Consider the following 72,089-nt stretch of genomic DNA (forward strand, 5'->3'; position numbering starts at 1 on the left):
GAAAACAAAGTGCAGAACCTGCTTCCTCACCTTGTTTAACATGCCTGAACATGGAGCTGTCCTTTAAGCCGTGACCACATTCCTCTCTGTCTCGCTCTCGTCACCTCTTGCACTACCTCCAGGCTGCCAAGCAAGACTGTGTGGTGCTTTCTTACTGTATTGTAAAAGCAAAGAAACTCCCTAAGCGACCAAGCATGTGAATTCATTTGTACTGAATGTCCATTTCATTTGATTGGATTTAAAGTTTCATTGATTTTCCCAAAGAGTCAGAGTTGCTTTCTGTTCAGAGTTTTATCTTAATGACTTCAGAGTGAATGGGATTAAAATTCCAGGCCTGTCAAATTCATCAAAATATTCACTATTTGCGAGATTTACCATTCTACACACTTAAAAAAGATGGATCTTCAAATATTCTTTAGTAAAGAAAATGATTTTAAATAAAACCCTGAACACTTAAAGAACTCTTTAGCTTTAAGGCTTCTTTGTATCATGAAAAGGTTCTTCAGGTTGACGGAGACTGTGCTGTAGATGGAACCTGTTTTAAAAAGTTCTACATAGCACCAGAAAGGGTTCTTCTATTGTTGCGATGTCAAGCTTGTAACAATAGGAGAACCCTTTTTGGTGCTATATAGAACTATTTAGCAAAATGTTATGTATAGAACCATCTACAGCACATTCTCCATCACATTCTCTCTTTTAACCTTATTTTCTCCCCAATTTAGTCCTAGTCTATTCCAAACGCTAGATAGTTCTCCCCTTGTTACAAGATACTTCCAAAGTAGGAGGATGAAGAGTTGTACGTACTTCCTCCGAGATGTGTGAAGCGCCAAGGCACCTTTTAAACCACCACTTACCAGTGATGGACAGTAACTAAGTCAATGTAATTGGTTACTGTACTTAAGTAGTTTTTTTCGTGTATCTGTACTTTGCTGAAGTTTTTCTGTTTTGAGTGACTTTTTACTTTCACTCCTCTACAGTTCAAAGTTACTTTTTGCTCCACTACATTTTGAGAAATCTGTCCTTCCTTTTGTTTTCTGTGTGTATAAAAACGTAACATGTCAAAACGAAAGAAGCGCAAAGCCAGAGCACCAATCAGGGCACAGTGGTCACTATGTTTTGAGCTTGTTTTGACCTGTTGGTCATACCAACCCAGTGCAAGCACACGGTTCAACATCAGTGCAGCAGCGTAAAGATTTGGAAGAGTCTATTCAACATAAATGATGAACTAACCTAACTTTGTGTAAATAGACCACAATATAGAAATATGTACACATAAGCAGTCGTGACTGACGTGTTTCTTTTTTTCTGAATTCATACAAACACTTTCATTTTATAGTAAATTTGTGTTTCCTAGTTTATATTTATGAACAGAGGCTTACAGATCAATATAGTAAAGTAAAACAGAAGCGGTCCAAAGTGACTTGCCTTTAACTTCCTCTACAAGTTTCTTCTCATGTAAACTTAACATTTTGGAGATACGTTTTGTTCTGACAGCAATGACATACAAACCTTTCTCTCTTCCACCTTAAATGGTGCAACAGATTCATTCTACCACTTGTCTTTGCTCCCGAATGTAACTGCTGCACCATTTGAGGTGGAATGGGAGTTTCTGAATAAGAAGCAAGTTTGCTGGCCATACACTTGCGTCTCTAATATCCAGACGATGGAATTCAGAAAACATTACTGTCATTCACGCTTCAGTACCAGTTGATAGTGACTTGCTGTGCTGAGAAGACCCCTAACGCAATGTTTGTCTGCATACTGTGTACTTCAATGGTCATTAGTGGACTCCCACAGGGCCACCACACAGCAGGTATTATTTGGGGGGGGGGGGGTGTCATTCTCATTCCCACACTGATGTGGTGGTGTGTTAGTGTGTGTTGCGCTGGTAATAGTGGATCAGACCCAGCAGTAAACTCACTACAGTCATTACTGAAATAGATTTTTAATTTTTCTGCTTTGCTATTTACTTTTTGATTAAAAGTGCATTTTCCGCAGTCACTTTTCATGAATCATGTTTGTTTTAACACACATATTATGATGTATTTAGATTGGAAAGCTAGTTTGGTTCGATTGTCATAGAATTGCGTTGAATTAATTTTGTTTGTATTGATGTGCCCCGCGACCCTGACGGAGAAGCGGCTTAGAAAATGGATGGATGGATGGATGGATGGATGGATGGATGGATGGATGGATGGATGGATGGATGGATGGATGGATGGATGGATGTATTGATGTGCCAGACTGTTTAGTGACTGCTACTACTAACCCCCCGGCCTGTTAAGGTTAACCATGCCTATGGGGAGAGATGTAACAGTGATATAAACAGGTGCTGGAAAGAAAGTTCGCCTTTTAATTTGTAGCAGAAATGATTAATTTTGCTCAAATACAGTATGACGACAGACAGTTGTGTTGTGACCCTGCTCCCCTACATCAATCTAGACCATCCAGACGGTTCTTCCTGGTTGATAACATTACTAAAGTGCATGCAGGGTATTTTGAGAGTCAACACTTTCACTTACATGTCACTGAAAATAAATACAGGCTGAGTGAACTTGCATTTCTCTTAAACTCTTTGGCCTCTACACATTGAGTTCAGTCTGCAGGTCGGCTTCATAAATAAATACATCAACATAACACTGTACTGAAGAAGCGATGCGTGTAGTTCATGGTTCTAGACTGTCACTTTGTTATTGTCTCTTTACGCTGTTACCTACACAAGTTCTCGTCATTATGTTTAATTACACACTGTGTACACTGTTGTGTGTCCATGGACGACACAGTGACAGCACACGCATCCAAAGTTCAACTGATAGGCCTGCGGCTAATGGAGGAGGAATGAGGAAAAAACAAACAAAATCACAGCAACAAAGTCCCCCAATGAGGCCGAGACCTTGAGGACAGAAAAACGAGGGGGGGAGTGTTAGTGAAAAGCACTGACAGAGAAAGTGAAAAAAGGAAAGAGATGAAAGAGAGAGGGAGAGAGAAGGGGTTGAATTAGAGTTAGGTAGTTAGTTAGTTAGTTAGTTAGTTAGTTAGTTTCTTTATTTGTCTCCCCAAGGAGAAATTTTTCTTGGAATGAGGGCATACTGCACTACAACAAAAGAACAGACAGACATACAAAATTTCATGTGACCAAAACCCATGTCATTACAATACATTAAAGAGAAAGAAAAAGACTCAAATAGAGAAAATGAGAAAGTGGTAGACAGAAAGAGAGAAGAAAAGAGAAAAAGATAGAAAGTAAGAGGAAGAAGGAGACAAAAAAAGAGCAGGAGGATAAAAATAGAAAAGAGATTAGAAAGAAGGAGAGACGGAAAAGAAAAGAGAAAGTGTGGAGCAATATTGAAAGCAAGGCACAGTTTTACTGTTCTGGTTTAGTGCTCCTGAACAGGCAGGGGGCAAAGCTAATGACTGGAGGGGAGGGGAGGGGAGGGGAGGGGAGGGGAGGGGAGAGAGAGAGAGAGAGAGAGAAGGAGGTGGTCAGAGTAGAGAGAGCTCAGTGTGAGTGGCTTCAGTGCAGGAGGAAATTATGAGACGCTGAGAGAGAGAGACAGAGACAGAGGCAGAAGACAGAAGAAAGGGTGGAAGTTTGATAAACGGTGGGGGGAAATGTGTTAGTGGTCTCTCTCAGTTCAGCCAGTGTGTGTTCGTCCGGTGCGGAAGTGCTATGAGTGTGGGTGGAGGACAGAAGCGATATGTGTCCACTCTCAGGATCCAGCTGTCAGCTCCAGCATCTGGAGGAGGCACACGCTCCAACACAGACAGCACCACTGGCACCTTAAAGAACGGAGACAGCTCCGGTAAGAATGGTGGGGGTGGGGGTGGGGGTGGGGGGGGGGGGGGGCGACAACATGGGGGTCAATATGATCTGAGCTCTGTATTTGCTGACCTGAAAGGAGTTCATTCAGTAATGCTAATATTACTAACAATGAATGAAAGAGAATAGTCACCTATTAGCATTATTCAAATAGGCAGAGTTCACACTGGGGGTAGGTCCCCACCACTTTATAAACCTGTAATCTGTTGAAAAATGTTTATATAATAATTTTAATCACATACATTGAAGAATCTGATTTACACCTTTTCCCACTCAGATGTAGTTGATCAGTCAAGACATGTTTGGTGTCCAAATTTGCTCACAAACACAAGAAGTCCCCCAAATCTTGTCCATTAATATATTACCAGAACTTGTAGGTCTGTAAGGATCAGGACACAGTTTTTATTTGCGGCTCAGTCATAATGTTTTTTGTTTATTTTTCCCGTCATTGAGGAGAATATGTTTATTTTTGTGTTACTGCAACACAACAAAGAGTAGATGCTTATCAGATATGTTGTAGGGTTTTTATCCTGTTGGAAGCATCATATTGCATCTGTGGCTGATAAATAACCAAATTTACACAGCTTACTGTTGCTTTTTAGTCATCCCCAACTTTTTAAATCATTTTTTTATGATTTTAATTTTTAATTTGGAATTCGATTTTTAATTGTCTTTTAGTTTTATTTATTATTTTTAATTTAATGATATTCTCTTTTAAATCTATTGCTTTAATCATGTTTTTAATGTATTATATATATATATATATATATATATATATATACACATTATATAATTTCTATTCTCCTTTACTTTTGTAAACTGTTTTCTCATTAGTAAACCACTTTGAATGACAGCAGTGTATGAAAGGGTGCTATATAAATGAACTTACCTTGACTTACTGTGAGCTGTAAAATGAACAAAACCTCATGTAGCTGAACGCAGGGGCAGCCTCTTCAGACAAGAAGCACTGTGCTGAATCCAGAGCAGTTCTGTTGTTGTGCATCCTGCATCCTGAGATTATAGATAGTAGCTAACGCTGTATTTTTTTACAATCAGATGAGAGTGTGTTTTCAACTTTATTGAGACACATTTTAGTATGCAGCGGCATGTAGGGCAAGTTTTTATTTTATTTTTGGATAGAACATAAATGATTATCTCATGTATTAAGTTTAATACAACTGTTGGCTGACTATCCACAAGCTCCCGTGTTCACAGTACTTTTCAAAACAAGCACCTATGCAAATGACATCATGCAAATTACTTCATTACTAGCTGCCATGCATTGTCATTAATATTAACACATGAGTTAGAACTATTCCTTTGTGGTTTTACTGACTGAATAAATGACCTGTCCACACTCTGCCCACAATTGTGTTCTTTGTCTACAGTGATGTAAGACAAAACATTACCCCATTCAGCCAAATGAAAAACTCCAGTGCTTTTTTAGTCAGAATTCATAAATTATTCACATTGTATTGACACTACACCACGTTAAAGGTGCAGTGTGTAAAATGTAGTGCCATGTTCCAGTGAGGCTGCCAATTGTAACCAACTGAACACCCTCCCTCACAAACCTCTTTTCTAAGCACGTAGTAGAACCTACAGTGGTCGTCATATGTCCTGAATTCATTTTGCCTCTTCAGGTTTTCTTGTTCGAAGTGATAAGTATGAGCCTCTAATGGACCTTGTTCTCAAACTTCTCACAATACAAAATGGTTGGCCAGCACCGTTAGCAACCACTGACTCTTCTTCTTTATGTATCTTTTAGCCAGAACTACAGCACCACCAAATTCAAGCTGCCATTTCAGTGTCAAAAAGCAAAATATGCTATCTAGAACCTGTGTTTGGGTTGTCTGTTCTGGGCTTCTGTATGAACATGGCAACGCAACATTGTAAGAGGACTCCCTGTATAGATATGAAATGCTCATTCTAAGCTAACAAAAATACAACAAACCATAATTTCAGGTGATTATGCACTAATAAAAAACATGGCTTTATATACTAGATTCCATTTCAGCCAATAGAGCTCCCTGAATCTTACACACTGCACCTTTAAGCTGCCATTTTTAAAACACGACGAACTGCGTTGTGAAGCAAAAGTGACATGCTAGCATTAGCTTAACTGGTCAAAACAAAATGAAACCTGATTTGTCCTAATAGTGGGTCCTTTCACAAAATGTGTACCAATAAGAACTAATGGTGCACTCCAAATGAGATATTTTGACATAAAAACAGAATGTGACAGTTATTTCCAGAAGAAAGTGAACTGAAAGACCAAAAGCTGCTGATGTTCAGGTGAAAATGATCACACATCAGTGTTCACTGCAGCACTTGTTTCAATGCAGAGTCACATTTGAAAAAGCCAAACTCTGACATTTAAGTAGACAAGAACGTCATCCTGAATTTACAGCTGTACAGGAACTACGACATATCAGGCGTAGCTAAATGCTAAAAAAGGCTTTCTGGGCCACAGACCACAAAAGAGGCATGAAGCACCCTTTGGTGGTCTTTGTGTGAAAGCTTGATTTGGGAGTGGTCTGTTGTGGGCCAGTGATGACACTGTGTCGTAAAGGTTTATATTATTTTAACTGTGTAAAAAATATTCATTAAGTCCTGCATTGGCACACAAAGGCAGTTTTATTATTAATATTAATAATAATATTAATATTTATAGAGCGCTTGTCACAGGTGAAAGTGTACAGTAATAGACAAGACAATGACATCAAGTTAAACATTTAAAGAGATGTGTTGTCAAATGTTTCTTAAAAGTGAGCTCTGAGCTTGAGTCTCTAATACAAGGTGGAATTGAGTTCCACAGATTAGAAGCAGAATAACTAAGAGTCTCCATGTCGTATGTATTTTATGGAAGGTGTTTGCAGAAGGTCTGTATCTGCAGATCTTAGATCACATGCTGGAACACAGACAGACAGAAATTCTGTTTTACAATGTTGCTTGAGGGCAACAGACTAATTTTCCTCACTTTACAATAACAAACATATTTAAAGACAATGTCCAGGTTAACAATAAAGGGAAGAGTCTGAGTAAGTCATTAACAACCATGTACCTGTTCATACTATCTCTTACTATTTCCCTTTAAACGTCTTTTTTAACATTCAGCATGATTTTTTTATGTTATGAGAATTTGCAGAAGTATGTTTGTTGCCTAGAAGCAACATTGTGCGACAGTGGAATAGATTTAGCCAGTCACAGGCCAGATCTCACCCTTTCAGGGAACATGGAAATTTCTTCTCATTGTTGCACAATGTTGCCTCCAGGCAACATACTCCAAAAGGGCCCCTGTACATCTTTCTGTAAAATGTTTTTGAATTTAACAATTGGGTCCATTTTATGTGAAGAAAGTGGATACATTTTTTTTAAATAGCTCTCATAATGCCTGCAGTAGAGTAGTCATTTAGAGCCTTAAAAGCTGCTAGTAGAGCTTTGAAATCTATCCTGAATGATACAGGCACCCAGTGCAGTTCTTTTAAAATGGGAGTGATATAATCTCTGTTTTGTTTTTGTTATGATCTGTGCTGCTGAATTTTGTATGAGTTGTAGATGATGTGCTGTTTTCTTAGGAAGTCCACTAAAAATAACATTAGTGATCAACTCTTCTTATAACAAATGCATCAACAAGTTTCTCCGAGTCACTCTGAGATAAAAAAGGCTGAACATTTCTCAAAGGATAAAAGCTACTTTCTCGATCTTTGTCTTGCCTCTAGAGACAAAATACACTCCCCCAAACGTTTCACTTCTGCTCACGTGTAAATGGTGTGAAAAGATTGTGCTGTAGAAACATCTACTTAATTTGTCACTTTTTAATGTTTTATTTTTGAGCAAAAAAGTTTCATTTTTCTGTCAGACTTCGTTTTCCAGTGATAAATTTGGTGGAAAATTTTGAGAACCCCTGTGTTGTATAGTACACCTTTCATGTAAACAGCTGGTGTTGTTCCAGGAGGTATATTATAAACAGCCCACAGGCTGACACTGGAGGAAATCCTGGCATTATTTTCGATCCACTGTCTCCTTTCCGAGAGTCTCTGGATGGAGGAAAGACCCTGTAAATGAGACTCTTATACAGAATGATTTACGTCAGAAGAGTTACGTCAGCTATGCCGAACTATTGGGATTTCCTCTTATCTACCTCCTATCATGTATTTGGAGGGTCTTGTGCTTGTGATAAAGCTTGTCATGGAGCAACAGATGAGTAAAATGACATTTTTGCATAAATAAATAGTTAAGATGTAAACAAAGTCATTTAGAGTGGTTTGATGTAAAATACTCTGTTCTAGAAAGACTTTCAGAATTTTTCACAGTGGTGGTGATAGGAACCAGACGTCTAAACCATGTAATGTATCTAAAAGCTCTATCACACACCATTATTACACAATTTGTTTAGAAATACATGATGTGTAAACCATTGCTTTACAGCAGTTTTCCGTCACCTCCCGGCCTAAAACTTTTTATTTTTGTCATTTAAAATCCATTCATGGAAGAGGAACATATGTAGGGTGTTCTGAGGCAGAATAATCCCCAGAGAAAACCTGTTTTTTCTGATTTGTGACTATTTTACTATCAGTAACATCTAAAAACTTACTCTAGACCTCAACTTGAGTAAAAGTACAAAAGTATTTGCCTTCAAATGTACTTAAGTATCGAAAGTAAAAGTACTAAAAGACTAAAAGTACTAAAAATGACTCTATTGTCCTGTTATCATTTTTGTAACAAGAATCGCTTCATGAACTCATTTTAGGTGAAAATCCTCCAGTGTCTGTCTTGGTAAACCAGGCTTTTAATAGAATGGCATTCATTAGTGACGCTGACGTCTATTAAAATGATCATAAGCCCAAAACACTGAAGGTAAACAGTTTCCATCAGGGAGAACCGAGTGGCTCTGAAATCACTTTTACAAACAAACAAAGTTTCAGTTGAAGATTTATTTGTAAATCAGTTACAAGTTGAATAAAAACTTGCTTTAAACTCAGGATCAGAAATAAGTTTCCTTTACTGTATTGATCTGTAGGTCTCTGTTCATAAACATAATCTAACTGAAACCAATTTACTATAAAATGAAAGTGTTTGTATGATTTCAGAAAAAAAGAAACATGTCAGTCACGACTGCTTATGTGTACATATTTCTATATTGTGGTCTATTTACAAAGTTAGGTTAGTTCATCATTTAGGTGACGTATGTGCTCCCAAATCTTTACACTGCTGCACTGATGTTGAACCGTGTGCTGCACTGGGTCGGTATGACCAACAGGTCAAAACAAGCTCAGAACAAAGTGACCGCTGTGCCCTGATTGGTGCTCTTGCTTTGCACTTCTTTGTTTTGACATGTTACATTTTTATACGCACAAAAACCAAAAGGAACGACAGATTTCTCAAAATGTAGTGGAGTAAAAAGTCAGATATTTGACTTTGAAATGTAGTGGACTGAAAGTAAAAAGTCACTCAAAATGGAAAAACTTAAGTAAAGTTCAGATACACAAAAAAAATAACTCCTATCAGAGTTGGTAAGTTACTTTACAGAGAAACATTTCACACCAAACCACCCTGAATGAGTTTGTTTACATCTCAACCACTGAATTATGCAGAAATTTTGGAAAGTCAGTAGGATTTCTCCTTTATGCAAACCACCTAAAAGAGCACAGATGTAAAAACTTGATCACATGAGCACCATTTCAGGAACGTTATCACTGTTAATGTTACAGAATGTAATTAGGAGACATCCTCACTGTGACGACAGGTCATAGTAACAAACAAGGTCACTGACGTAACGTGATGTGTACCAACTTTAATGAGCATGTTCGTTGAAATCATTCTTTCAGCAGCCGCTGTACCTGCTTTACCTGTTTGATGAGGTGACTACATTAAATTCTCAAACTGTTGGGTCTGTGTAAGGAGCTGGAGAACGAACTGCTGGCACACTCCCTCTCGTGTTCTATTGCTGGAGCCTGGCCTGCGGGCCTTGTGTTTGACACATGGGCGATACATGATGAGCATCACAATATTTTCCTGAGCTTTTCGAAGTTGAAATAGGTTGGAACAGACCAAAGTAACCAATGGCCAATTAGTCAGCCTTCATTGAAGTTTATATTCACTTTCATTATTATCTTATTTCTTTATTTTATTTTAATATTTAAATGTTTTTATTATATCCTACACTTTTAAAAAAGATGGTTCTTCAAGGGTCCTTTAGTGAAGGAAATGGTTCTATTTAGAACCATGAGTTTTATATTGTACCATTGCATGCTGTGGTTGGTTAGTGTAGTGGGTAACACCTCTGCCTTCTATGCTGTAGACTGGGGTTCAATCCCTGTTTGGGTAAACACCCTATACTATACCAATAAGAGTCCTTGGCCAAGAATCCTAACAGTACCTTTGCCTTCCTGTGTAAAAATGATCAAATTGTAAGTTGCTCTGGATAAGAGCATCAGGCAAATGCCGTAAGTGTAATGCTTAAATGGCTCTTTCCATGGTGAAATGGTTCTTCAGACTGATGGACAGTGTGTGGTATATGGTTCCATATGGCACCAAAAAGTGTTCTGCTATTGTTACAATGGCAAGCTTGTTATTGCAAAACCTTTGGTAAATAAAGGTTATTATTATTATTATTATTATTATTATTATTATTACAGACTCTATATTTTTAAATAAGCACTGACAATGGCCATAAAATACTCAGTAAGGTATATTGTGACTTAAGTAAGTTTAGGTACTATTTATTTTTATTTATTATTATTTTTGTATGAGTATTCAATGCTGCTGCAGTTTTGGCATATTTTGAATAAACAGTGTCCCACAGATTTACAGATTTTCTTTTTTTTTTTTTTTATATGCCCCTTTAAGTGGTCGCGTTTGACACACTTCTGCACATTTTAATTACTGTTTATTTGTTCAATTTAACATTTTGGGAAAATAAAACATAAAATATGGCCTGTGCAGAAATGATGGCACCTTTTATGTTTTTCAATACGCTGAACTCCAAATGAAGAGAAACTGCACTACAATTAACAGGAAAATGCCATATTTAAGTGTGATCTCTGTAGAGGATGTGAACTTACTCGAGAACGAACGTCTTATAGGTGTGAAACAAAGTCAGTGCAGAGAAATTATCTGCAGCCATTTCATTGGTGCCAAGATGCACCAGCAGCAGTTTTTTTCTGCAAACAAAGGCCAGAATTGTCCAGGCTGTGATCTTCTCTGTGCTTCTTAATCGATGTGAAAGCTGGATAATGAGCAAGACAGAGTCTGAGGGTTCCTTGAACGGCAAAGAAAACAAACAAATGGATTCTTGACTAAATCAACCTCTGCCTCAAGGCCAGATAACCAAACTGAAGCTCTTAGTTTGGATAATTTCTGAGAAGATCCAAATCACTGGAAAAGATAGTGATGCTTAGAAGAGTTGAAGGTAAAAGAGGCCGAACAACTACAAGATGGATAGAAACAGTTAGAAGAGTCATGAACCAGCCATTCAGACGCCTAAAGACCGAGACACAAGACAGAATATTCTGAAGAAATGCTAACCATCTGGGCGCTAGGAGTCTGAAACGATGTGACAGATGCAACAATAATTATCCATCCATCCATCCATTTTCTAAGCCGCTTCTCCGTCAGGGTCGTGGGGGAATGCTGGAGCCTACAACAATAATTAATGATTAATTATTAATAATCTCTTTCTGCACCATTTACCAATAAGGTGTACAGCTTGTAAAGTTGCTGTTGTTGTTTGTACAGTTGTTGGCGTTTTATTAGCATGAAGTCTTTTCAGTGTGAATCAATTTCTTAGGTCAACCATGTTAAAAATAAAGGCACTAAAAAGATTAATATTGGAAGAGAACCGTTTTTGGTTCCTTTACAAAGCTCAGGAACCAGGTCTTTAACCTCTTACATGGCCTTGGGCCTGCCAGCCACTTCTATGACCCAAGAATAGTTCAATTTGCATTGAAGTCCCTGTAGTTACTGAATAATAAGCCTTAGTATGTAATAATCCTGGGATTTTAAAGGGTTAAATCGTGCATTAAATGCCTTGTTGTCAGTGAGCTGTGCTAGTTCACCGAAGTTCTAAAACTCTAAATGTTGTACAGCAATTAGACATTTTTTTAGAGCCATAATTCAAGGCCAGGACCTTGAATTGAAAATTTTTTAGCTTCTCCTTTTCTGTAGCATTCATTTAGCCCCTCCCCCTACTAAATTAACATTTCCTTAAGACACAGATAACAGAGAACACTGACCTTGAGGAAGTTCAGTGTTCTGTAGTGCAGGAGACAGGGGACAAGGCTGCACTGTCAATTCAGATTAAATGGAACAAGTACCAGGGTGCATTTCCTCTTTTACTCAGCCCTGTTTTTATTTTCAGGGCTTTCTGGAATATCGCATTTACATGTGAATCACTCCATGGACTTTGTGGTCTCGGCTTGTAACTCACTGTCCACAAGCGTGAGTTATTAGCACTCAAATAGTTTTTGTGTGCATAACTGAAAGAGAGGAAACTGGCGTGACACAGCAGGATCTCCTGCAAGCTAGCTAGCGATAACTGCAAAGTGTGAAATACAAGGTGTCCTGGGAGGTCTGGGACCCCTAATTAATCTCTTGGACCCCCTGAATGTCTCAAAAACCAAAAATGTATAGAGCAGTCGTGGGCTGGGGGTTAGGGAACTGGCCCTGTGACCGGAAGGTTGCTGGTTCGAGCCCCAGCACCGACAGTCCATGACTGATGTCTCCTTGAGCAAGACACCTAACCCCCAATTGCTCCCCGGGTGCTGTGGATAGGGCTGCCCACTGCTCCGGGCAAGTGTGCTCACTGCCCCCTAGTGTGTATGTGGTGTTTCACTTCACAGATGGGTTAAATGCAGAGGTGGAATTTCCCCGGTTGTGGGATTAAAAAAAGTATCACTTAATGTTATGTTGTCTTTGTTTAGCTGCTTCACTCAGGAGCTTCTGCCAACACCTGTGATCCATTACCAGTTCTGTTCTGTTTTACGTGGAACAATGTCGCTTAAGTACACTTTTTAATATATTACAAACTGACACAGAAAGTGTCTGGATTCCAAACACCAATAATTTTCTTTGTGTTCAGTTTTGTTTTTTTTTCATTTGCTTTCATTGGTTTCTGTTGACAAAGTGCTCACCAGCTACATGCCACATGCCGGTCATCGCATCAGTGCTCTCTGTAAACAGTGGAAATGATCAAACTCGTTCAAGTGACTGGATCAGCCGTCAGGTGCTGAGAGCTTTTACTGACCTGGGAAAATCTGCTTTGAGCTGCAGTGCATCAGCCAGCTGGAATTTCAGTACAACAACCTCAAAAACTCTACTTGACCATTTAGACTTTAAAAATCTTAAGTTTTCTATTTCTTTTTTGTCTAATGTACGGTTTTAATAATTAATAATTAATAATTTCATTATATTTTTCTTGTAGTATCACAATTTTATATTGATTCTTTTCAGTCTCTTTTTTTTTCTATAATGCTCAGCTACATTGTTAATGAGGGTCACTCTCAGCGTACTCCGACTTGTTGACTGTCAGTATTGATTGACACTCATCAGCCTGATCAGTAATCTATCCCTGGCTGTTCTGGTGTGATATGATTTCAGAATGTAACACAGTGGTTCAGCTAACATTAGCTAACAGGTTTGCATTGTTTTGTGTTTTCTTTTCACAAATGTGAGCGATTAGCAACATTTTGAGGACCAACTGTGGAGCAGTTGTTTTTATTTTCGGAAAAAAGAGACCCCAGCCTTCACGAAGATTGAAGTTCATCTAGATGAACTCACTGCAAAGTGAAATTAGCCACTACGGGAAGAAAATTCTTTTTTGCTCTCCCATGTCCTTCCTCATTCAAGTCAAGTCAAGTTTATTTATGTAGTGCTTTTTAGAACAGCTTTACAGAAAATCTGGTTCCAAGCCCCCCTGAGTGTTACCAACAGGAAGAAACCTTGAAAGGAACCAAGACTTAAAAGGGGAACCCATCCTCCTCTGGATAGCAAACAACAACAGCAGAGACTGAGATTTGATCATTAGTATAAGATATAGAAAAGGGGAAAAGCAGGAGTAGCAATGCCTATGTTTAAAAACATGCAACAGTAGCTACAGAGTGGTCAGACTGGTCCAGAAGGCTGGAGAGCAGTGGGCACCTGGTCAAGGCAGATGAAGCAACAGCATCAGACCACACAGGATGGGCCTAGTTAATTGTGTTAGTACAGACTGATTATAGCAGTGTTAGGAGAATTCAAGTGATTTTTATTTTTCCACCACTGCAAATATATCTGCATTAAGTCTGACTGCAGCTTTAGACTTTAGATTTATTTCTCCTATGCCTTACTTTGTAGCAAACGAGGGCGACGCTCCCCGCTTCCTCAAGCCCCTTCAGGACTGCCTGGTGGATGAAGGAAGTGACATCACACTTCGGGGTGTCATCACAGGGAGGCAGCCAATTAGAGTATCCTGGTTTCATAATGGTGAGTTCTGACTGGATGGGCTGAACTGTAGCCAATCCTGAGGGAGACACTAACCAAACTGTACAAGGGAAAACAAAGTCAACTTTCACTCTCAGGGTTTATCATATAGAATGGGCGATACAGCTGTCTGTCTTTTTAATATGATACTAAGTAAAACCAAAGCTGGCATCCTGATACAGGTACTCTAAAGTGCATGTAAACATGCGGAAATCATGGCAGTTTTGGCTGTGCAAACCTCTAAATGTGGACATCAACAATTAAATACGAAACCCACTGCTGTAAATAATCTGCTAAATTATGCGATTTATTGGACCGAAATAACTCCAGATGATCTGCCATCATAATGCAGCATTCATTTTATTCACAATCAGAAAAACGCAAACATTTAGATTTGGCTACTGGTTAAAGAATATACCTGCTATTGATGATTTCACCTGATTCCTCTCGCTATTTCCACTCATGTCTGTCTCTCTCTCTCTCTCTCTTTCCCTCTCTCGCTTTCTTTTTTCTCTCCTTCTTCTCTCTCTCTCCTTCTTCTTCTTTCTCTCTCTCTCTCTCTCTCTCTCTCTCTCTCTCAGGAGAGGTGGTGCTGTATGGTAAGTCCTCATTTACTGATGGAGAGGTGAAGCTGGTTATTATGGAATGTCTGCCAGAGGATGCTGGAGCTTACACCTGTGTAGCTGAAAACTCTGCAGGAAAAACATCCAGCAGCTCAGCCGTGTGTGTCAAAGGTAGCATACACACACACACACACACACACACACACACACTAACAGAGCGCAGTCTGTTGAGTCATTTCAGAGAAGAAGTTGTGCTTCACTAACTTCCTGAACATGAATTCCAGGAGAATTGTGTGTGTGAGAGAGAGAGAGAGAGAGAGAGAGAGAGAGAGTGTGTGCTTCTTTTTGTACAAATTATATTTCTCCTTAACCAAAGAAAAACAGGACTGAGGAAAAAACAGTATACCGTTTTCATCATATGTATATTTCATAATGAATGGACCCATCAAAAAAGTCAAAAATAACGTTGATAATTAACATTAGCTTGACTTTTTTTGACAGTGACCATATATATAATACTTACAGAACATATTATTAAATATAAGTGTTGCATGTTCATTCAGTACAGAAGGGACATTTGAGCTGCATGGTGTAGTTAGCAAAATGGCCACTAGAGGTGGCCACTATTCATTTTTTACCCTCCACCACTATGGAGTTACAATATCTTTAGACAACAGATGGGAAGAACAGCCACTGTGTGTTTCACCAGTAAACACATCCATAACCTCATGACTGTCATTTTCTGCATTACCTAATCTCAGTCTTATGTCTGTCTCTTTCTCTCTCCACTTATCATATATTAATATCATGTGAAAATCCAAGATACGGTGGTTGCTATCCGACACAGGCACACATACTCATCTGGACCTTCTGCTCGTGGACTGAAAAATGGCAGTTTGAGCTCACCTCAGAGCGCTCTGAATGACAGCAGTGTTTTCAGTGGATCCGAGTCACCTCAAACAGCAAGTCCTCAAATACAGAGTCCCACACACAGGAAAGGTAGATGTTGTTTATTAAAGAAAGAAAGTTTTAAAGAAAGTTTTAAACCCAAACCTTAAAGTAGTAGTTTGGCCATGAACTTCAATTTACACAACTTTGCCCCACCACAAATGCACTGAAGCTACGAGGCTAATGTTGCTAAGAAATAGGGGAAGTTATTGCTCCTCCAGTTAGCATTGTGCTTGCTGCCTACCAAAACCATCACACGCTCACCTCAAGCCATGTGTTGATGTTAAGTAATCTCAAACAGACTTAATTCCTGACACCATACGACATCTATCTGTGAAAATGAATATTAGCTTGAGTAGTTGGCCTGGTTCACATGTGTCAAGCTGCAGTCCTTGCAGGCCAAAACACTGCATACTTCAGCAGACTGTTTCATTAAACACGTCTGATTCAGCTCTTCAGCTAATTAGCAAGTCTCTATTGACTGACCTAGCCTAAGATGAGGGTAAGCGTTAATATCCACAATAATTTGGCCTGGAAGATGGCCCAGTTTGACATGCCTTGTTAGTGAAAAAGCCACACCAGGCCTTGCTACCTCAGTCATGTCCTTTACAAGGACAAGTGTAAGATGCTTACTCAATGCATTACTGTCAGTGACATATTAAGTCGTGTTAAAATTAGAGCTGCCAAACAATTAAAACATTTATATGATAAATCGTAGTAGTTTGTGTTCAGTTATGAAGTAATTTTATTGCAGGGGTCAAATAAACTTTGATATAAAATCATGTGAATTCCACACGCAGAGTGAAAACAGTTTCTCACTTTCATCATTGACCTCTGGTGAGAGAAACAGTGGCTTCACATGTCCAAATTATCAGGAGGAGAACAAAATATACTTTTTCCAAGACATTTTTCCATCCAAGTAATTTTGGGCCGTTTCCTTTGGTCTATATATATTTACAGTGGGCTCCAGAAGTCTGAGACCAGTGAAAATGCTTATATTTTGCATTGTAATCTAATTTAATTTAACATTTTTGTCACAAATTATAATGTCAGTAGTCTTATATAAACCTTGCAAGTTTTTGCAAAAGCCTGTCTAGACCAAATCCACTTGAGAATTGAAAATTAATGGAAGAGACCAGACTAAAAAAATATTTTTTGTTGGCCTTAATATGGTCAATTTCACAAATTGGCTGAAATTCGAACGTGACCTCAAAGTAGTACAGGACTTTAAATATTTCTTCTTCCTTTTAAATGTCATAACTTTACTTTGTTTTAAGTTTCACACATTTCTAAAACTTTCTCTTGTTTATTCCCATGTAAAAGAAATCCATTTCATTTGGACTTTTACACTCCACTGTATGAAATCAATGGTTCCAACTCCTCCAGAGTTATAGTCTCTTTTTTGATTAAATAAGACTTGATGTACTTCAGTGATGAACAAATTCACCATGGCAGTAGCTGGACATAACTTTCCTTTTATCAAGAAAGCAGTCAAAGGAACTTACCAAAGCTATATTTAAACAAGAGTTTAAGGTTAAAAGGAACAGCAGCTGGGTCTGAGGCTGGAACTATGGACGATTAGAAGGGTCAAACTAGGCAAATGAGTTAGTGGTGTTAAAAAATGACTGATGTTAATAATTAAATGCATTGACATGTAAAAAATGACACCAATCATTAGCTTGCATATTAAATTGTTAGCTTGTATATTTTCCGTGATGAAATATACAGTACCAAATAGTGATTTGGTATTTGGATATTGACACTTCGAATGGCACATTTGAGTAAACATGCCCATCCAGAGCGACTGTAAGCTCCCATTACCTTTCAGCTACATTAGCCTCGTAACTCCTGCACAAAACTAAAGAAGCGAAGACCAGACACTAAACATGTCTCAGCTAATCCATTTTTAGCTATTCCTTTGGTGCTACACAGGACTGTACTTTGTTAAAGCAGAAACCAGCCGTATCTCATATTTGTGTATGAATAGCATGTGTGTTTATGGTCATGCTGAAGATAGCCACGTCCAGACGTCCTTTATTACTGCAGGTCCTGCTTTACCTGTTCTGTTTATTTTTGGGCCTAACTGATCTGTTCCCATTTAAGGGAAGTGTGTTTCTGATATATCACTGCACCACACACACCACACTTATTTAACCCCTCCCCTGCTTGTGTGTGTGTTTGATCACCTGTGTCTCTTCCTCCCCTGTCCTAGAGGTGACTGCAAAGAGGAGAACCAGCTCAGGAACAGGTAAGACCATCTCTGCTCCCCTACAGCTCTCCATCTCTGCTCTCTTTCTTTCTCTGTTTCTCTTTCAGTCTCCTTCATACCCAGAGGAAAGTTGCTCAGTATTTGCGCTTAACACTTGGAGAATTTCCTAAAGTTCTTCAGGGGAAATAGACAAAATGGAGACATGAAAGACTTCTGGCCCAGAAAAAAAATTATAATAGTTTTTCACGGCATCAAAACTAAGAAGGCTCTTAGTCTTGGCTGAGGAATGTTGAGGTCCTATTATGCTGGCAAATCTGAGCATAGAGTATGACTTTATTGAGATCTCTACTTAAACAGAAGAGCAGACACATGAGTGATTTCATATGAAATTCCACCGAATTTTCAATAATTCATCGGTTGAGATGTAAATAAAGTCAAAGTGGTTTGGTGTGAAATGGTTCGCTGTAGAGACGCTTACCAGCTCAGATTTCCTTACAGTGGTGGTGATAGGAACCAGGGGTCTCAACATCTACAACACAAATATAATCTTTTATTTTCTACCCAAAACCACCAGTAAGCCGAAACATTGTCTTCTTAGCTTTTAATGATGGCAAAAAGTAATGAATCTCAAAAAACATGTTGATTTGGGACTATTTTGCCTTGCAATGATGAAAGAATACATTTTAGAATATCTAGTTCATTTCAACACTATCATAAAACAATGCCTCAGGCATCAGGCAGCATATTTATAATGATTTCCCTGTAATAACTGTCTGTAAGGGAGTTTTTGGAGGCATTGAACTCTTCAGACATCACCACCACTATCAACAGTTCTATAGAATGGGGCATTTCACTAAATGAAACCATTTTGCTTACATCTTCACTGACGTGATTACGCAGTATCAGTGGAATTTTCTTTCAAAGCAAATTTTCCTTTGTTTATTTTTTCAGCTTGATTTTGTTGTCTAGGAGAAACTACAGAGATATCAAAACGATTGTCTTTCCTTTTAGTTATTTTAATTGGAAAATCTTCAACAGTTCATGTTCTCACAGAGCAAGAGAGCTGGGGTCACATTTATTGGAGCTCTCAGAGTAGATGAGCTGATCTATGATTAGTTTCCATGTTTAATTAATAATCAATAGGTCTGACTATAGATTAGTTCTCTTATTGTGAGATGTTTTATATATTAGGGGTTGGCAATATGATGACATTTTATTGTGTTGTGATCAATGATGACACAATATGCTGCAATAAGCTGAGCACACTGTGAATCTCCTTTTACTTTAAAACTGCGTGTATCATTACAAAGAGAGCATAATAAGTCCTGCTTAATTGGAACTAGTGCAGTTCAGTATGTGAAACGAATAAATATCATTGTACTCGATGTATAGTTATTTATATCAATGTATAGTTATTGATAGTATTTTTAATGCAGCACTGCTGGTGCATTGTGCTTGTTCCAAAAACTAGATATTTTTGATCATGTGTATTGTGAAATACTGTGTTTTTGCCATATTTTTGCCTTGTCACCAGCCCCTCAAGGCCTCTGCCTCTTGAGTTAACTATTGAAGTTTTTTATTGTGAAACCAGATTGCTCTATCAGCAGAACGATCAGTCATGCAGCATTTCAGCATAGTAATGCACTCTTTTAGCCCATAAAAGTCAGTTAAACTGTGACCAGCTTGACCTTCTTTTAGGTTAATTCAATCTACAGTTTTTACATGTGATCTGCCCTGCAAATGAATTCATAGAATCTAAAGACATTTGCTAACCTAATTATATCCGTTCTGTTTGTGCTGCTCTGGCCTTTGTCCTACATACACATTATATTTATACTTCTGTGCTTTCCCTTTCATTAACATACAAGAATGGCTTCTAGTTTCTGGTCAGAGTAGACTGACAGAGTAGTGCTTCCATACTGTAGACTGAACACTGGACTGTTGTGTCATCTATTGGGCTCTAACATGATGGAGGTGGCCTATTAAAGCAACAGGCAAAAAAATACAGTTAACCTCAGATTGATCAGTCAGGTTTGGTGTCTGATAAGAAAATTTGCCTCAATAATTAAGAAACAAAATGTCTTAATTTTGCTTCTTTGCACTTCATTTTGCATCTCAGAGCGCCATAGCTATGATGTACCTAACAAGTAAAAAGACTTGCTTATGAGCTGACATACAGACAAAAGTGTGCAGCATAGTATTAATAAAAAAATAGCAGTAGGCCACATTTTGTTTGTGTTTTTTTATTTTATAAATAATGGTAATTCAGGTCAGAACCACACAAACATGTGTATTACATTACTTCCATTAACCTTTTCTGCATAATTAAAAAGTTACGATGTGAACAAAGTCATTCAGAGTTGTTTGAAGTGAATTCTGTTCACAGCGGTGTTGATGGGAACCTGACGTCTGAAGAGTTTAATGCCTCAGAACTCACACGAATATATGAATATGAATATGCTGCCTAATGTGTATGATGTTGTTTTATGATGGTTGTGAGAAATTTTATATATAATGTTTATATATAAATGAATGGCTTCATTTACATCTTAACCACTGAATTAGACAGATATTTTGATTTCCCCTTTAAGCAAATTCACCTAAAAAAGCAGAAAGATACGCAAAAAATGGTGTCACCATAGCATATGTAAAAGCTTAGCGCACATTAACACTATTACAGCAATGCTATTACTATTACTGATGTGGTACTACTTAGTTACAAAATATAATTAGAAGACATCCTTACTGTTGCATAACCATTTCACATCAAAACACTCTGAATGCAGTGTTTTGTGAAGAGAGGTTTCCTTTATAACTAGGCTTGCAGTTTGTGTGATGCTAATATGCCTCAATTACTTGTTAGCTGCATAAGCCTCGCAGCTCCAGAGTAGACCAAAATCAACTATTTCACATGAAAACCACTCTAAATGTGTTTGCATCATAATGATTGTATTGGAAAGAAGTGAAGAAAAATAAATTGAATTCTCATTTACGTGTTTTGTGAAGAGAAGTTTCCTTTAAAACTAGGCATGTGGTTTGTGTGATGCTAACTGGAAATGCTAATATGCTTCCATTACTTATTAGCTGTGCTGATTAGCTCGCAGCTCCAGTGCAAAAGCAAACTTCAGATACCAAACATGCCTCAGTTGCTCAACTACATTTGGGGCAAGATGGAAAATGTGTAGATATGATTTTCTGCTTTAAAGTAGAGCAAACGCTGAGCTGTAAAAGTCACAGAGGAAGCTAGTTTTCACAGTTACTTTTTCACGTCACGTTTGAGCAAAGCCGAGTTTGCAAGGCAGCACACGGCCTTAGACGGCATTAGATTAGATCAGTTCAGGCACAGACTAGTTTTTCAGCTCCTATTGCTTGTTTCTATTGCACTCTAGAGGCTAAGTTTCTGTCTGAAAGGGGTCACAGTGCTACGGCTGTTAGCTTAGCCCATTTTGGTCTTTTATGTAAAATTCTCTGATAACTGTGGCCAGCCTTTAGCATGCTAACTAAACTGTGTGGTCAGTGAAGGCACAAGGCAGGTTTCTGTCACATGCAGTCAAATGAAGTTAACTGCTCTGATTTGAATAATGTCATCTTAGTCAGAATTGAGCGTTTCATTGCATACAGGACCATAAAGTTAGATACCATGTGTTTGTGTGCATGTACATTCACATGTGGGTATGTAGGTGGTTAATCATGCATATCGAAGCATTGGTGAATAACTGCCCTGAAGACAGCTGTAAAATCAAGCGGTAAATATTGACTCAGTACAGGAGGGTGAAAGAGCTTTTATGTAAGACTGAGATAATCCAAAAAGCTCCTGTTGATGTTTCAAAGCGTGCGGTAATGCCATTGATGGTTTAAGCTCACAAAGTAAGGGATGAGTATAGATGAGTGTGTAGATGAGTATAGATGATCTAGGCCCCTCACTAAAAATAATCGTGAGAAACATAGATACACCAATTTATATGGAATTTTGCTCCATATAATTTTTAAAAGTGTTCATCGGCCTCTTTGTTCATCCTTTTTTCAGTAAATCATTTAGCGTACTTCAAATGCTATGCAGATTTGTTATTGTTCAATTAATTTTTTTTTTTACCTTTTTTTGTAATTGATTAATTGTCAAAATATTAACTAGTGTAATCAGTAGTGACAGTACTATTATGGTTCTGGTCTTTTACATAAAGATATTAAAACCTAGTTATATATCAAATATAACATAGGAACATTTACACAAGGATTATTCAGGTATATTATTGGCTTATTTTAAACATTTAACACCCCTAATTTCTTAGACCGTAGTTAATTAAGACTAATGTAAATACTTTTAAATATATTTTATCGATGTTTGTGTTTATCAGTGTTGAATGGCTAAGGTTTTAAAAGGTTTAATTATCAGTGCTGGTAATTTTTTCATTACTTAGTAACAGATAAAGAAAAGAAAAATTTGTATTGTCTGAAATAAAATCTATAATTTACAGAAGTTAGCATGATTATTTAGACTAAAACAATAACCTGAGCTTTGTTAAAGTCTTGATTTAGATTCATATTGATATTCATCACTGAGTAATGCTGTTAACAGTTTAGTTTTGTGTTAGTGAAGGTGGTCTGACTCCTGTCGGTGCTGTGTGTCCAGTTGTTCTGCAGGTGTTCTGTCCTCGTGATCAGGTGGAGGTGCGGGTGGGGCAGAGTGCACATCTGAGATGTGAGTTTAAAGGCAGCTACCCAATCGTGTCCTGCTGGATCCACAACAGAAAAGAGGTACTGAGGCCAGAACATACAGTACACAGAGGGAAGAGCATTAATGCAAATTAATTCCCAGTCTCTCCACTCACTTTCACATTCGCTTTTGTCTCTCTCTTTTCTCTCGGTCTGTCTCTCTCTTTCTTTCTTTTCCTCCGTAGGTGTTGGAGGGTTGTAGGTACTCTATAGAGAGCTGTAGTGACCGCAGTACTTTGGTCATTTCTGACGCTCAACCTGAAGATTCTGGATACTACACTCTGGTCATACGAGACCGCAACAGTTCCACCCAACATACACTCACACTGTCCGTCACTGGTAAGCTCTGCCCAACACATATTCTCCCTGTCTGTTACTGCTAAACTGCTCCCAACACATACTCACACTGTCCGTCACTGCTTAGCTCCACCCAACACATGCTCACCCTGTCTGTTACTGCTAAGCTCTGCCCAACACATACTCACCCTATCCGTCTCTTGTGAGCTCCGCCTAACACACACTCACACTGTCTGTCACTGGCAAGCACCATCCAACATGCGTTCCCTCTGTCCATAAATGTTAAGCTGCATCAAAACATATTTTAACACACACTCACACTGTCACTGGTAAGCTCCGCCCCACACACACACTCACCCTGTCCATCAACGGTAAGCTCCGCCCCACACACACTCACCCTGTTTGTCACTTGTAAGCTCCACTCAACACACACTCAGCCTGTCCGTAACTGGAAAAAATCCACCCAACATATGCTCACCCTGTTTGTCACTGGTAGCTTCGCCCAGGATACTAATCAGGTTAACTGATCTTTCCCTACTCTTTCCACTTTCCATTTGTTCTTTAATGGCAACTGTTGCTAGGTTGGACAAGCTTTACAGAATGTTGACAAAAATCCTGCTGCAATCTAATGAGGAACTGAGATGTACAACCTTTGTCATAATATCTGAATGTAGGGTACATTATTAATTTGAGTGATCTTGATCCATCCTCACAGTGTGACTGTTCACATGCATACAGATTTAACATTATATAAGATGAATAGCACACTTTAAATTTAGGTACTTTGACAGAGAGAGCATGACAATTTCTCATTAGTCTGAATGAGATTATTGCCTGTTTAGTATTGTTATATAGTTTGCACTGTATCCTGAGGCTTTTATCTGAAGGGCGTTGTTCAGACTGTTCGACTTTGATCTTGCCCTGTGTATTTGTATTGTTTGCATTGCTGAGGCACATTGATATTTACTCTGCAGGTAACTGAATGTACTGTAAGATTGATAAGTAAGAATTATGCCACAGTCCATAGACCAAAAGTACTGAAAAAAGAGTTTTGTGAATATTTTGCAATTAAACTTAGTGTTATGAGTGATTTTGCTACATGTTTAATGTCCTTTGTTTTCTGCATTTGTCTGTGTTTCAGAGCGGCCTCAGCCTCCAGTCTCGTGCCCAGTGGTGTGCATTCTCTCCCACGAAGCGGTGGTCCTTTCCTGGTCTGGGCCGTGTTATGATGGAGGCTCAGCTGTCACTGGTTATGTGGTAGAGGTCCAGTCTGTTGGCTCTGACCACAGCGACCACTGGACTGAGCTTTCTGCACACTGCAGGAGTACATCTCTGAGGGTGAGCTCAGGACTCCAGCCGCAGGGACAGTACCGCTTCAGAGTGAGAGCCTGCAACGCTGTGGGGGTCAGCGAACCCAGCCAGGAGTCTCAGGTGATCAAGATGGACAGCCCAGGTGAGAAATGACCTTTGAGAAGTGACTTGTGCTTAAAGGGCAGTTGGAGCTATTTCGAATGTTCACAGTTATTGCAGCAAATGAGCTCTTTGGTCAATTAAACAAACTGATAGAACTTTCATAAGCTGATACTCCAGAAATCTCAGTATGTAATAGCCAATTGTACATATACAGTCATATGCAAAAGTATGTTGAACATTCAGTAAATAAACAGTATGTGTATTATGACCAGGGGTGCCCAAATTTCTGCATATGACTCTATGACTGTACATATTTTCAGAATAGATAAAAGATGGGGGGGGGTACATAGCATAAGCCCTGCCTCTGTCCCCTCACCCCTGCATCAGGATACCTAGTTATAAATACTGACAGTGATTTGCATGAAAGATTGTATATAAGACTCCTTGGAAGAAACTGAGGCATGTGCACTATGTGGACGAAAGTATGGGACACCTACAGGAGCTTTTATGATATCCCATTCTAAGTCCATAGGCATTAATATGCAGTTGGTTCGCTTTTGCAGATATAACAGCTTCCACTTTTCTGGGAATCTTTCCATAAATTTTGGAGTGTGACTGTGGGAATTTTTGCCTCATCCAGACGAGCATTTGTGAGATCATACACTGATCTTGGGTGAGACGGCCTGGCTCATAATCTCTGTTCTAGTTCATCTTTAAAGTGTTCGATGGGGTTGAGGTCAGGGTTCTGTTGAGGACAAGTTCTTCCACAACAAACTCACCCAGTCATGCCCCAAACTGTTCCCACAAAGTTGCAAGCATAGAATTGTCCAAAATGTCTTGGTCTGCTGAAGCATTATGATTTCCCTTCACTGGAACTAAGAGGCCTAGACCAACTCCTGAAATACAACCCCATATCATTATCCCTCCTCCACTAAGCTTTACAGTTGGCACGATGCAGGCAGGCAGGTAACGTTCTCTTGGCAAACGCCAGACAGAGACCCATCCATCAGACTGCCAGATAGAAAAGTGTGATTTGTCACTCCACAGGATACATATCCACTGCTTCAGTGTCCAGCGGCAGTGCTTTACACCACTACATCCAACGCCTGGCATTGTGCTTTGTGCTGCCCATGCCATGAAGTTTCTAGCGCAGTTTTTATGCTGACGTTAAAGCCAGAGGAGGTTTGGATCTCTGCCGTTGTTTATCAGCAGAGTGTCAGTGACTATTAAATACTATGCTCCTCAGCATTCAGAGACCCACTCCGTAACTTTACGTGGTCTGGCACTTCATGGATGAGTTGCTGTGCATCTTGAATGCATCCACTTTTCAATAATGTCACTCACAGTTGATTGTGAAAAATCTAGGAGGGAAGAAATTTCACAAACTGACTTCTTGCCACGGTGGCATACTATTACAGTACCATGCTCATATTCAGTGAGCTCTATAGAACGACCCATTTTTTCACAAATTCTTGTAAAGGCAGACTGCATGGCTACCTGCTTGATTTAATACAATTATTACAATGAAACTGAATGAAACACCTGAATTAAGAAATGTGTCCCAATACATGTGTCCATATAGTGTCCATACAGCAATATACTGTTTCAGACATTTATTTGGTATCATTACATGCCATTTGTCATGTGAAACAGGTTTGAAAGATGAGTTTAAAGTTTTTGGATCTTTCTTTATTTTTGGTTTGATTCACAGTGCTGAAACTGAGCATTGTAATGCTTCATATTAGCATTAACTTTATTCGCTGCTCACTTTCCCACAGAAAACTGCCTCACAGCTGCGTGCAAGACATATATTTTGTATGTACTGTATGTGTGAACTGAACAGAACTAAAGATGATACTCTTTAGCTGGTGTAAGGTAACAGTATTGTGACCGTGGTAATGTATAGACAGTGTTTGTTAACTGTAGCTGTAAGTATGGTCAGTTAGTCTGTGCTGATGGGCTCTGTGTCCTGTGTGCTTTAAAGGAAAATCTCATGAAGAGAAGATAGAAGAGTTTGTGACTGTTACTATTGATGATGTGCACAAAGTCACTGATCACTACAATGTACTGGAGAAACTCGGAGTGTGAGTAATTTTACGTGTGTTTATGTGTGTGGGTGTGTGTGAAAAGAGAGAAAGAGATAGAGTCCTATATGTAATAATGATACTGTCGGAACAAAACCTCATATGGCCAAAATCAGGAGAAGGAAAGAACTTGCTTTACTTTTAATGTAAGTCAATGGAACCAGACTTTTCATCAGGTCATTTTAGGCAATTTCTTTTGGTACAAACAATGTAAAGGGCTATGGGTATTAAACATATTGTTTAAAGCCATTTATCTCAGCAGTGAGTGTGTTTTGCTCATAAAACCTTAAAATATTATTAGAATAAATGCAGACAAAATAAATGCAGTAAAAAGTAACATGAATGTATTGTTTTCAAGAAAGCCATTGATTTTTGAGAGCTGTTGTTGAAGATCAATGTTCCTGGTTCCCATTCAGATTCCTTCTAATGTCCTTAGACATTAACATGATAATTATGCATTGATTAATCAATCAATTCAGGTATTGAATGATAACGACAAATAATTTTGGGTTTCCTCAAGGAGAGTTTTGGAAATGGTTAAACAAACACACTGATGTGTTTTATGTGACAATGCATAAAAAAACTACCTATTGTATTGATATTGTGTATATTTATTCTAATTTTAGTGTTTTACTAGTGTGTTCTGAGTAAATAAATTCTTTCTGCTCAGTTAAATAGCTTTTTGAACATAAGTGCCTCTGGTTTTCTCACTTTTTATGATTTTATCCTCACTCCTGTGAGCTCTTATTCAGAAAATATCCAAACCATTACAAAGCTTTTTCCCTGAAGCGGCTCGGGTGATGAGTGAGTGTATGTAGAGGTGTAGGGGTTTAGCTGTCAAGCCCAGAGATCTTTTATATTCTCAGGAAAGCAGTCACTTGTTCAATGGAGTGGAGAATCAGATTGCAGAAAATACAAAACATGTTTAGACAAAGTCTGTTTTTACTTTTCATTTGAGACGATCACCAACTTTCCCACCATTTTTCTGAGTCAGTTTCACCACTGCTGCTATCTGCAGAATAATGAGATGTGTCTGTTACAGTAAGATCAGAGAAATCAGTGATATGTCACTCCTTTAGTCAGCTATGGATAAGCATAAAGTAATATAACACAGATCTGATTGGCTGTGCCACATTCAAAGCAATTGTAAACTGCTCACTGTGTACATATATGACCACCTACATCACTTGAATTGTGTTTTAAAGTCAGACTGAATTCAAATCTGACTCTTCCTTCCTAAACGGTTCATGTAGCTGGTCATATTAAGCACAGGTTATTGTGTTATCGTATTTTATTATCAAAAAACAGAAGGAAGATGTGCTTTAATATCCCATCCACACTGACTTTAATATGCTTAGTTACTAAAAACCCCTGCATTGTTCATCAAATAATCTTTGACATTGTGTTGCTGGGTTACAGCAGCATGACTGTGAACATACTGCATCGCTTGGCGGATGTTTTATTTACTGCAGCTATTTTATTCCTCAGAGGGAAGTTTGGTCAGGTGTTCCGGCTGACCCATAAGGAAACCGGCCGCATCTGTGCCGGAAAGTTCTACAAGGGCCGGCGTGCAAAGGAGAGAGAAGCGGCCAAGAAAGAGATAGAACTGATGAACTTCCTCCACCATCCCAAACTGGTGCAATGTCTGGCAGCGTACGACAACAAACCTGAGATAGTGATGGTGATGGAGTTGTGAGTATCTCAGGCTGCATAATATCCCAATTAGCAAAATTTATCTGGCCCACTAGTGGGCCACATGCTTGGTTTGTTCTGGCCCAACGTAGGTCTGGGTCCTCAGCCTAGACCTGGCCCACACACTGTAAAGTGAGTACAACTAAAGCATGTGGCCCAAATCTGGCCCCAATCTGGCCCAACTACATTGTTGGTTCACAACATTCATGCTATAATTGTCATATGAAGGATCTGGCCCTAGCCTGGCCCACATACCTAGCATTTCCCTTGTAGTCAACTAACACTCACACAGGAAAGCCAGAATTGGCCCAAAACGGGAACCCAAAGGAAAAGCTGCATTTTTGGAAAAAAAAAGGTTTCTCTGTGAGAAGCTGCCAAATGTCCCCACAATGTCAAAATGATGAAGGAATATTTGTTTCCCACAAGGGCCACACAAAAAAACTCAATTCTGATCTGGCACCTGTGATTGGTCAAGAAGCACACAGTAAAAGCAGTGTGATTGGTTACTGTTGGCATTAATCATAGCATAGCATTCTTCAACTGTTTGAGTCAGTGGAAAAACTGACTGAAAAAAGTTTAATGTGTGTATTTGTGCTTCTGACCCACTGATTAGATCAGGGGTGCCTAAACATTTTGTCTTGGGGGGCTAAAGTGCAGTGTTCATGGTGGGTCGAGGGCCAAAAAGACAAAACAGTATACAAATAAGGAGAGTAGTTAGGTTTAAAATTGAGTTTAAAAAGATTACTTTTTACAACATTACACTAGATTCTGCAGCTTTTGAAAATGTAATTTTTTAAAATATTGTAGTCAACACTAACTGGATATTTAAATATTTTACAATAAGGAAAGATTATTTTAAAATCTTTAAAATTATATTATATCATTTATATTGTATATAATATAAATATTATTTTATATAATAAATAAATATGTATAAAATATTATGTTATATAATAAATAATGCTATTATTGTCATTTAGTAATGATAGTAATAATTATTGTCATAGTGAGCAGCATAAAGTGCTAGTCTGGGGGATTGGTTGAGCGTGTTAGTGATGAGCGGTACAGGCAAGCAGCATCATTAATCTGAAAACATTAATCTGCACAGCTCAACCTCTGACTACAGCAGAGATTTCAATGTCACCAGACTGACATGAAAAAAGACAAATCAGAAAAGTGTTTATTCATAACGAGCAGGCAGATTCTGGCAACTCAGCATTTAGCTTTATTAAACATATCCCCATTGAATTACTAAAAACTGTTTATCAGGTTTATTAAATATTCATTGCAGACCTACTTCACATTATATTTTGTTATGAAAATATGAAAAATGTACTTTTTTAACAGCATTTTACAAGCTGTAAGTAGTAATATATAGTACAAATATGTTTGTTCTTTCATTGGGGGAGCTGGCCAAATCAGATGTCCTTATGGGCCAACTTTGACCTGTAGGCCAGGTCAGGTCTAGAATGTGCAGTTCATTCTCTTGTGCTGATTGTTTCTGTGCTGAGAGTGAAAGAGGTCTTGACTTCATCACATCTTAAAGCTAAGCAGAAGTGGTCTCTGTGTTGTGTTTGTGCAGTATTGCAGGTGGAGAGCTGTTTGAGCGTATTGTGGATGATAATTTTGAGCACACAGAGCCGTCCAGTGTCGGCTACATGTGTCAGATCCTGCAGGGTATCCAGTACATGCATCAGCAGAACATCATCCATCTGGACCTCAAACCTGAGAACATTGTATGTGTGGACAAAACCGGCATTCAGATTAAAATCATTGACTTTGGGCTCGCCGCCAAGCTGGGTGAGTGAATGTATGGATGAGCAGGTTCTTGCTCTTAGAGTAGAAACTGGACCAAACAAAGACGTCTGCATGAGCTATATAGTCTGCTTATAGTGCTGTCTGCATGTACACAAGCACAGTCTGACATGTTAAAAAACAGTTTTCTATCATATGGGTTATACTTAACATGGTTAAGGTTTGTTTGTTAACCATGGACTCTCCCTCTGTCTGTGGTCTCTACTGTACTGCAATAACTTTTTTGGCCATGGCTGGTGACTGTGCCTGTTTAAGCCTTAGATATCATGCTTAGAATGAATGAAAACACTTTTTTGAGAATATTATTAACATGTTCAATTTCCGTTTCAACTTTTTAACAGATACTGAATCATTTATAGTAGTTACTAAACATTCTGTTGCCTGTTTAAGGCTTAGATATCATGTTATAGCAATTACTGAATGATTTATAGTTTTTATAGGTTTATAGAATTTATAGAACATACAGAATAATTTATAGCTGTTACTGAATCATTCCCAGTAGATACTGGATCTTCTACAGCAGTTACTGAATCACTTATAATAGTTATGAAATGGCTTATTGTAGTTACTGAATCATTTATAGTAATTACGGAATCTCTTAAAGTACTTACTGAATCTCTTATAGTAGTTACTGAATCACTAATAGTAGTTACTAAATAATGTGTTGCCTGTTTAAGGCTTACACATCAAACTTGGCACAAATGAAAACATTTTTAGAGAATATTTATTAACATGTACAATTTCTGTTTCACAGTTTTAACAGATTTTGTCAAAAAAAATTCCACTGTCACATTTGCCAATGAAAACAGCTGGGCCAAGCTTTCCCCTTTATGCCCTAATACAGGCTGCCCTGTGGGTGAGTCTGTATATGGGTGAACATGTGCTTGTGATATGTGGACATGGGTCATCTATGAGTGCACAGCAATGAATTGCACTGTGTTTGAAGATGAATCCATGTTTCAATGTTGGAAAGAATGCTGGGGCCTTGAGTTGCTTGTGTTTGTGTGTCTGTTCTGTAGATCCCTCCAACCCTGTGAAGGTGATGCACGGCACCCCTGAGTTTGTGGCTCCAGAGGTCATCAACTATGAACCCATCTATTTGGCCACAGATATGTGGAGCATTGGGGTGATCTGTTATATACTGTGAGTTTTGTATGTGTGTATCTGTGTAGATTTGTTTCAAGTATCACGTATTGTTGTCTCCTTAAACTCTGAGGGTCTGTATGTAGGCCCACACTTCAGATCCTCACTTTTATAAACACAAAACTTAGACATTAATTTCATCGTAGTTACTGAGTCGACACTGGACCATTTATAGCAGATACTGAATCATTTATAGTACTTACAGAATCATTTAGTTACTAAATTGTATCATTTCTAGCAGTTACTGAATCACTTCATAATAGTTACAGAATATCTTATAGTAGATACTGAGATACTAATTTATAGTACCTAGTTGTTGAATCATTTATATTAGTAACCGAGTCATTCCTAATAGATACTGGAACATTTACAGTAGTTACTGAATCATTTATAGTAAATACTGAATTATTTATAGTACATTTATATCCATCCATCCATCCATCCATCATCTTCCGCTTCTCCGGGGTTCGGGTCGCGGGGGCAGCATCCTGAGCAATGAGGCCCAGACCTCCCTTTCCCCAGCCACTTCCACTAGCTCCCTGGGAGGGATTCCGAGGTGCTCCCAGGCCAGCTGGGCGATATAGTCACGCCAGCGTGTCCTGGGTCTTCCCCGGGGTCTCCTCCCCGGTGGACTTGCCTGTGACCAAGGGAGGCGTCCAGGAGGCATCCTAACCAGATGCCCGAACCACCTCAACTGGCTCCTCTCGACGTGAAGAAACAGCGGCTCTACTCCGAGTCCCTCCCGGATGACCGAACTTCTCACCCTATCTCTAAGGGAGAGTCCAGCCACCCTGCGGAGGAAACTCATTTCGGCCGCTTGTATTCGCGATCTCGTTCTTTCGGTCATTACCCAAAGCTCATGACCATAGGTGAGGGTGGGAACGTAGATCGACCAGTAAATCGAGAGCCTTGCCTTATGGCTCAGCTCTTTCTTTACCACAACAGACCAGTAAAGAGCCCGCATCACTGCTGACCCAGCACCAATCCGCCTGTCAATCTCCCGCTCCCTTGTACCATCACTCGTGAACAAGACCCCGAGATACTTAAACTCCTCCACTTGAGGCAAGAGCTCATCCCCAACCCAGAGAGGGCTCTCCACCCTTTCCCGCATGAGAGCCATGGCCTCGGATTTGGAGGTACTGATCCTCATCCCGGCCGCTTCACACTCGGCTGCAAACCGATCCATTGAAAGCTGAAGTTCACGGCCTGATGTCCCCAATAGGACCACATCATCTGCAAACAGCAGCGATGTGACCCTGAGGTCATCAAACCATACATTTATAGTACAGAATAATTTAAAGTAGGAAAAGAATCATTCCTTGTAGAAACTGGATCATTTATGGTAGTTACTGAATCATTAATAGTAGTTACTAAACAATCTGTTGTAGTTGATGAATCATAGATATTGAATATTGAATCATTTCTAATAGATATTGACTCATTTATTGTAGGTACTGAATCATTCATGGTAAATACTGAATAACTGAATAATAAACCCGGAGTTAAAAGTCACTATCTGCCATCTAGTGGTTACTGATGTAAATACAAGTGTTTCCTATTAGTGAATACAATAATAATCCTATAGTTATTCCATGTCTGGTGCATTTTCGTGTGTGAATAAAGGCTGAGTGGTGAATCTCCGTTCCTGGGGGACAGCGACACTGAGACTCTGGCTCTTGTGACCGCAGCCCAGTGGGAGTTTGATGAGGAAAGCTTTGAAGACATCACTGACCAGGCCAAAGACTTCATCAGCTCTCTACTGCACAAAGACGTCAGGTTAGACTGGGTTGAGTGGACATGCATTCACACACATAAAGTCAAAGTCCTGTCTTGAGCATGTGTTACAGTGAATTTACCACAGGTGTTACCACAACACAAAGCAGCTAGTTTTCAGATTTTTCAAACAGTCAGCTTAATTCAGTCACAAAGTTATAAACAAAGTAATTTTTGACTTTGAACTAGAGGTCAGAATGTCTGTAACACAACTATAGCCATTTTATTTACTATCTAAAGCCACCATTTAGGCCTAAAGCTTGTATTAAACTCTTTGGACGATTTCATAGACAAACATTTTTAGATTACCTCCACTGACTTTTCAGATTCCCTGCAATATTAAATCATTAATATGTCAAAGTAATTCAGAGTGGTTTGAAGTGAAATGTCTGAAGAGTTTATGCCTCTGAAAGCTCCCTCACAGAAAGTTAATACATCAAATTGTTAGAATATGAAAATGAATATACTGTGCCCTGCGGTGGACTGCTGATCTGTCCAGGGTGTATCCTGTCTTCCACCCAATAACTGCAGGGATGGGCTCCAGCTCCCTGCCACAACCCAGAAAGATGTGTGTGTGTGTTTGTGTGTGTGAATATATTGCTGATGTCTGAGACGTTGTTTTATGATAATTTTGCATAGTTTTCAGCCTTAAATATATTGTTTAAAAACTGTTTGTGGCAGAGACAAAATATCCGCAAAAAACTTTATCACTATTTTACCACCATCCACATTACATATAAAACATGTAGGTTCACTGGTGGTTTTAGATAGTAAAACCCCAATTCCAGTGAAGTTCACAGCAGTGATGATAGGAACTAGCGGTTGCAAGGCCTACAACACAAATATACCCATTTTATTTACAACTCCAATTCCAATGAAGTTGGGACGTTGTGTAAAACATAAATAAAACAGAATACGATGATTTGTAAATCCTTTTCAACCTATATTCAATTGAATACACTACAAAGACAAGATATTTAATGTTCAAATGGATAAACTTTATTGTTTTTTGCAAATATTCACTCATTTTGAATTTGATGCCTGTAACATGTTCCAAAGAAGTTGGGACAGGGGCAGCAAAAGACTTGGTGCATTAATAGCATTAATTAAAAAATCAGTTAATGTGAGTGCGCTTCTACTGTGGCTCTCAGCCCAACAAGAAAGAGAAATCTAATTTTGTTTCATGAAAAATCATACCTGCTCAGGGGCAGCAGCCAAATATCCATACAGCGTCAAAATGTTCATGATTTCCATAATTCTGAGGATGTTTCATCCCCACAAACAACAAACTCACACAGTCACTGTGCTCTCTCTGTGCAGGCGCCGGATGTCCTGTGAAGAAGCTCTGGCTCACTCCTGGATGGCGACGTTTAAGTCTGCGGACCCCAGCACCGCCAAAAACCTCTCCAAAGACAAGATTAAGAAGTTCTTGGCCAGGCAGAAGTGGAAGGTACATTTTTCCCAAAAAGTATTCAGGAAAGAAAAAACACTGCAGGAAGCCAAAAAGAGATTAGCAGGGACTGAACGGTTCCTCTGTGTTTATGTGCAGAAAACAGGCAAAGCTGTGTTGGCTCTGAAGAGGATGGCCATGCTGTCCAAAACTGACAGCTCAGCTTCTCTCCCCAGCCCTGTGGATGGTAAAATTCACTCACACATAGCAAAACCAGACACTTTCAAGTTACATACAGTCATATGCAAAGGTTTGGGCCCCCATGGTCCAATTACGTTTTGTTCATTTTCTAAGTAAAATTACCCAGATAGCGAACACATGTCGGTCCACTGGCCTGATAAGGTCAGCACCTCGCTGACTGTTTGCTACTGCCAGTCCATCCTCAGGCCACCCAAATTACTGTCTTGCATGCAAGCTCTCCTCAAACAGATTTTAAATCACACAGACATTTATTTCGGGAAAATAAACTGAAACAACAAACACATCACAGTCACATGATTTTAAAACCCTCCTGGTTGAAGGACAATGGAATAAAATGATCATTTTGGAACAAAGGTGGTGGTTTGATTGGACACAGCAGATTTAGCCCCAAATCTACTTGATTTGTTTTGTGCCAAACTCTTCACAGTTTTTTAAGATGCTTTTTAGATTAATTGAGATAAATAGGCAAGTATTTCTACATGTATTTATAACGAGCACACATTATGAACTTATCTTGCAGCCAAGCAGTCATTGACCTGCTCTCTCTCTCTGGCCTTGTACAGACACAGAGCAGGCTCTCAAGACTCTGGAGAAGAAGATGCAGTCTAAGCCTGATTTCACTAAGACTCTGTTTGACCTGTCTGTTATTGAGGAATCCACCGCCGAGTTCTTCTGCCAGGTCACAGGTTAGACACTCACTGTCCACTTTATTGGAAACCCCTACCTTGTATTTCCTGGTCACTTTATGAGCTTCACCTACCTTATAGGTCCATTAAATTGTTTGACAATTATTCAGGACCGCCATTACAGTGAGTGCATTCACATGCACTTAATAATCCGATAAGTGTAGAAAATCACATTTTGTCAGTAATACAATCAACATGTTTACATGAACTTGAGTAATCAGATAATGTCAAACTCCAGGTCTATGTGAGTCAGACAGTAATCAGATTTCTGCTTTGCCACCAGCCAATAAACTCATAAAAGAAGACGTGACGTAAACATTACATAAAACTCAAACTTCATACTGCGGCTTTTTTTTTCTAAAACATTGCACTGCTTTACCTGAGAATATACACCATCTACAAGATGAAGAACAATAAAATCCTTAATTTAATCAAGCATTTAGTTGCTTTCAGCATCACTCCAAATTTTTTTGCTGCATCTCACTGCAACTCTGGCTGCTTGTTTCCGGTACCACCGTTTCCACACATGTGCAGACTGAGAAATCCGAAAGAAATCAGAGTAAGAGTTTACATGCACTGAGAAATCAGATTACTGAGCTAAAATCCAGCTCCCTTCATCGAACTTCTAGACCTTACTCCAGTCTAATAAATCACAGTATACTGTTTACATGACCATTTGAATAATCAGATAACTGCAGGAATCAGAGTATGATCGGATTATTAAGCATATGTAAATGCACTCACTGACATGGTAGTGTCTTCTTAATGTGTGTGGTGCACATACACTAATCCCCTCTCTCTCTCTCTCTCTCTCTCTCTCTCTCTCTCTCTCTCTCTCTCTCTTTTTTTTTTTTTACTCTCAGGTTACCCAGACCCTGAGGTGGTGTGGCTGAGGGATGGAGTGGTTCTGGAGGAGAAAGAAGGCAGTGTGCAAGTGGAGTATGAGGAGGATGGGACCTGTGTCCTGACCCTGGAGAGTGTGTCCATGAGGCAGAGTGGCACATACTCCTGCAGAGCCAACAATGTCCATGGGGAGGCGCTGTGCTCTGCCAAACTCACAGTAGTAGAGCAGGAGGAAGACACAGACTGAGAATGTCATTAACACTTCTACATATAGACATACAATAAGATATATAATATATACAAATATACAGTCACTGTTACTCTCTCTCTCTCTCTCTCTCTCTCTCCCTCTCTCTCCCTCTCTCTCTCTCTCTCTCTCTCTCTCTCTCCCTCTCTCTCTCCCTCTCTCTCCCTCTCTCTCTCTCTCTCTCTCTCTCTCTCTCTCTCTGTCTTTGTCTCTCACCCTGTTCATATACCAAAACAGGTTACTGTTCTGAGAAATGTAAATTACATCTTTTAAGATCCTGTTTGAGTGTTTTCAACATTTTATGCTGATGTAAGTTTAATAACATTCCAGTGACTGTGGAAAATGCTGCACTTGTTTTGTTAAACAAGTTAATATCTACAGATTTTTCCCAAGACATATCAATAAATCCACCAGTGCAGTCATCACCCCTGGTCTCAGTGTGATTGATGGACTTTAGATTTAAAATTTTTTATCCACTGCAACTTTCAATAAGCAGACAAATGCCTTTCATCCCTGAAAGTATTCAAAGTTTCGATTTAATACATATAAAAAAAATTATATATATAATTACTTACATTCTCTAAATTTATTTTGATACACCATGTCAGACATCTGACAAATCCTTTATTTGTAAATACTATGTCAAAATTGTGCAAAACTAAGCCATTTTGTACAAAATCTTGAAAGAAAAAGTGAAATTAAAAAGAAAACGGTAATTCTCTTTACATCAAAATCTCAATATGTCATTATTTAGACAAAAAGATTTATTTTCAAAATAATGAGTTAAACTTTTTTTCTCTTTTATGTAGAGGAGGCGTATGGAAGCCCGTTTCTACCACTGGAAAAGAAATATATAGCCCTTAATGTCATAATAAAGAAAAAGTTTTCCATAATTATGACATATTTGGTACGCCATAATAATGAGTCAGTTTTCCATGAGCATGACTTTACAATCTCATAATTATGACACAGCATCTCGAAATTATGACTTGCTATCTCATTATAATTATGATTTAGTATCTCGTAATAATGAGAATAAATCTCAATTATTACTTAATATATCAGAATTATTACATTAGCATCTCATAATTATGATTAGGCATAGTTAACTTAATCTCATAGTTATGACTTACTATGAAATGTACTTTATCCTGTTAAACCATTGGGACCCTTTACATTGTGATATCAACCCATTAAAAAAGCCAAAAGACATTCCAAAACCATCAGGAACCAACAGAAACACTTGGTTTCTATGGGGTTCTCATAATTGTAACTTACTTTGTCACAATAAGAGGAATGCTAATTATTATGCGATGTGAAGTCATAATTTTGGAAAACTGTCTCTTTATTCTGACACTAAATGGTTATTTTTATTAATTGTTTTTCTCCAGTAGTGGAAACAGGCTTAAGGGAAGACAGGTCACGAGGAATTGTGTTTATTCTGACTAGGGACATAAGCTAACAAGGTGAAGCAAAGGGGTTTTTGGTTGATGTCAACAAAATGATCTGTAATTTTATTCTTTTAAGATATTTTAGTCAATGCTGAGTGCTGAACGTCTAACGGTCACAACAGACAAGGTTAGAGCCATTATTTGGCAGAAACAGTGTTTGTTGGGACCTAAACACAGGTCGAATGCAAAGGTGGGTTAAAATGTAATCTTGACAAACGGTAACAACCACTCATTTTTTATTTGGCCGTGAAAACATTCAGGTATCATCTTACTAACACAAATCTAACAAGTTAGTTAGCTAACTTTGCTAGCTAGATATGCTGGCTAGCTATAGCTACCTAATGCAGTGTATGTGTTAGCCAGCTAACATTAGCTAGCGTTACCTTGATCTGCTAAGATTTATAGGGTTATTTATAAGTCTAATTCATCTAAAACCTAGCAACTGTCACAACTGAAAGGTCTAGATCAGTGAGCACTATATACACTGACCAGCAAGTTCTTTAAATACACCTCATTGTTTCTACGCTCATTGTCCATTTTATCAGCTCCTCTGACCATATAGGAGCACGTTGTAGTTCTACAGTTACAGACTGTAGTCCATCTGTTTCTCTGATACTTTATTAGCCCCCTTTTACCCTGTTCTTCAGTGATCAGGACCCCCATGGACCCTCACAGAGCAGGTACTATTTGGATGGTGGATCATTCTCAGCACTGCAGTAACACTGATGTGTTGGTGGTGTGTTAGTGTGTGTTGTACTGGTGTGAGTGGATCAGACACAGCAGTGCTGCTGCAGTTTTTAAACACTGTGTCCACTCAAACTTTATTCAGCAGTAAAAAGTGCTGAGAATAATCCACCACCCAAATAATACCTGCTCTGTGGTGGCCTTGTTGGGGTCCTGATCTCTGAAGAACAGGATGAAAGGAGGCTAACAGAGCAGAGACAAAACAAATAGGCTACAGTCTGTAACTGTAGAAATACAAAGTGCTCCTAAATGGTAAGTGGAGCTGATAAAATGGTTAAAGAGTGTAGCTATAAGGAGATGTCCTCATGTAGTGTCCATATGAAGACATTTACAGCATTTGGCGGACGCTCTTATCCAGAGTGACTTACAGTTTCATCATTTTACACAGGTAGGCAAAGGTGGTGTTAGGAGTCTTGCCCAAGGACTCTTATTGGTGTAGTGTAGGGTGCTTACCCAGGTGGGGATTGAACCCCAGTCTACAGCATAGAAGGCAGGGGTGTTACCCACTACACGAACCAACCAACCAGGTGTACTCGCAGATGTACCAAACAGATGTACTGTCTTCATGTGGTATCAGATAATGTACTGCCTGGTTGTGCACTACAGCTCATAAATCCAGGCAATCTACAATTTGCCCAAGTTTACAATTCAAATTTGACATTCTTGTCACAAATTTGCAAGTTTACGAGGACCATAAATTGTCGTTAGTATTGGGAGGGCCTTCGCTGTTGTCGGAAGAAAACCAAAATGGTCATTTTACAGGAGAAGGAAAAAAACTATTTTTTTGTTTTTTGTTATCTTTTAATGGAAGTCAATGGAACCAAACTTTAAAAAAAAATCTCAAAATACTGTGAAATCCTACCAGTCACTCTTACATAACAACCACTTGCCTGATCTCATTGGTTAACATAGTCTAGCTTCTGTCCATTAATATTTGACAGCCCTTCTTTTGCCCCTATTTGTATAAGACTGATATCAACCAATTCGTTTGTATGAGTTCTCCATAGTAATAAACTGTAATCAAATGAAATGCTTTGTAATTTGAGACTCCTAATGGACTAAGAACAGGCACTGAATGTAAATATGCCATCGCAAAGCTTTCAATCATATATGTAATTGATTCCATAGATGCCATTTTGTATAATAAGTGCACATTTTAGCAGCTAAGGTTGCATTTCAGGCTTGGCTTTCAAATGAGATTGTTCCCATAATTTATATATATAGCCTAATTAGCCAAAAATCAACTTATTTGGATGTGAAAATTAGCACAGCATTTGCATGACCTGGGTCATTCCCCATTTGGAGTAGTGAAACAATAACACAAAGGTTGCAGGGCTTAAAAAGATGCTTAAAATGTAAGGCCCAGCACCAAAAGTCAGTATGTACATTTACACAGTTGATCTAAGATTAAATAACACTTTTCCTGTAAGATTTCTCTGATTTTTCTTTTTAGTCTTGTTTCATAATCACTCTGCATCTGTGAAACAACTCATCACATAAACATTTTTCAACCATTTTTGATATAAAACAATATTTTTGAGAGGTTTAACTTAAGAATTTGTATAAAACAGATTCATGTTTACTTTTAATATCATTAACATTATACTACATTTACAAAATTTGTATTTTAGTTTAAAAAGATTTTGGTCACTGGTGTTATCAGGACTTATGTTACATTTTAACTATTTTCAGCTCTATTAAACTGCTTCTTTGTGTCGAGGCTCATCAGAAAGGAAGCAGCTCAAGACGTGAGAATCATTAGGCCAGTCCACGCTCGCTCACCATATTTCACTAATTTATTCATAATGTTGTTTATCAGGCATCACATAACGTCTGTCACTGGTGTTATGTGTTTTCATGACTGGGTAATTAAAATTTTGTCAAAATAAAGCCAAATATCATTTTATTACTGATTTTAAATAGTTGCACAAGGTCGCCTGAGCCACCAGTGAGTCAGCCAATTTACAAAATCTTCAGTTTTAACCAGAATGTCACTGGAGTCGCTGTCACTGGTGTTACACCAGTGACAGCGACAGTGACTGTAAACTATGTTTGGAATTAGGCTGCTATTGGCATATATGATAATAGAAGATATTAATGGACAGTTGTGTCATAATAATAGTGACTGAGTTGACAGTAAAAGTCATGCACATTCATCACCTCTACTTCTTTGGCCTGCTCCTGTCTACCTGGACAGAAGAGGTGGGTTGTAGAGAATAACATCAAACATAAGAGAATCACTGTTGGATTTTTCGCTGTCTAGCATTCTGGTCACATAAAAGATCTCAGTGGACTGGGCTGATTGAAAAGGGGTAAAAGATGGATGTCAGTTCAACCAATCTGACCTTACCTCAAGCCCAGAACTGGATAAGTTCCTGCAGTTATCCTTACCAACAGATTACATTTCTGCTGGAAATAATTTTTCTTATCCTTAGTTTCCCTGTGAACATTATTGTTGTAAACGAGCTTCTGAAGAGAAACTGTAAAAGAAGAAATGACAGAAGTGCCTCCTCCACCTCTTCGCTGTCCGAAGCCTTCCTCCTGCACATCAGCCTCATCAACATCTGGCACTATGTGTATGTCCCGATGGTTGTTCTTAATGAGCTGAATCTCTTTAAGGCTAATTACCTCTTTCTCTATGGTCTCCACAGTCCAAGCCTTACTGCAGTGCCTTTGTTCTTAGTGGCCATCTGTGTCGATTGTTATGTAGCAATTGTTCACCCAGTGCAATACCTGGCTGTCAAGAACCTGCCTCATCGAGTGCTGCTGATCGAGAACCTGCCTCATCGAGTGCACCAGTCTGGGTGTACGCTCTCGTCATTTGGCTAATATCTGTCATTTACCAACTCTCTTACTTTCACCCCGTCTGCATGCTGTTGTTCTATGTCGGTCTTCCTGCCGTCGTGTTCTTCAGCATCTCCACACTGAGAGCCTTGTACTCGGCCAAACCTGGAAGCAGCAACTAAACGCTCAGCCCCACAAAGAAAAGGGCCTTCCGGATCATTCTGAGCATCTTGGTGGGAATGGTGGTGTACTACATGCCTGTGCCTGTATTGTGTAGGTAAACTGGGTTCCACATGTTGTTCAATCAAGACTTGAATTCTTGTCCTAATATTCTTGCATTCATGTATGGGATGCTGATGAATGATGTCAACATGATTGTATGTTTACACTAAATATCATAAAATATCCAAGGAGCAATTTGACTAAACCTGATTGGACTGTAGTTCATATTTCTGCATAGTTCTTGTCTTGGTTTTATGAATGTGACATCATGATTGTATCATTATACTAGGTTTTCAGAAGCATTTCGCTTCACTTCAGAACAAAATCTTGTATGTTATATTTTTTATTTTTGGCATAATTTGAAAGTACCTGTTGGCTTTTACATTGTGTGTTAATTTTGGGATGAGTGGACCACAAGAAACATCCCAAAATGACTTAGACAAATAGTCTGGTTCCATTGACTTCCATTGAGTATGTTTTTTTTTCCTTCTACTGTAAAGTTGCCATTTCGGAGATGTGAGGTTTTGTTCTGACAGTAGCGATATTGAACAAGCTTATCAAAAACCTAATTTGACCAACACCGCAAGTTTTCTGTAGCCGTACATCAACAATAACGTTAGTATTTTATATCATCATATCAGTTCAATCATGCTAATCAGCGGTTGTCATTTATATGGGTCACTGCTTTTCTATGCTTAACTCATGGCACTGTATGTAAATATGCCGTCATACTGCTTTCTATCATATCTACAATGATTACATGTGCTGATATTGTTTATGTAGTGTTTTGTATTCATTGAGTGGATAGGGTTGCATGTCAGGACTGGCTTTCAAATGAGATGGCGCCGATATTTTCAATAAACCAACCAATTTGGATGTGAAATTCATATAAATTATGAAACCTATTTTGCCTTCTGATGGTTGACCTACGTGGTAATGAACAAAAGGGGTGGTTTGCTGTTTGGCCTGAATAGTGCCATTGTTTTTGCCATCCAGATTGACTGGTTTGTGAAGTTCAGAGGACGCTGCTGGAACACCAAAACATGGATTCAGGGGCAGCTAATCTGACACTACCACACAATCAAAACTTGACTTCAGCCATTGGTTCCTGCAGCAGAACTTACATGGTACTGAAGATGATCAAGAATTATATGTTTGTTATCTGTAGTTTTCCCATCTATCTTATTGTTATTGTGGAACTTCTGAAGAGAAACTACAGACAAGACAGCAGCATCACCTCCACCTCACTATCTGAAGTCACTCTACTGCACATCAACTTCATCTGCGTCTGCTACTGTGTTGGTGAACTACTGCTTCCACTTGTAGATCTGCATGTTTGTCAGATCAATAGCCACTTTATTGATGCTCTCTACTGTCCATGCCTTTCCGCGCTGCCCTTGTTCTTAGTGGCCATCTGTGTGGACTGTTATTTAGCAGTGGTTCACCCAGTGACCTACATGGCTGTCAAGAACACGCGTCATCGGCCGTTGCTGTGCACCGCACCAGTCTGGGTGTATGCTTTCGTCATATGGCTAATAACAGTCATTTATAATCTTAACTATTATCACCCCGTCTGCATGCTGTCGTTCTATGTCAGTCTTCCTGCCGTCGTGTTCTTCAGCATCTCCACACTGAGAGCCTTGTACTCAGCCAAACCTGGAAGCAGCAACCAAACACTCAGCCCTGCCAAGAGAAGGGCCTTCTGGATCATTCTGAGCATCCTGGTGGGGATGGTGGTGTACTACATGCCCCAAGTTTGCTTCTTCACATACAGGTTTATAGAACCAACGGACTCAGGGACGTTTTTGTGTCACGAGTACCCCTTGGTCATGTTGCTTCCCACAGTGTGTGATTTTGCCTCACCTTTACTGTTCCTGTATTGTGTAGGTAAACTGAGAATCACATTTTGCTCATTCAAGACTTGAATTCTTGCTTCTATATTACTGTACTCGATTATGGGATGCGTGTTAGCTCACACTTGTTTATAGTTCTATAGTTTATAGTTCTACTGTGATAAAACAAGGGCCCAATCCCATTTCACCCCCTGCTTAGCCCTTATCTTTCAGTTTTGCGCATTCACACTTAGGGATAGGGTGTTCTGATTTTTGTTGAAATAGAGGAGTAGGGTGAAGTGTTAGGGCTACATGACCCTCCAATCGGAGGTTTTTCAGATGCACACTCCAAACAGAATGTTATGGCAGAAAAAGACAAGATGGCTGCACAAGCAACCAAAGAAACCGCCAAACGTGAGTATTTCCTCTGTTAAATGAATTACAAGAAACACTGTATTGTCTTAGTTTAATGTCTTTCAACGTATTAAGGTCCTTTTCTTCATAAAAGCATAAAAAATCACTAGTAGTAGCTGGTGTCTCAGTAGCTAGCTAGCTATATGAATTTCCTGATCCACCTTAAATGATTTAAGGTGGAACTGGAAAATTTGAACAAGAAGCTGGTGGCTATCTGACTTCAGCTTCATATCACTGAAGAATTAGTGGTGAGTGATAATAAATAATTGTCTTATTGTCTGCCCTCTTTGAAAGCATATGATGCCCTAAATGTGACTAAACCTTAGTGGTGAGGAGCTGAACTTGTCTTGCACTGTCACTGCAGACTGGCACAGTCGCCTACAGAGCAGCGCTAGTGGCTGTTAATGAAGTAATCTTCTTCTTTATTCGAGGTTCCCATTTTGTAGGGGAAGATTTCAACCACTAACCCTTTTAACTCAGTTCCAATGGGTAAGGTGACACTTGAAAACAAGGGGGAGGGGTAAAACTAAGAAATGCGATTGGGCCTAAATCTCTAAAAAATATTCCAGAAGCAAATTCACCAGACTTCCAAAGGTCCAAACTCAACCATGTCTCGGTTACGCTCATCACTCTTAACAAAGACGTTCGTGTCCTTGTAGTTTAGACAAGTCTTGTTAATTCCTTCTGTAACTTTGCTGTGGTTCAGTTTTGACACTAAATATACCATCATTCCGTTTTTTTTATCATGTTCCTTGGTGATTCCATTTGCTGACAACGTGACATTTTAATAGGACTAGATGTATTTCTCACATATTTAAGAGATCATGTTTCTAATCCATCTCTAATATTCAGATGCTTCTGAATGTCTTGTTTGACAATCAGGTGTGCTAGATTAAGCTTGGAACTAAACTCTGCAGGATGGTAGAGCCTTAGGACCAGAGTTGGGAGCCTCTGTCTTAAAATAATCCAGAAATAAAATCAAAATGACCAACTCTGTAAAACACTAGCTTTCATCAAAACCTGATTACCGTATCACAACATCCACAGTAGCAGTAGTACTTTATTGTATCAGTTTGTTACTGCGAACTAGCTCTTCAGCACCAATTGGGCGTGGCACATGGACATTGTGTCAGGTTTTGCTGATGTCACTAGCTGCATTTGAGTGCAGGACCATTTCTGATAACCATCACTAGAAGACTAGCCTCAACCAAAGCAGACACACACTGCTTTTACTGGACATCTTCACTACAACAGCAACGAGACAATGACCTCCCAAGATGAAAATACAACTCTACTCTCAGATGGTGTTTTCATTGCTTGTAGTGGACCCCACACACATCTCATGGCCATTTTTAAACTTGTAGCTGCGATACCAGTTTTTCCCCTGACCATTGCTGTGGTCTGGGAGTTCAGGCAGAAATATAAGAGAAGACAAGTCTCATCTTTCTCATTCTGCAAAGTCTTTTTCCTCAATTTAAACTTTAGCAGCGTCCTCTACAGTGTCTCAGTTACGCTCATCACTCTTAATGACGACCTTCATGACTTTATTGTTCAGCGAAGTCTTGTAATGGCTCTTTACAGTTCCTGTAAAGAGTGTCCTGGTGCTGACGGTGGTGTGCTTTCTGCCTCAGGTCTGCATTTTTACTTATAGATTTGTGTTTGTGGAAGACTGGTTTACGTTTCAGTGCATAGAGTTTCCCTCGATAACATTGCTGTTCTTGATCTCTGGGACTGTCACATCACTGATTTTTCTTTGCAGCTTGTTGGGTAAGCTTGGGTAGATGTCTACATGTCGTTCCAAATGGCTCGTCAAAGGTTCTGTGGTATTGTCAAGAACTCCTAGCGACCATATGGATAGTGTTTCTCCAGAATATCTTGTTTTCTGTTTGGGTTTTTATCTTCAGTAAAGGCAACAGTCATATAAAGAACCATTTTGAATGCTAAACTCAGTAAATAAATATAAACTATGCACTAAAATATGTAGACAGTCAGATTTAAGTGCGTTCCCTGTAGAGGATGTCATTTTATGTCAAGGATACATTATTTTATGTTACGTGTAATTACAAATATTATTTTAAATCTGTGTTTAATCATGTTTTCTAATATTTCATGAGTCTTTTCCTGGTCCTAATTCCTGCCTATGTCTAAGTCCTTGTAATGCCTTTAAATCCCTGTTCTGCTGTGTTTATGCTTTGTCTCTGTAACGTGGTATGGGGATAGATGAAGAAATAGAATAAAGAAGAACAGATGCATTTAGCAGTAATAAAGAAAATGGGTGGATTTCATCTTCGGAATGAAATCCGGAATGCTGTAATGCACTTTTTGAACCATTTCCAGTGGGAAACCACTCATGAAGAAGAACAGAGACACTTTGGCCTTGTCAAAAGAAAAAAAAACATCCAGATGTCCTGTGTAATGTTATGTGAGTGCTGACTGCCTCTCCTATATATTTTGTTGCAGTGACTGGCACACAAACTTGGATATTTAGCTGATCTCTCTTTCACTTACGACTCACACTCTTCTAAACTCTTTTTTCTGCATTCTATTTCACTTTTAAGAAACCTGTTTGTCTGGATGTGACACTAACCAGATCAAATCAGATTTTGTTGGAATTTGTTCCACAGTGACAGCTAATGTGACGATGTGATGGTGGTTTAACAGGCAACTTGTTACTGGAAGCAAATCCAGCCAGAAGCGACAGCAGGTCAGTGTGAGCATGAAATAGCACTTTCCTTCTGTAGTGTGCCATATCAGGGAGGGTCTCTGAGCCAGCTGAGCGCTTCTCTCCATGATCGGAGGGGGTGACGGGTGAAAAATAATATTATAGGTTAATATTCTTCCACAGTGACAATCAAATGTCAAGCAGTGTTTTAGGCGACGAAATTCCATTTTGAGGGAAAAAAAATGTTGTCATCAATTTTGTTCTCTAAGTGATATTCATACCTATATATGAGTTGTGCTTAATATGACCAGGGACTCAAAGTAACAAGGAAAAAAATATTCTAGGTTGGCTTTAAGAAATGTGACAAACGTCATACTTTGACATTGCTGAGAGGCAGCTCAGTGTCACTAATCCTAGCTGAAGGCAAAGCCCCAAGTGAGCTGTAATATGAAGCCATGTACTGCTGTCCTCTTCCACACTGCTAAAACAACTTACGGCCACAATTGGTACCAAATGTTCAGACTTCAGCTCGCATCAGCCCAGTTATACTAGCGCAGAGCAGATGAACCGCTGCTATAGACCACGGACGGGCACCTGTGAATAAGCATATTCTACAAGCTACGCTCAAGAAAAACAGCACATCTAAAAAGTTTTTTTCTCCTACAGCAATAATTGTTCTCAGTGAGCCAAAACAAATACAAAGGACTTTTACTATATCATTGCGTTGTACGTGAACCTTTATTTTTACTGTATGTCTGCACTTTCTTAACTTTGCCATTATTGCCAAATGCCTATAAATAGATAAAGTTGATTGTGATTCAGAATTTTGGAAAAAAGTCATAGAGGACATACAGACTTTCAATAAAACTGATTCGAGTATTAAAAACGGTAGCAACGTTATTTTCCAAAGCCAAAAAAAAGTTCAAAGTATGCCAGCATTTGCATGATCATCACTTTTGAAAAGTCATTGTATCCTACATCTTGCAGTGCTACAACATGGTTATATGAGCTTATTAAATGAGAAGTAAAAGTGTGCACATCCTGTGAACATTTCTTATATACCATTTGTCCCATAGGCATCTACACAGGCCTTCTAATTAGTGAATCCAGCTACTTTAAGTTACACCCTTTGCTTACACAGGTGTTCAGCTGCACATGCAAAGCCACTGCTTATAGAATTGGATGCTGTGACGCAGCCACACATGGGGCTAAAGGACATCAGGCTCAATGCCAAGCATGTTAGAGATGTAAAGATATGCCCTTGTGTTTTCAATCTGTCCTAAGTAAATCTTGTGTTGCATGAAGTTTCTTAACTGTGCATTAAGTGTTGCATTAAGTTTCTTATATTAATTTCCCGTAGGCTAACACAGCTGCACTATGTAAGTTTTTGGGGATTTGGAGACCCCTCTGGTGAAAATGTGTAATTCCACACACCATGCAGAACAACGGTTTGTAATGATGGTTGTGCTCTGGAGACAAGCAGATGACTCTGATGATTGTGACTGCTAAAAAAGGGGTTCAAAGACAACTCAGTCAAAATGTAGTGAAAGATGTGTCTGAGGATGTGAGTGAATTGTCTGCTAGTCATATTTTCATCAGTATAATACTGATTTTGCATTTGTGGCCTAAACATCAAACGAGACTTTCAAGCTGCTTTGTGTGAATGTTGTACATATGTAAATATGTTTGATGTGGCCTGAAAAACACTGCAAAAACTGACCCGACGCCTCTGACTTTTAATTTATGTCTGGTTTTACAGGGTGGCTCACAACAGTGTGCAAAAATATTTTAGCATGTTTTATTCCTGACTTCAATTTTAACAAAAAAACATATGTGCAGCTTTTAAAGTCCCTTTAACAGGGCAACTTCAGGTTTCAAGTTTCAGGTTTTTAGAGGTGTTTAGAAAGGAGAATGTTCTTTGCAATAGAGAGAAATTAAAAAAAAAAATTGTATTGATAAGCATGAGGAAACACAAATGAGCTGGAAGACAACCTCAACCACACTACACTGTTTAGACAAAGCAGGGCTTCTAATCAATATTCACAACTGAAATTACAGTTTAGTCTAAATCCATGCTCAGAAAACCGGCCTGAAGCATAGATAAGGATTCTTTGAAGCCGCACTGGACCACGTGAAACCTGCACTGCCCAAGTGCAACGAAGAAGCTACTTACTGCTACCTCAATGCCAGTGTAATTTGGAGAGGGAGGTTATTTAAGGAAGCAAAAAAATAAGAAATGCATGCATTTTCCCACAAAAGATTAAGACGGTTGCTGTAGTTAAAATGTTCAGTGCACATTTTATTTAGGACTGCTCGCTGTCTCTGAAGAAAAAGACAAAATATTACAGAAAAAAGGTTGAAGTGAAGAATCTCTCATAAGCGCCAGAGTGAACACATCCATGCAATGCCGAGATTAACCGCACACTTAAAAGATAAAATGAAACTGTTACTTGTATTAAATACATATACAGATTGCATTGGCTCAATAATGACAAGCAGACATGCTGAGTCTTTATTAGTTTAATTTAAAAAAAAAAAGTATGTGTATAAAAGAGGACTTGCAAAAAAAGGAGAGGGAAGCATTTTTATAAAAACACAGCATGTGCTTCCTTGCCCACCCAGCTCCTGTTTAAAAGCCCCTCAAAACAGCTATTAAAAGCAGCAAATGCTACAGCTCTGAGACAAGAGTAGGAGAATGAGAACAGCACAGACTGAAGAAACATCAGCCTCTGATATGAAAGGGCCACACATCTCTTTCCCCTGCACAGTTGAAGTGGTTTAAAGCAGTGGTCCTTAGGGACCCCCCAGAAGGTCCACATTTTTACTTTACCCTTATGGTATATGAGTTGGAGCAAAAATGATGTTCTGGAGGGACCCTGAGAATCAGTCCAGGAGATGCAGGTTGGAACAAAGCTCTGCAGGAAAGTAGATCTCCAGGAGGAAGGATGGTGACCCCTGCTTTACAGGAATACTTCAGCATTTTTCCAACCTAGTCTCCATCTGACATCTGTTATACAGTCAATAACCATGGAGCACAATTTATTTCTCTGAACTCTGGAAACAACAAAAACAGCTGAGTCAAAACTGACATGACAATTCAGCATCTGCTTGTTAGCTTGTGTCGGTGAATCAAAACAATATATTTTTTTGCATCTTTAATGTAAATTATCAATCTGAAGAACTGGATTTTTTTCTCCAGAGATGGAACTAGTTTTCCAGACGTATTTGTTACTAGTGTAGGGTTGTGGACTGAGTTTTCACTGGCTCTACTTGATTGTCATAGTTACCAGAAAAATTTGGGGAAAGTCAGATAAAACAATGCAAGACAAAACAATTCTTTAATTTCTACCTCATCCCAAGACCCATAACATGCTGTAGTTAAGAACTCACAGCAAACGGACACATATATCAAGCATTATACACAGAATTCTACAACTACCCAGTGATGTCTACAATAAATGAGCTTTGAGTCTGTGTGGTTTTGGCTTCAGAACAAGGAAATGTGTCAATTGTTCATGGTAACTGACTGTACAATATATACGCACACGCACACTTTAAAAATGCTGGAGTGCTCCTTTAACTCATCTAGTTGAATTAATATCAATGGAAATTTCTAGAGAAATGCTGTATTGCACAAGCATGCTGGAAGAACACCGCAGCCACGTAGTGTAAAGAGTGCTGGATAAGAATTTGTTGATTGTGCTGCATGAAACCATGGATCATGGATTTGGCCAGTACTGACCCACAGGAGCGCACTGGGCTGGAGAAGATTATGTAGCTTTTTTGCCAACAGAATTATACTCGGCCTAAAAGATTTCTGCAAATCTGACAAAATATTTTCATACATACACAAATTTGAAATTCAATAGCATAAATTTGTCTCCATATTTCTTCTGAATTATTGATATCTTTAATAAAGAAAGGACAAATGTCAAGAGGAATAAGCAGGAGTAGGGCAGGACTATGGAGTACTGATCCTTGACTGGCAGTCACCAAGCAAAGTACTGCACAACAGTGCGGTTTTTCAAACTGCTTATATGCAGTTTTTCTAGGTCACCTTTACAATTTTTTCACAAATGTTAATTAAAAACTAATTTTGTTATTCCGACTGGACAACGTTTCTGTGGCTAAAGCAGCAGCGACCCAAACGATGCACATTCTTATAAGAAGCTGAGAGTCTACAGGCAGGAGCAATGGAAGTAGTGGGTACATTCTCTCAGATGCCAGGAGCTGTGGAAGTGGGGTGTGCGATTTGTTTTTACATGGCTTTCACTTTAATTTGCTTCATCTTCATCTGCTTCTTTTCCAGTTTCTTCTGCTCTCGACGCTGAGCAGCTTCCTGAAAGAGGAAAAGAGAATTATGATAAAACACAAACGCACCAAGGGTGAACCATTTCCTGAAGACTCTCTGGTCAAAATGAGAAATTTAAAATCATTGACACCTGTTGTAAACATGCTTACTCACATCCTACAGATGTGCCACGGTGGTCACCAACACACTCCAATAAAAACCTTTTTTTTTCCCCTTCCCCCCCATGCCCTTACTAAACACTTATGCATCTGATTCAGCCAAAAACTTCTGTAGAAGTTAATTAGCTGGAGCAGGAGTGGCAGAATGTGGCTGGAACTAGACTCCGCAAAAAGGTAGATATCCAGGACCAAGACTGGCGACCACTGCTCTAGACAGATTTTGTAGTATAAAGAACAGGGCCCCTTTCTGATGATGCATCTTGAAAATGAACAGGAATCCTAAGAAATTAAGAACCGCTTTGGGTGAATTTTTGGGACCAGACCATTTTGAAATGTTGTTGAAAGAAGGCAGATCACTAAAAAAAAGCTCATGTATCACTTACAAATTTAGCTACCCAGCTATTTGGCTGCATTACCTCAGGTTGTCAAATTTTCTCTGCTTGAAAGGCTTAAAAAATAAATAAATAAAATAAATTGTCTCTGGCGTCCACTTCTATGCTCAATATTATCAGAAGCGCTGATTTTTTTTTTTGCTCAATGAGTATTAGATTATTTACATTTATTAGGCTACTGCTCAGTGTCTAAGTTAGCAGGCAGGACTGGTTGACACCACAGGGATTTGCATGATGTATCTGAGTGCCGTAGTGAGGACACTGATTAACAAAAATGATGTAAACAATATCAAATCCTGAATTCTGTCAAACACTAACACTACATGAACTGCAAACTCTTGGGCCACAATGCCCCTTAAAGAATCATGAACCAGTCATTGTTAAAAGTCTAAGATTTTCAACCCTCCTCATTAGTTCCTCATAATTTAATGCCTTATTTTCCATCTCTCTCTCCCACACCTCTAGGCGGCGCTGTCTCTCAGGGTCCTCCTCATTCATGATCCTTTCTTTCTCCGCTCTCTTTTTCTCCTCTCGGCGCGTCTGCGCTGCCTCCTGCCTTTGAGCATGAGTCTGCTTCAGGAAGTTCTCTTCCACACGGGCACGGTTACGATCCGCTTTCAGCTTCCCCTAAATCCAAATGTTCAGATTGAAAAGGGGGGAAAAAAACAAAAGCAACAAACAGCAGCACTATTTCAATGTGTCAGTTTTTAGTTCTGACCTCCTATTTGAGAACAAACTGGGAATGCATCAGTGTCACACCGAACAGCAAGTGTTATAAAAGAAGACACTGAAATATTCAAGTTATAAATACTAGTGTTTTCTTAATAAATGATTTTCACTGTTTCTCACTGTGCTGAAAAGTTTGTCTGAGTATGTATCTCAGTCTGTGGGCGCTCACCTCTCTGTTGAGGCGCAGCTTCTTGACTTTGTCGATGCTGTAGATCACCATGTTCATCAGGGGAACCAGGCTGTCCATGTCTTTGGGAGATGTGTTACCCATCCCAGGCACTAAAGACAAAATCAATACAACTTTTTATATTTAACGTTGTAGTTTAAAGTTGTAGTTTAACAACATACAGTTCAGTAATAGTCTCCATTATAAAGAATTAGAAATAGAAGTTTATCTGGACTTGCTCTGCATATCTCTTACCATTAAATGTAAACAGCAGCGTTTTCTTGGTCTCAGGGAGCTTTAAAGGCTGGCCCTCCCTAAAACACAGGATCATAACATGTATGCAGTTAACAAAATGTATTACATTTTAACACCAATATGGGTAAGCACAGAAATATTACTTTAAAAAGTCTTACTCTTGCATAACTTTTGGACCAGAAAATTGGTCCGAGAAATGGATGGACTCTATCTTGTCGGCATGGTTGGTGATGTAATGTACCATCTGAAAGACAGATGCTCAAAATGAACTCAAGAACGACATGATCTGAATATCAAAATTCAAAAGGACAGCTTTTATATAATGACTTAATAAGGAATGCTTTGCCAGGCTTTTACGGTGGCCTTTTTCAGTTGGTGCTTTTTTGAGCAAGTTAATACTTCAGTTTCCCCAGTCAGCTGGGTAAGCCAGTCTCAACTTACCACCTTTGCATTATGATTAACTCATTGGATAAGTGTACAGTATACTTCAGGTCTTTGTATTGCTACATTATGATCTTCTGTCCAATAAGTTCAGAGGGACTTGCTTGGGCGTGGGAAAACAAAATGTTTCTGAATTCGGCTGCTACGATCATCAGGTACATATTAATGAAGACGAGTGAAGCAGCCACGCACTGCTATTAAAAATATTTCTCAGCCAAAACAGGTTAAAAAACACATTATAACTAATGTTGTTTGGACAACAGCGCCCAGAAACAAAAACTGATGTTCTGTATTTCAGTTCCATGCTCATGTTTTGATCTGATAACAATATTGTCATACTGCCCACTTGCACCTGTAATACAAATACATCCCATTTCATCTCCCTGTGACAATATTTTTGCTCCTCACTATATCTCTCGAAAAAAAGCCTGGTCCAAACTTTGCTGCTAGACAAGAGGCTTCAGCTCACCTTGCTGTCCATCACTCCATCCGAGACCTCAGCCATCTCTGACAGGATGGACAGAGAGTCAGGGAGGCTGTACTTCGCCCCCGACTTGGGCTTGTCCCCGCAGAACTCACTCTGGAAAACAGGAAAGACAAAAAAGAAAAAGACAAAAACGAAAGACAAAGAAAAAAGAACAAAGATGAGAAGAGCAAGAAAGCCAGAATGTAAGAAAAACCAAACAAGAAAAAAAAGGAAAAACAAGCAGAAAGAAGCAGGGAAAATTGGTTGATGTACAAATGCGCATCTTATTTTTGCCACAAACTACAGAAATCTACTCCTCACCAGGTCCTGCATCTCCTTCTGCAGCCTGCTCATGGCCTTACGGCTGCCCACAGCAAAAACAAACGTGTCCATGTCCTCATCGTTCAGAGTCACTTTGATTTGCTGGGGATACGAGGACAAGACAATTCAATTTCTCATCCAAACAAACCCTTAGGATATAATCCAGCTGATCTAGGTTGTCTGCGTTTGTACACCCACCACTTGATCACAGGTTGGCCTCATCATCCTGGCCAGCACATTCAGTAGGTCCTGCCTTTTCAGAAACTGTAAAAAAAATAATAAAAAAAAAAATTTAAAAAACAACTAATTTCCTGATTTAATCTAAGTGATTAACTGAACTTTAAGTTAGAAAGGGCGGTGAACTGGGCTCTAGCTTAAAGGCCACGTCACGTCATACGCTTTAATAACACATAACCTACAGTACCTTGAGCTGAATGAGCATTCCTTCACAGCAGACACGTCCTGAGCACCACAGATTATAGATGTGTTCATTCTCCTGGTTCAGCTTGCCTGTGCTGGTGGCCTCCTTACTTGTGCCATCATCACCTACAGCAGCAACATCAGCAAACTCAGCACAGCAGCATGTATACAGCACCAGCACAGAAAACATCTTAGAAAACTGTAAATTTAAGGCAGAGGTCTTCGAATCTTGACCTTAAATCCAGTTTATACTCCTGTACTTTGGCATCAGTGGCAGTTACTGAACTGCTGGAGTCAAATTCAACCACTAAAAGAATCACATTTTAAAAAAAAAAAATCTCAAGAAGTCCGTGGGCCAGCTGTATTTTTATTTTTTAAAACATTTTGCCATGACCCCCAACAGCACCAAAACACAAACTGAATACTTGAATGATTAAAAAAATATATCTTAAATAAAAACAAATTATTTGATATAAACTACATTAGCTGCAGTTACTGTTAAACCTCTTTAAATGTCCCCAGTGTACAGTGGGTTTTCTAAAACTGCCCATTTGCCTGAACTAAACACCAGGAATCTTTTTTTTTGTGGTACAGTCCCATAGATGATTGTTGGGGAGGGGGTGGGAGCACACTATGTGGCAGTGCATGCTGGGAACTGTAGTGCAGTTAATGGTGAAATATTATGTTAAAATATTAATAGAAGCTTAAGACAGCAACAAAATGCAAAAGAACAGAACTACAGTGAATAAGAGATGAAAGAAAAGTGAGAAATGCAGGTGATGATGAGCGAGAACACCAAGGCAAGAGTGAGAGGAGGAGATAATTACCAACAAGAGCGAAGTTGCTCTCCAACAGCTCCCTATGGGAGTTGAACCAAGCCTGAGCCAGTCTGCTGTTTTTATTTTTGCCAATGATGTAATTCATGATGTAGGCCAGAAGGCCTGTAACCATCAGGATCTCCATGTAGTAGCTCTCCCAGCTATTCTGGAGATGTGCTGGGACCTAAAACACATACACAAGATAAATATATCACTTTTTTCCCTCTCCACTCTCCTTGTTTGAAGCTCCTTGTTTTATGTAGCTCTAAATGGTGGGAGTAGGAACTGACTAATGTCATAAGTGGAACTAATGTTTGCAATATACTTTTCACAGGGCTTCATAATAAAAAAAATAAAAATAAAAAAGTAATATGCATCTTCAACAACTGTTACAAAAGGCAGCAGCAAGGACTCTTACTCAAAAAAAACACTCATATCAGCCTGTTCTTGAAAGGACTGCACTGGCTACCTGTATTAAGCTGTTTTTACAACTATAAATGGCCTTAAAGCACCTGAGTTACACACTGATTTATTTAACTCTTCATTTTATCTTATTTTTCTGATCACTTTATTTTTCTTGTACTTTGTTTTTTTTTCTTGCTTATGTGTTTCTCACTGTATATTTATGAAGGGTACATATGCATGTCTTTCAAAACTGAAAAATCTTTTACATCTTGATAGATGAGGGTGTCCTTGAAGGGCGAGTTGGTCTTCTCGTAACCCTCAAACTCGTCTTTGTCATACTTGCTGTACATGTCCTGGTCCTGAAAGAGCAGACAGAAGTTACACATGCAGCAAAAGTCAAAGGACCATGTAGATGCAGTCAGTTTGGGGATCATTTAATGCCTCCATACCCTACTTTATGGAAAGGAAAACTATAAATAAAAGGCCCACATGTGTGTGAGTTTACATACCAGGCACTATTGTATTTCATTTTTACATGACCATTTTCCAACTTTTTTCCCTTAAAATTAAACAGGCTGTATTTGTTGCTGTGCTTTTAAGAGTAATCTATTCTAGCTGGCTGCCTTGCATTATGCCTCATTCAGAAACACTCCTTATAACTTCAGTATGACCAGGCAGATCCAAACAGTTGTAGGGTGACCAGGAGATTGTGTGCAAATGTGTTGGTTTTCATAACATCACATTCATTCAAAATGGGCTGTTTTGGCAGCTTAGCTTTCATACATGCACTGTATGGACTGGAGAATGAACATCTTTTGAAACTTTGATGTACTATGTTAAAATTGTCAAAGGCTTTAAATAAAAAAAATGTAAAACAATTATTTGACACAGTATGGGTCCTTTAAGACTCTAATATCGTGCCTTGCTCAAAAAGTGTCGCAGGCTGAAACACTGCTTATAACTTCAGTGTGAATGGGTGGGGCTGAATAGGTGTAACTGTTTGTGTGACATCACAAAAACTGAATTTGACAGCTTAGTTTTCATATAAGGACTGGGGACAGAAAGATGTATTTTGAAACCAACAATGCATACACTACAACAAACTCTTTAGTTAATTTTTTAAAGGCAAGTCCAGTTTTATATAATATGGGCCCTTTAAAATTTTGTCCAAGCATAGCCTCAACCTCAAAAGCAAACCTGTAAAGTAATTTTATGTTAAATAATAAAACTGTGTGAACACTTAATAAATGAATGGAACACAAACTGCCCAGAAATGACCAGATACAAATTGTTATCAGCATAATGATATTAATGTTAATCTTTTGTTATAACAGTGATAATACGCTCATCTAAATGACCCAAGAGCTGATGCAATAACAGTAACCCAAAATGCAAAGCCCTGACTTACAACTGAGCCTAGAAAGCACCTTACACTCACCTGTGCATCTGCATCCTCAAATTCATCTTGCCCATCCTCAATCTCCACCGTGGCTTCATCCTCATCGTCTTCTACAGGTATGGACGACGGCGCTGGCTTTGGAGGAGGCTCACTTTCCACCTCCACTGTTGGGTCCTCATTAACATCCTCAAACTCAGCAAAGTCATTATCATCAAACTCAGCTAGGTCTTCGCCATCATCAAAGTCGTCATTGTATCGCCCCCTGGTGTCAGGCAGGGTCAGCAGCAGCAGTAGGGCAGGGAGCAGCAGCAGACAGCTCCTCATGGCTCAGCCTACACAAGCAGAAATACAACAGAAAGAATGTGGCTTTAAAATCTAGCAGAAGTGCAAAAAATCTTAAGGAAATTATTCGACTGCTGTTATTCTTGGAATATTTTTGAAGAGCATGTGATTATTTTTTGGTCAAAATAAAATGTGTTATTTTCAAATATAAAAATAAAAAAAAAAGAACTTGAGGGAAACTCTAAAACATACGAAAGTAAAAAAAATAACATTATATTGCAAAGATTTCCACCCATAGTGGCTTAAGTCCTTTTAAAGGTTCACTGAAGAACAGCTGCAGGCACTTGTCAAAATATACAGAAACCATCAAATTACATGCAGCATAATAGCCATGACTAGGTGCTGCAGGTCATAGCTTCAAACTAGAGATGGAGTAATTGATCAGCCATTTATCGGAATCACAAGATTTTCAGCCCAAATTTTAGGGCTGTGATGATAACACACGTGAGGGAAAGGGACAGTTCATTAAATAAATGGGGGGTTTCTTTTTGTGTGTGATTATTTTTAATTATTTCTAGGTTTGGGTACTTGTGATACCTACAGATAACATTCAGTGTAACAAAGTATATACACACACAGTACACAAAAATAAAAGCAGTTAGATTTTAATTCCTTTGTGCTGAACGAAAAAGCACATTTCTTACATGGTAGCATGCATGCAGATGACTGTTGAGCCCACATTACTCAATTCAACAACAGCCACAGATCTAACTTCCAAGCCAAATACGACGTCACCAATTTGGGCACATTTTGGCTTTGATCGAAATGACAAGGGATCGCCAGCGAATATGAATGAGGCAATATGCCGCATTTGCAGAAAAAAAGTATCCATCTCAAGATGAAATACGACCAATCTAAGATCACATCTTAGAATTAACCATCTGTATTTTAACCTTCTGTATTTGCCAAACTTGGCAACAGGACACCTGCGTCAGGAGGAGGTACAACCTCAGGTCAGCAGCGACTCTCCAAGGTCTATGCGAGAGGAGCGATGTACCAGCGTGACAGCAACCAGTGATGAACACTTACTGACAGTGTGACTCTCTATTTGGTTGAAGAAATGGTGCCGTTTCATACTGTTGAGAAGCTGGCGTTCAAAGCCATGCTGCAGGCTTTCAATAAACAATATGTACTTCACGACCGAGAGTACTTTTTTCAAACAGCGATCCCTGCAATCTAACAGTGAAGGATGGCATCATACGAGACTTGAAAGACGTTGACCATTTCTCAGCGACAACGGATATGTGGTCTAGCGTGAATGATGCCATACATGAGCCTGACCGTCCACTATCTCAGTGCAAACTGGGAACTAAAATCAAAGTGCCTGGTGACCGCATTCATGCTAGAAAGCCACACGGGTGACAACTTGGCAGAAGCCCTCCGGTCCTCCCTCCAAGAGTGGTCCCTGGACGAGAGGAAACTCGCTGCATTACAACGGACAATGGGGCCAACATTGTGGCTGCAGTGTGTAAACTTGGCTGGCAAAGGCCAAGTTGCTTTGGCCATAATCTGCATTCAGCTGTTACCAACACAATGAAAACCGAAAAAGACTGCACAGCCTGAGCCACGGGTTTGTGATGACTTTCTCGCAGAGCTGGCAAAAGAAGAGAAAGCTGCAGAAAGAACAAACTGAACTCAACTTGCCCCAGCAATGCTTAGTTCTGGTGAGTTGTCCTGAACTTCTACTCCTATGCAATCCTAGCACTGTAGTGTGCGAACTTGTCACAACAGACTACAAAATACATCATTATAAATAAAAAAATACAATAATACTACATTAATAATAATACCTTTTTTCAAAACTTATATGAAACGAAATAGCCAACTAAATACATGACTGGGCGAAATTTACAGACAGGCCAATAATCTGAATTTCTTCTGCCTATTTTAATGATCAAACAGCCCAATGTTAACATAGCATACTTATGAATAGTGTACTTTGAAGACGATTATGTTTTTAATTCATTCACAGGTTTGTCCTACTAGGCGGGGTACTACGCAGACAACGATGGAATGCATTCTTGAGCAAACCCCAGCCATTAAAAGTGTGTTGGATGACCGGCGCAGGCCTTGGCAGGACGTCGAGGTCCTAGAATCAGTTAATGCAGTGCAGAAGAAAGTCGCGGATTACAGCGTCCTCTGTGAAACCAGTCTTACAGTTACTAAGTGAGGATCTTCTACTCCCAACCAAGGAAGACATGGATTTGTCGCGCAACCTGAAAATAAAAATGACTGGAGTCTTGGAAGACAAATACAATGCACTTGCAATGCAGCGACTGCTGGCAAAGGCCTCATTCGTTGACCCAAGATACAAGGACATCAACCCTGTATATGATGTCAAAGACGCGCCGTTGGAGGAGATGCCCTCAGTACCCGAAGAGCGCTACGATGACGGAGATGGTGCCATGCATGCGTCGAAGGCTGGAGAAAGAGCAAGTGCACCAGCTCCTGCTCCTAAAAAATTTATTTGGCAGACCTGCTTTGAAAAAGAAAAGACCTTCACTGCACCGCGGTGATACGTTGCTTTCTCACTGCAGTAAGAAAAAATCCATACCATCACAGCCCTACCAAATTTGCACTGGGGCAATATTTCTCTAACTTAGCCAATCTTGAGAGCTAATTAGTGACAAAGGAGTTATATTCTGCAAGTTAAGGACTGCTGCAGCCCAGCACAAGGCTCCTTGGTCACAGGACCCTGCAGTACCTCATTCAAAAGCTAGATGAAAATGCAGACCTTTTGACTACAGGACTAAACACCTATACAGACAGAGTACACAGATTTTTACAAACGTAAATACAAAAAAAATGAATACATGCATATTAATACCTTCTTTTACACTGGATCTGAAACTAACAGACTGTGACGCTGCATACATCTTTAAGCGGAGCCTGCTCTATTGTCTGCATTGTATGGTTAAAATCAGGCTCATCAATCAGAGCTCGGTTTTCATGGTGGCAGCCCAAACAAACGTCCATCAGGATGGTGGCAGACATCTTGTAGCAGAGCACAAAAGCTTATAAGACGATTAAACATCGACTAAAAAATTTGGAGGTTAAAGACAATATGTGGCAGACAAGACCTGACAGGCTACGAATGACAGTGGGTTACAATGACTGTATTTAACCAGAGTTCGTTCACTCCTTTTTAACGAGAGGAACAACAAGCAGAAGCTGAGCCTCAAATTTCAGCACTGTGCAAATACCTGCAGAACCCTTGATCAGTATCAGCTATCAGCCAATTATGCTGTAAAACAACTGGCGATCAATATCGGCCTGGTTCATCTACACTTAAAACACCAAGCAATACAGCATCGCCTGGATAAACCAGAACCACCACATGATCACCAATCTTCTTATAAAGACACTGGCCATTTTCCTTCAAATCAGTCACTGCCACACAAATACATACATAAATTTGGAACGAAGGCAAAGAATCTTTCTTTAGCTAATCGAATAGATTAGTTTTAAAAGGAAAGACTCAAACTGATCATTTAATAGGTTCCCTTAATTACACATTAATAAGCGAGTGTGTTTGGGTGTAAAAAATACAGACTATGGCTGCTGCAGATGTTTCTCCTGCCTCCAGCGTTCTTCCCAAGCCTGGGGAAGCACAGGGCGTGCTACAGCATCTTTGCTTGATTGTGACAGCTAATTGCTTAGGTAGCCGACTTATACTGCCAGCAAAAATGGAACTAACTGGGATGTTGCAAAACAACATGAGCCATAACAACCATGCAGGGATGGGAACTATGACGATATATATCTTTAATAATGATAATTTATGTCACAGTAAGCTTTTCGAACCATGATTGTGGATATCATCAGTACTTTTAATAACACTTGACCAACTGTATGTTTCACTGAAAGACAGCATGAGTCCAATTCCTATATTGTTGGACTTAGTGCAGCACAGCATGTGAAATGCTAAATTAAAATAATTTGTTCAGAGTTTTTGACAGTAAGGTCTGATAGCATTTTGTCTGGTTGCTCTTGTCTGGCCCTGCAATGGACTGGCAAACTGTGCGGGGTGTATTCAATTCAAAATTTCTCAATGACCACATATCCTTGCAGATGTGTACCAAACACTAGTGTTGGACATGTTTGCATGCCCTAGGGTGAGATGGTGATGTGAGGTAGGTGTAAAGGTTTTGAGTGTACACCAACCTTCACTACTGGACACTGAATGCATTCACTAAAACAGTGTACCCTCATACCCCATGTCCACCTACTGTTATTGGTAAGCCAGAGGAAAACTTGACCAAGACATTCTAGTGTTGTCTAAGCCAAAAACACTGACGTCTTTGGAGTCAAGAACCTGCTTATTGGGCAGAGCCTCCAACATCAAGGACTCCTCTGTTGATGTCAAAACAAGAATGTTTGATGATATAGCAGTATGCGCATGCTCTATATAGCAGCCTGAATTGTGTGGGCCTCCAGCTTATCAGGAATTGAGATGGCTTCACCTGGCCTGAGGCTTTTGTTTCAGCTTGGATTTACTAATCACTTCTACAGTCAAAGCATGTATTAGAAACTAAAAGAGGACGATTGCTCAAAGGCACACAGCACCTGGAAAACAGCAGCTGTACAGTTCCAGAGCTGTTGTCTCTTTCATTTCCTTAAACAGTCAAAGTCCTGTGATCCGAGGCCCAGAGGCATCAAGCAAGTCTACCACTAAAGCGGCTACACCCTACATGAAAGGACTTCTATTCCACAGCAGATTTCTACTCATCTAACTTAGGACACAACCTCAAAGTGAATGATTCTTCATTAGCTTGTCACTCTGTAACTACTAACCACAGTTCACAGCTGCTTGATCTGATGGAAGTCACTGCAGTGCTTACAGTAGTAGCGCAGACCCGCAATCAGTTTTAGCTTTTACCTTCACTTAGATTTGATTTTACAGACAGTTTCTATTCCAGCAGTTGTACAAGTAGAGGCTTTGTGCAGAGAGGCAATAACACAACAAAGTTGCCAGCCTTAATTTCCCCTTGACGCTCAACAGTGGAGGTCAAACATGGGGTAATGAGTAAATTCATATATTTCAAAAAGTTGCACCTCTCAGGCTCTCCAAACAATCTCATTTATCATATTGTGAAGTACTCACTATTAACAAACAAAATTTGGCCTCTGTGTGCGTCTATATGCATGATGATCATCAGCTATTTGAACATTTCTGAATCTGCATTGTCCTTAGATAAAATCAGCATTTTTTCTAAGCAAAAACAATCTGTCTAGTACATAGAGGTGGGAGATATGACAATGTAACATCATGGTACTTCAGGATGTTTTTTGCCAAAGTAATGCCACATTTTAAAAATACTATCAAAACTATGAATCCAAGTACTATTCAACATTCACACTGTGCTGCAATGAACCCAATAAAGCAGGACTAATTATGCTCTCTTTTTAATCAAATGTGCAGTTAAGAACTGATTAAGTACTGATGAGATCCACAATGTGCTTAGAAAAGCTTGTTGTGATGGAGTTATTACATCCCACTAATGATGTGTACGGTCAAACAGTCGAGCTCTAGTAAAACACAAGTGATCCTGAAGTTTTTTTTTTAATCAAACCATATCGAAAACCGTCGCACAGGACATCGTATCGAACCTGATAAGTGTATCGTCAATCCCCAACAAGACAAAGTGACCAACCCACCATGCTTAGCATTAAACGAAGGTCAAACGCAGTAATAAACAGGTTTGCTGGTTAACTAAGGCAATGTACTGAACACACAGGCCAAGCAGCGACTGTCCACTGACAATTCGGACACCGACTAAGCTAATAAGAGGCTAACTGCTGACGAATCAAATCTCCGCAGATATCTACTGATTTCTAACGAGATAGACGGAGAGATTAGAGACCAACAGCTTAGCTAGCCCCGTCGCCTGTCAGTTTAAAGTTACCTAGCGACGCTTTAACGGTTCTTAGCAAAACATAAACAACAACTGTTCATTTTACAGCGTTGTCTGTATCTGCTAACACCTCGCAAACCCTCAGGTTTGATCAGAAGACAGATCCGCTTGAGAGCGAAGTTAAATACTCGTCGTGCTGAGTTTATAGTAGTTGGCTAACTAGCTATCGTAGCTAACTAACCTAGCTAATTCGGAAGTCAGCTCCCTACACGCCAGCTTCTTGCGCCAATTTCCCCGTGCCACCATAAATGGTGCAGCAGTTATATTTTGATGCCCGACGCGCAATTTAAGGTGGAAAATACGAACAAGAAACCAACTTCGGCCTCGTAAATTAGAAGCTAAGATAGCAGTTCTCTCTCTAAGCTAGGTTAGCTAACCTAACCTAGCTTTAGCTGACAGAATAGATGCACCGTTTCGTAAATTTTCGAAGTAAGAAAAATACTAGAAAAATGATTTACAGTCTTTTTGAATCTCTAGACGTTACTTCGGTCATTTAACATTAGTGGTGAAAATATTAGCACCAAAATATTCTTTAAAGCTGAAGTTGGATTATTGCGTTACCTGTCAGCTTCTTCGAATCGTCCGTCCCACCTTAAAAACAGTGCCGCAGCTGTCTTCTGAAGTCTGTAGCGTTACAGCAATCAGAACGTAACAGCTACTGGGGCAACATTTAAGGTGGACCGGAAAATTCGAAGAAGATGCCAAGTTGAGCCTCATCTTCCGATCTAGTCGCTAATTCCTTAAATTATAAATGCGAAAAGCAGACTGAGCCTACGCGTTAACGATAACGTTACTGTAAAATGGGTTTTTACAACGCATCTCACCCCAAAACAGTTGCAGCTGCTGCTGCTAACGTTGGCAACCGAGCGAGCTAACATAACGCTAGCTACCTGCTTCTTACTTGGGTGTCAAATCCGACCATTTCACTTGACCCGCTAACTACGGTTTGACCGCGACCACAAACGAACAACAACAGCGTTTCAAAGCTTTATCGCTTACCTGCAAGTTCCTCTTGTATTTTAACGTTATATATCAGGCGTTTCTTTGCTTCGGTCAACAGTATTTCACAGATCGTCCACCTCCTGCTAGCGGGGTCCGCGTCCCATGCTCATTGCTCAATTGCTCAATCCCATAAGTCTGTGCAGTAACTTAACACCTCAAGAGTATGGCATGGGGCGCGTTCCAATAAGAATATGTACGGTCTAGCTAGGACGCCCAAGGAGTGCACAACTGTTTAGTGCTATTCCTGTAACTATATATCAACAATGGGCTGTCAACGAACTGATTAGTTGGATTATGAGTGTTAGAATCAGAGTAAACACTAAAATGTGCAGGGCAGTGGGCTTCCAGAACCATGGTTGAGCAATTGGCTGGCGCACTCTTCTGTTGTAGGATTGCCCTCTGTCCCAAACTACACACTTGAGGTTTGTGCACTAAAAGTTCATATCTTTGTTTCAATTTGCTATGTAGTCAAGTGTGTCCTATTTTTCGAATGTGCAAAAGCACGTTATGCAAGACTACACTGAATGCCCCAACGTGAACCCTTAACTGAATACCACATTAAAGCATTTCAAAGCTTAGGTCTTTACCTTCAAGCGTGTCTTGTGTTTTAACGTTATACCACAGGTGTTTCTTTGCTTGGGTCAACAGTATTTCACAGCTTGCCGTCTTGCCGTTGCTAGCAAGGGGCGCGTCGCATGCTCAGTCCCACAAGCCTGTGCAGTAACTTAATACACCAAGAATATGGCGTGGGCACCGCTCCAATAAGCATATTTGCGTTCTAACTAGGCCGCCTAACGAATGAGCAACTGTATTAGAACGCCTGGCTGATGTGCAGGTTTGTTCTAGATCAGTTAGCTGCAGTGGTGGACAGTAACTAAGTAAATGTAATTCATTACTGTACTCAAGTAGTTTTTTTGTATCTGTACTTTACTTAAGTTTTTCCATTTTGAGTGACTTTTTACTTTCACTCCACTACATTTCAAAGTCAAATATCTGAGTTTTTACTCCACCACACTTTGAGAAATCTGTCGTTCCTTTTGGTTTCTGTGTGTATAAAAATGTAACATGCCAAAACAAAAGAAGTGCAAAGCAAGAGCACCAACCCAGTGCAGCACACGGTTCAACATCAGTGCAGCAGTGTAAAGATTTGGGAGCACATACGTCACCTAAATGATGAACTAACCTAACTTTGTAAATAGACCACAATACAGAAATATGTACACATAAGCAGTCGTGACTGACATGTTTCTTTTTTTCTGAATTCATACAAACACTTTCATTTTATAGTAAATTGGTTTCAGTTAGTTTATGTTTATGAACAGAGACCTACAGATCAATACAGTAAAGGAAACTTATTTCTGATCCTGAGTTTAAAGCCAGTTTTTATTCAACTTGTAACTAATTTACAAATAAATCTTAAACTGAAACTTTGCTTGTTTGTAAAAGTGATTTCAGAGCCACTCGGTTCTCCCTGATGGAAACTGTTTACCTTCAGTGTTTTGTGCTTATGATCATTTTAATAGACGTCAGCGTCACTAATTAATGACGTTCTATTAAAAGACTGGTTTACCAAGAGAGACACTGGAGGATTTTCACCTAAAATTCCAACATGTAGCTTTAATATTAAGAAGCAAATAGACTCCTCGTGGTCTTTAATTGGGCAGTGCCCAGTTATTCTCACTCCACTTTAAAACAGAAAAAAGAAAAAAAAGATTTCGTTCGATTGCCACTCTGCAGACCAGGACTTTTATTTTGAAATGGGCGATCAGCCCCTCAACCCTGTCGCCTTTTAGTTCTTTGCTGAAGAGAAAAGGCCCGATGAGGCGTCAGGTGGTGTTGTGATTCAGAAAAACATGTTTTATCGTGCAGCGTGATTAATCTTTAAACAGCGACACGCAGAGACTGAGCGAATCTGGGCTGGACTAAGCTAGCTGCGTAGTTTAGTTCGCTAGCTCAGCTGCTGCAGGGAAGCCGTTGTTGTGTTATTAGTGTTATGACATTCCCTTTGTCTGCGTTAACGGGACGTTTGCTGGTATTTTTGCTGTGAAACTCTCCCTTCCCGCGTCCTTGGGGTTTAGTTTGCCTTCAGCTAGCCTCATTTATTCGGTTGGGGTTCGTGTGGAGCCGAATAATCTGCCATGTCTCTGCACGGTAAGAGGAAAGAGATCTATAAATACGAGGCGCCATGGACGGTGTATGCCATGAACTGGAGCGTAAGACCAGACAAGCGCTTTCGTCTGGCTCTCGGCAGCTTTGTGGAGGAGTACAACAACAAGGTAGCGTCAAAGAAACTGTTCACATTAAGCCTTTCCATTCTTGTACTATTTGAGTTTTATAGAATGTAACTGCTGCACCATTTAAGGTGGATCCGGAAAATTCAAACAAGAAGCTGAAGCCAACTTTAGCCACAAGGTTTTATTAGGGTTCGCCAGTGGTCATCTTTCTGTCTGTCTGTCTATTTGGCACAAATTCTTCTCCACAGATCTAAATCTAGTAAATGAACCCACGTAAGATGCACCAATTGCTGACATACAGCTTTTATAATATCCATAGAAAAGCACTCACCAGTAAAATGAGATGCGCTGAAGCTGTCACACATGAGACTAAGGTCTGGGTAAAAAGCCCCCCAGAGCTGGGCTGTGGAGCTGTGCAACTGCGTTCTCTGGAGTGATGGAGCTCCATCCAATGCCTTGATCATCCAGTAACATTATCTGACCTCACTAATGCTTTTATGGCTGAATGCAATCAAACCCTCACAGCAGTGTTCCAACATCTAGTGGAAAGCCTTTCCAGAAGAGTAGCTACTGCACCAAAGAGGGCACAAACTCCCTGTTAACACTGAGTGTTTCTCAAGAAGTACTGGATGTATATTGTACTTCGGGCCATCTAATGCACAGATTAGCTCTAAACATAGCTCATCAGCTTGTATCCGAACCCTTCCAGAGCAGGGAAACCCCACACTGTGCAGTGCAGGTGGACCACGGCACTGGAGATGGGACATGCTGGGCTAGATATTGTCTTTGATTAGACGAGGTGTGTAAAATTTGTTGGTGATGATCTGTGAATATATTGTATTGTGATTTTTCTGACCGGTACTGCCGCTGTGATTTAGATTAGATTAGATTCAAGGCAGTGCAGCATCTAACCAGAAGTGCAAAATACAGTATTACTTTCATATAAAGTGCAGAAGAACAGTAGAGTGGTAAAAATATAATATGCAAGTATAAATATGCATATATACAGAGTGAATGTACATTAAATGTTATTGTAAATACATTAAGTGTAGTAAGTTTTAAAACTTAAGCCCCAGTTCTTTTTTTTTTACGTCAAGAAGAGCAGTGTATAGATGTTTTACACTCACGGCTCAAACGCTGAATATATTGGGTGTGAGTGCCCGTTCAGTGCAGTGAAGCTCTGCATGATCAGGCTTTCCCAGTAAAACTTAAGACAGCATTGAATAATTATATAATTAAAAAGAATGTATGTATATACTCGATCTATACTCAAAGTTGAGGGTCTCTTTACAGAACCTTTGTGTTGCATGGAGGGGCTTTAAACTTTGAAAAGGCCGTTGACGCTCTTGTGAAGAACCCTTTCTGGCACTTTTAGTTTTAAAGTCGTACGTTTGCACGTTTAATTCCCAAATGTGTTTTCGAGAAAGCTACCTCCATACTTTGATTAGAAATCTGCTCCAAACATTTTGCCTGCTTAAGATGTTTAAGACATTTAAGACATAAAGAATCATTTAGCTAGTAAACTGTAATCTATCGTGTGACATGATCCACTCGGGGTAGAATAAAAATATAAATGTCAGTCACTTTTTGTAGTTATAGGGTCAAAGTTGTTTTTTGTTTGTTTGTTTGTTTTTGTTTTTATTTAACTTTTGTTTGGTATGACAGTTACATGAACTGCTTGCAATGCTACCATGAACCCCTATGGGTTGCAGACCGCCTGGTTTGGAAACTCTGGTGAAGGGTGTCACAGATATGACCGCAGGCAATGAATGACTTTGTAACAGCAGAAATGCACAAAACATTCAAATATAAATAATATCGTCCTTGATAGTCCGTGTAATATTTCCAAAACCGAAAGCACGACATATAAAACTCTCAACAGTACAAATACTCCAATAAATATAAACACAATTTGTACAAATTAAATAACATTAAAAATACATTGAAATGTTACCAGACTATGTAATGAAACATTGTCAGGTGTGGATGTTTCGCTGGTGCAGTATTTAAATTATAGATGTGCTAGTCAGATAAACATTGAGCCTTTTTAGCTGAATTGCGTATGCTATATCAGGGAGAACACCGTGCACTGTGGGAGTTCAGGACCTGGGGTCGGATTCACAAAAGTGTCCTAAGAAAGAAAATCTTCTTAATGTTTGAAAAACGTTACAAGAAATTGTTATTCTTCAAATAACTAATAAAGAATTAGCTTAATTTTCTTAGTAGATTATTTTTTACAAATAATCCTATGAACAAGTGATATTCTTGGAAATATTGTATTCTTAAATGTTTTGTAACCTTATGATAGACTCAAACTTGTTTTGCACTGTAAGAGCTGACATCTGAAGGTGGTATCTAAATTTATTATAGACGCTGAGCTGCTTCTCATCATCCTCGTCCGTCACCTCCCACTTCTCATTGGAAAATATGATGATTCTTCCACTGTCACCTCTAGTTCTTGTTTGCTCTGTCTCATGTCATTTATGGTACATGGTGAAATGCAATGTAGCAAACATAAGAAAACAATGAAGATTTTCTTAAGAAAATTGAAAGAAAATCATTTTTGAGCTTCTTAAGTTTTATGCATTTAAGAACATTCTTTTGATTTTCTTAGTGTTTATCTTAAGAAGCTTCGCAAGTGTTTTTCTTAAAGCTTTCATGAATCCGGCCTCAGATTTGAGAGCCACTGGTGTAGTCAGTATAAATTCAGAGATCATCACTGTTCAAAGTGAGTTACACAGTTTCGCTCCTCATTTTGCTTTGTAGGTGCAGCTGGTTGGCCTTGATGAGGAGAGCTCTGACTTTGTGTGCAGGAACACATTTGATCATCCATATCCCACCACTAAGATCATGTGGATTCCTGACACTAAGGGGGTCTACCCAGACCTGCTGGCCACCAGCGGAGATTACCTGCGGATCTGGAGGGTACGTACACTCAGGCTGGGTATTGTCAGCAGTATGATACTCGTGCCACTATTTGTTATTTTATAGTTGGATCACAATATGTAACGTTTGTACCCCCACTGGTCGAGTCTTTGCCGTCGCCAGTGTGTAGCTGTTCAGTCATGCTTTTATCTTCATAAGTATGTGTTTGTGTTTTTGCTTAATAAGGACTTTGTTCCAGCATCAAAACCTTGAGCCGCTAACATAAGTCACAATGTATTTATTTATTATTTATTATCCCTAGCATTTCCATACGAGAAATTGTATATTAAATACAATACATAACTGCTTACTGTAACTGAATGTAATGTACAGTATATATTGTGTTTAGTATTTTGCAAATATTAGCAATAGTGCAAAACACGCAGTGCAAATGTGTTACATTTATGCCTATTATGGCACATCTATGAAATATTTAAATATACTAACAATATGTGCACAACTACAAATATATCTATGAATGATGCATATATAATTCATTTATATTTATGCCTGTTATGGCACATTTGCACTGTATATTTTGCATTATTGCAGCCATTTGCACTTCTGGTAGACGCATTTTGTTACCTTGATCTTGTCTGTCTGTCTCATAAAATTTAAATGATTACTTTAAATGCAGAGAAATGAAGTGTTAACAGCGCTGACTGGCTGAAGACCCCATCTTCAGCTCTATAGTCATGACAACAACCAAGCCTCATGTTCTGCACTCATGCATGAGCAATTATGTGAACCCAGAAGTGAAAATTAAGCTTTTTTTTCTCTAATTTTAAATAATAAAAAGGATCATTTTTCCTCCTCTTATATCCCCCAGTTGAACACTGGCTATTAGTGTTATTAGTATAATTAAATTAAGAAAAAAGGTTTTGGAAGATATTTTTAAATGAAAATCACTTACTGCAGGCAGGATTTACATCTGCTAAGGCTAGACCCAAATGCCCCCCCAGCCCCCCACCCCCCTCCGAAACGAAGGTGCCAAAGAACGAGAGCCATAGAAGAGCCATTTTTGGTTCCTTTTTAAGAACTGTGTTTGAAAAGAGACCCTTAAACATGATGTTAACGTTTTATACCAATTAAAAAAATGTAAGCTGTTTATTTATATGGAGGTTCTTTAACTTGATCTACACTGGTTGGGGTGCAGGTATGCGTACACTCGTAAAAATAAAGGTTGCTCAAAGGAACTTGGCATAGACATACAGTTGACAAAAAATTGAATTGGTTGACCTGTACATTGTGTTGAGGTTCTTGAAATTTTAGTTCTTTAATTCTTTAAACTATCCATTGAACAGTTCTTTAGGGAGCATAGAGGTTTTTCTGTGGCATCTTCAGAGAACTCTGACTGTGTTTTATGTACTTACTCTCACTCCACCTCTGTTTCAGGTGAATGACACGGAGACTCGTCTTGAATGCCTTCTGAACAACAACAAAAATTCAGACTTCTGTGCCCCTCTGACTTCTTTTGACTGGAATGAGGTTGACCCCAATCTTCTAGGTAAGACGCTATACATGTTCACACTGTATGCTAAACTTTAAATTGTGTTCATTTGTGTGTGTATCATTCTGAGTTCTCAGTAGATTGTCCAGTTAAGTAAGTCTGTGTGTGTCTCTTTCTCTCTTATCCGAGTCTTATGTTTGTATTATATGATCCTTTAGGCACATCCAGTATTGACACCACCTGCACCATCTGGGGTTTGGAGACAGGGCAGGTGCTGGGAAGGGTGAACCTGGTGTCTGGCCACGTCAAGACTCAGCTCATCGCACACGACAAAGAGGTGAGAGCTGGATTTGTGAGAGAGATCTCCACCACCTCCATCCCATCTTATAATGAATACTGTAAATGTATGCATTTCCCCACTTTAGTTTAATTTTATTCTCCAGTACTTTCGGTACCTTAAATCGTCTTTTAAACCGGCACACTGGAGTTGCTCACTCGGCCTTGAGGACCACATTTGAGGAAAAAATGGGACATAAACGTAAAGCAATTTAGGAAAGTATGGTTTAGTGCAGCAAAAATGATGGTTATTTAATTAATTAATCTGTTTTTGTTAACCTATTTATTTATTTATTTATTTATTTATTTATTTCATTGTTTTTTATTTTGTAATATTCAACAATGACAACATAGTACAGTGTAAACTAATATAAGACAACTCTTTCTTCGGTTTTCCTACACCCTAGACCCATCTTTGTCTCTCTGCTCCACTCAAACCAATATAATAAAACAGTAATAATAAACACAAGTACAAATACAAAAAGAAGGTAGATAAAATACCTTGGTGAATAGAAAATAAAATTGGCACATGTACATACCCATACATACACAAACATATATGAATTTGTATACATACATCTATACATACATGCATACTTACATATACATACATACATACATACACCTACATATACATACATACATACATACATACATACATACATACATACACATACATGCATACATACATACATACACCTACATATACATATACATACAGCTACATATACACACAGTACCAAACTGTATTAATAATAATGTTAGAAATTACCTCCATTATAGTAACATTGAAACTCTATTTCTAGATCAGTCATGTTTCCATTATATATATTTTTATTTTACTTTATTTATTTATTTATTATTTTTCCCCTTCCCTTTAAATAGTCACCCCAGAGGAGCCTAAGCCAGTTCAGTCTCAGCCATCAAATTTATAGCCCTAAAACTAGGGCAGTAGCTGGAGTTCAGCATTGCATAGAAGTCATATGATATATTATAAAGAAACAGGTCGAGGGTCTCTTCAATCGGAAGTGTAAAAACCCTCAAAGTATTTTATAAAAGGTAGCCAGGTGTCAAAAAACTTATCTTTTGAGCCTCTTATAGTGAACTTAATCTTTTCTATTTGAATGTGGGCCATA

At 39.1% G+C, this 72,089-nt stretch overlaps 3 protein-coding genes across 5 annotated transcripts in view; 2 read left to right on the forward strand and 1 right to left on the reverse strand.

Moving 5' to 3' along the window:
• The first annotated feature begins 3,474 nt into the window (after window positions 1–3,474).
• On the forward strand, window positions 3,475–36,783 carry mylk5 (myosin, light chain kinase 5). The gene is made up of 17 exons (XM_017697501.2): window positions 3,475–3,803; window positions 14,156–14,284; window positions 14,863–15,015; window positions 15,667–15,843; window positions 18,005–18,040; window positions 22,632–22,756; window positions 22,900–23,053; window positions 24,153–24,464; window positions 26,409–26,508; window positions 27,997–28,200; window positions 29,783–30,000; window positions 31,035–31,158; window positions 32,782–32,934; window positions 34,252–34,381; window positions 34,481–34,568; window positions 35,146–35,268; window positions 36,132–36,783. Exons 1-17 carry the CDS (start codon window positions 3,671–3,673, stop codon window positions 36,356–36,358), a joined length of 2,586 nt encoding a protein of 861 aa, XP_017552990.1. The 5' UTR covers window positions 3,475–3,670; the 3' UTR covers window positions 36,359–36,783.
• An 11,962-nt stretch (window positions 36,784–48,745) lies between these two features.
• Window positions 48,746–64,687, reverse strand: ccdc47 (coiled-coil domain containing 47). Of its 2 annotated transcripts, none has more exons than XM_017697500.2 (13): window positions 64,596–64,687; window positions 56,789–57,081; window positions 55,617–55,709; window positions 54,955–55,129; window positions 54,132–54,253; window positions 53,906–53,971; window positions 53,708–53,809; window positions 53,390–53,500; window positions 52,638–52,723; window positions 52,480–52,538; window positions 52,228–52,337; window positions 51,789–51,956; window positions 48,746–50,806 (listed from the first exon to the last, which is right to left on the reverse strand). In XM_017697500.2, exons 2-13 carry the CDS (start codon window positions 57,071–57,073, stop codon window positions 50,726–50,728), a joined length of 1,458 nt encoding a protein of 485 aa, XP_017552989.1. In that variant the 5' UTR covers window positions 57,074–57,081; window positions 64,596–64,687; the 3' UTR covers window positions 48,746–50,725. The 2 variants fall into 2 exon arrangements, with proteins under 2 accessions (XP_017552989.1, XP_017552988.1); XM_017697499.2 differs by lacking the exon at window positions 64,596–64,687 and adding an exon at window positions 64,006–64,154.
• Window positions 64,688–65,769: 1,082 nt separating this feature from the next.
• Window positions 65,770–72,089, forward strand: part of dcaf7 (ddb1 and cul4 associated factor 7) — an 11,527-nt gene continuing 5,207 nt past the window's right edge. For both annotated transcript variants that reach the window (XM_017697497.2, XM_017697498.2), the window contains exons 1-4: window positions 65,770–66,284; window positions 69,009–69,167; window positions 70,563–70,674; window positions 70,836–70,954. In XM_017697497.2, coding sequence (XP_017552986.1) covers window positions 66,147–66,284; window positions 69,009–69,167; window positions 70,563–70,674; window positions 70,836–70,954 — 528 coding nt within the window. In that variant the 5' untranslated portion in view covers window positions 65,770–66,146. The remainder of the gene's footprint in view (window positions 66,285–69,008; window positions 69,168–70,562; window positions 70,675–70,835; window positions 70,955–72,089) is intronic.

Source organism: Pygocentrus nattereri, chromosome 14, assembly GCF_015220715.1.
Source record: "Pygocentrus nattereri isolate fPygNat1 chromosome 14, fPygNat1.pri, whole genome shotgun sequence".
NCBI classification, from domain to species: Eukaryota; Metazoa; Chordata; class Actinopteri; order Characiformes; family Serrasalmidae; genus Pygocentrus; species Pygocentrus nattereri.

Excerpts from the sequence above, each read along its gene's own strand:
- mylk5 (XM_017697501.2), top strand. The coding sequence starts at position 3,671 with ATGAGTGTGGGTGGAGGACAGAAGCGATATGTGTCCACTCTCAGGATC. Across the intron at positions 22,757-22,899 it reads GGATCCACAACAGAAAAGAG|GTGTTGGAGGGTTGTAGGTA; the intron begins GTACTGAGGCCA and ends TTTCCTCCGTAG. Across the intron at positions 30,001-31,034 it reads TGGGCTCGCCGCCAAGCTGG|ATCCCTCCAACCCTGTGAAG; the intron begins GTGAGTGAATGT and ends TCTGTTCTGTAG.
- ccdc47 (XM_017697500.2), bottom strand. The coding sequence starts at position 57,073 with ATGAGGAGCTGTCTGCTGCTGCTCCCTGCCCTACTGCTGCTGCTGACC. Across the intron at positions 54,254-54,954 it reads GAGCAACTTCGCTCTTGTTG|GTGATGATGGCACAAGTAAG; the intron begins GTAATTATCTCC and ends TTGCTGCTGTAG. Across the intron at positions 53,810-53,905 it reads GGCCAACCTGTGATCAAGTG|CAAATCAAAGTGACTCTGAA; the intron begins GTGGGTGTACAA and ends TCGTATCCCCAG.